The sequence below is a fragment of the Cibotium barometz genome, chromosome 35 (genome assembly GCF_041138505.1).
Source record: "Cibotium barometz isolate CiBa-2024 chromosome 35, ASM4113850v1, whole genome shotgun sequence".
NCBI lineage: Eukaryota > Viridiplantae > Streptophyta > Polypodiopsida > Cyatheales > Cibotiaceae > Cibotium > Cibotium barometz.
Window position 1 is genome coordinate 8,965,990 of NC_141080.1, and position 72,089 is coordinate 9,038,078.

At 43.2% G+C, this 72,089-nt stretch overlaps 1 protein-coding gene across 2 annotated transcripts; it reads left to right on the forward strand.

Annotated features, from left to right (window-relative positions):
* The first annotated feature begins 6,118 nt into the window (after nt 1-6,118).
* LOC147618117 (serine/threonine protein phosphatase 2A 55 kDa regulatory subunit B beta isoform-like) lies at nt 6,119-46,383 on the forward strand. 2 transcript variants are annotated; one of them, XM_086775359.1, is made up of 14 exons: nt 6,119-7,045; nt 32,751-32,854; nt 33,111-33,206; nt 33,922-34,041; nt 35,273-35,491; nt 36,587-36,678; nt 41,633-41,751; nt 42,292-42,415; nt 42,607-42,730; nt 43,684-43,752; nt 43,933-44,024; nt 44,800-44,877; nt 44,985-45,052; nt 45,165-46,383. In XM_086775359.1, the coding sequence occupies exons 1-14, from the start codon at nt 6,946-6,948 to the stop codon at nt 45,299-45,301; spliced, it is 1,542 nt and encodes a 513-aa protein (XP_086631485.1). In that variant the 5' UTR covers nt 6,119-6,945; the 3' UTR covers nt 45,302-46,383. The 2 variants fall into 2 exon arrangements, with proteins under 2 accessions (XP_086631485.1, XP_086631484.1); XM_086775358.1 differs by having other exon boundaries at nt 6,175-7,045; nt 35,273-35,494.
* The last annotated feature ends 25,706 nt before the right edge of the window (nt 46,384-72,089 follow it).

Sequence of the window (72,089 nt, forward strand, 5' to 3'; positions counted from 1 at the left end):
TGCGTAACGTGCACATAAAATTTAGGTGTGCATTACTCTCATAACCTAGTGTTACATCATGTATACTTCTTCTTGCAAATCATCATGCAAGAAGGCATTCTTTACACCCATCTGATATAAAGGCCAACCCTCTGCAGCCATAGCAATGACAGCTCTCATGGTTTCCATTCTTGCAACCGGGCTAAATGTCTTCTCATAGTCAATGCCATAGGTCTGTGTATAGTCCTTGGCAACCGATCATGCCTTATACCTACTCACTGAACCATCTACATTATACTTGACCTTATACACCCACTTACATCCAATTGCCTTCTTTTCCTTAGGAAAAGGCACTAACTCCCATGTTACATTTGCATCCAATGCTGCCATCTTGTCATTTATATCATCTTCCCTATTTTTATTTTCAAGTGCCTGCTCAAAACAAGTGGGCTCCAGCTCCTATATTTCCCTAACCATGTAAGAATAATGATGGGGTGTATATCCATCATATCTCAACGTGTCAACAACGTACCTAACCCTTGTAGACCAACATACACTTGGATCACTGCTAGGTGTCCTCAAAACAACCCTCGTTCTCCTTACACCAGGAGTAACCACAGACGAAATGCCAAGCTCCTCATGAAGGCTATGCTTAGAGCCACTAGGGTCACCATCCACATATGAGTGACCTGCTGATAGATCAGGCACAAAAGATTGATCTACTTTTTCCTTCCATTTGCATGATACGTGTGCACCTACATCTATCCTCAACCTGCCTGACCATGGACTAACATTGGATCCACTGCTAGAGAACTCTCCAGGTCCACTTAGCACTTGTGATTGTTACTCTACGTGTGGTGCATCATCAATACTTCTTACATTTACATCTTATGTTGCCTTCACTACTGGTGCATGTCAACTACTTATCTCATAAAAAATAACATCTCTGCTTACTCGCATCTCACGATTGGTAGGGTTATAACATTTATAACGTTTCTGCTCCAAAGCATAACTAATGAAGATGCATTTCTCTGCCTTTGATCCAACTTTGTTCTCACTTTGTCGAGAACATGCACATATGAAATACACCCAAACACTTTCAAGTGAGACACATATGGTTTTATCCTTGTAAAGCTATGTTCAGTGTCATACCACGAAAAACTGCAGTGAGGGTCCTATTCATAATGTACAAACAGCAGTTGTAATTGCTTCTGTCCAAAAATAATGTCACACGTTCTTTTCAAACTGCAGTGTGCCTATTTTTTCTTTACGCAACACCATTCTGTTGCTACATGTAAACTATCTTTGATTCTCAACTCTCTCTTGATTCCCTACTTTCTCAAGAAATCATTGAACTCATTTGAGAAATACTCTCCCCCACCATTTGATCTCAAGCATTTTATTTGTATGTCTTTTTCCTTCTTGACTAAGACTTTAAATCTCTGAAAGTGTGCTTCACATACTTTATGCATAGCATCAACTTTAAACTTTGGCAAACTTACAACAATATTTTGGACTTGCATAGACTTCAGTCGTTGTATATTCATATGACTAATGCACTTGTGCCATATGTCAATATCTGCAATGACACTTGTTCCATGCACAAACATGGCTGCCTTTACCTTAGGCATGTTCACATTCAAAGTAAACATCCTACCATTTCTATTACCCTTTGCAACCAGCGACACTGATTTTTGAAGTCTTCCACAAAACATCCTTGAGGATTAAACCTCACTTACAAACCCTACTCAACCATCTGTCCAACATAAACTAGGTTCTTTGTAATATTCGGAACATGAAGTACATCAGCCAAGTACTTTATTTTTCCATCATACATAGACAATGGCACTGCACCAACATGCGCAATGTGATGCACACCTATTTATATATAACTTGGTTTTTTTATTTTCTACATGTCTCTAAACCACTCACCATGACCGGTCATGTGGTTAGAGGCACCTGAATCCACATACCATATATCTTTAGATCCTCACACATCTCCTGTTGTGGAATTGAGCATGTGCTACATCACAAACAACTGGTCACTTATGTCATCACCACCCTATTTACTAGATGATACATAGTTGCCTTGCTGCAACTTTACACTTTTAATATCATTCTTCTTTTTAAAGCGTGCTTTACCATGTGCCCTAGTTTGCCACAATAATACCACTCTATGCTATTTTCACTCTAATTTCTTTGCCAAACCACCTCAACTCCTCTGGCTCCCCTTGCATCTAGATTGGGACCTCTTCCACCTATGTATGATTGTTGTTGTTGTTGCGAATCATTGGACTGTTGTTGTCCATAATTTTGGTTTCCATGTTAACCACCACCTTGGCCTCGACCACGACCTCTACCTCTACCTCTACCCCTACCTGAATTGGAGTAAAAGACCTGTTTTGATGTGTTTTTGCTTTGTGAAGAAGAGTCCTCACACTAAGAGACTTTTCTTATATAAGATCAGCATAGACACTAATTCTCGAAAGTTGGGAACATTCTGTTTGCCTGCAGTGGAGGTCTTGAATAGCTTGTACTCTTTACCAAGTCCATTTAGACAGACACTCACTAAATTATCATCTTCCACTAATCCATTAATAGACCCAAGGAATTCAACAATGCCCTTGATATTTAAAGCATACTTATTAATAGACATGCTTTTCTTCCCCACTACAATATGTAGCTCTTGTTTTAGTTACAGTTTCCTTGCCTTTGTATTGGTCTGAAACATCCACACTAGGTTTTGCCATGCAACTATTGGAGTGCCAAATTGGCATCCTCTATGTGTCCTAAAAAGCCAATATATGACTTTCCTTGCACCATGGTTCTAGTCCTTGAATGCATTTATATATGTTGAAGTGGCATTCTCTTCAGACAACTTTAGAGGCTTCTCATTGTCTACTTCAATATAGTCCCAAAATCCTTTACCCATTAGGAATTTGGTCCTTTTGAACTTCCAAGCATGGAAGTTTTTCTAGTCTAACTACTCAATGATAAGCTACCCAGGGGGTGTCGTACCTAAACAAGAAGGGGAAGAGATGATGATGCTCTTACCCGTGTACCGCTTCCTTGCTTGCTTTATTCTTGCCTCTTGCTTGCCTCCTTAGCTCTCACACAAATTGGAGTTCTAATAACATAAAGAGAATGCGAGAGAGAGGGAGAGCTTGAGTTTCTTATAAAGCAAAAACACACACAAGAGAGAGCAAGACATAAGAGAGAGATGGATGGCTGAATTATCTTCTCTATCTTCTTCTCTTCTCTACAACCATATAAATAAAAGATAAGAGTACATGCTATAAGGAAAAGTACTATCCTACAATAACATATAATGGTCAATCCCTAATGTGAACTCGACTGTATGAGTTGGCGATGGCATAAGTGCGAAAGCTATCACCTAGGCGGGTCATCAATCTCCGCAGCACTAGTTGAGCTCGATATCTCAACACTTCTCTCAAGGAGCGAAGCCAATGCACGATTGATCTTAGTCACATGCACCAAAAGGAAAGACTCTAGTAGTAGGACATATAAAAACTCCAAAAGGAGGAGCTCCAAAAATCCATGGGATCTTGAAAACACATGGCCTTATACCATACCTATAAATAAAGGGCTAGCTTGTGTACCAGATATACCTTTTTGTGTTATCATACTATCATCATGCTATTGTAGTGAGTCGAGACCGTGAATTGCAAAGTTGTTGATAAGAAATTTAGCATTGTAACATGATCTTTTTACAATCAAATCATTCAAACAATATGGATACCTTAACACATATTTGTCTATCTTATTTCATATTCATATGTAGGAAGGTTTTGTGTATCGTTGAATTATCTTATGTAATCGCATAGCAAGCATGTGATCATTATGCTGATAGCGTGAGTGTAGAGTCTAGGGTACTAACTCTAGAGGGTAGCAAAAAGCTTCATGTTGTTGCCGATCCTAAACCCTAAGTCCCTTTTACTCGCGGTAATGAATAACACGAAGGTGGATGTGAACCACCTTGACTAATCGAGGCTAAATAGTAGTAATACTTAGCCTAAGTCCGAGCCATGTGAAGTTCGTTCATGCCTAAAAAATTAAACCATTCCATACCCTTGTCTAGCTATGATACAAGAACCCTAGGCCCCTTTTACTTGGCAATGAATAACATAAAGGTGGACGTGAACTACCTTGACTAATCGAGGCTAAGTAGTAGTACTACTTAGCCTAAGGCCAAGTCATGTGAGGTTCCATTGGAAGTTCCTTGAACCACACAAGGTTGAAAGAAATCACGGTGTTCCACCCAGAAGTTCCTTAAACTTCATGAGGTTGGAAGAATTCACGATTACCAGAAGCCCTTCGTTCATCCCTAAAAACTTAAACCATCCCATACCTTTGTCTGACTAGGGTTTTAAGATCTCCCTCTCCTTCTTTATCCTTACATACCTTGTGATCCCCTTGGAAAATTATTAAGCTTTAGAATCTATCATCAATCTATATTGGAATCAATCCACAAGAACCCATTGAAGAATCCTTGACTATGGATATTAGCCTAGCCTCTCATTCTCTTATAGACAAAAGCTTCCTAATTCATGTTTCTTCTGTAGCATGAAACACTTTCTTAAAGATTGTCATAGAAAAATGCCATTGCAAATAATAATAAAAGTCAATAACCCCTTACCCTCGTAAGTTATCATAACTTGTGCATTAACACAAATAGTAAGACGTTCATAGAGAACACAAATTTAACAAGATATAGATTTATGATAATTTTAAATTATTGTTACAATTGATATTACAACTGATGGCACCTATATTCCACCCATGCACGCTTGTGAGAGAGCTTAGATGGTGATTTGGAAAGACATTAAGATAGAGGACTATAGCAATGTGAAGGAAGGGTGCACATAGCACATAGCACTCGAGGTAAACCTCAAAATTGATAGGGCAGTGGAGATATTGGATGATGATTTGGAAAGAAATTAAGATAGAGGACTATAGCAATGTGAAGGAAGGGTGCACAAAGCACTCGAGGTAAACCTCAAAATTGATAGGGCAATGCAGATAGACCTCAAAATTGATAATTTGGATAAGATGGAAGATACCAAACCCATCTATATAAAGTACTAATGGGAGTCATATGTTACGTTGGCCTATGTTGCCACCCTACGTTTAGTACGATTTGCACCAACTGACCACATCACATGACTAGGGTAATAATAGACTAAACCTAGTAGTTTCACCAAAAAATAATGTATAATAGATCATGTGCATACATAGAATACCATTTTAAAAGAAGTTCTATTTACAAGAGTTATATAAGGTGTCCTATTTATTAACTACTAGTGTGTTCAACTTGAAGTAGGCATGTGAAATATTCATATGAAAAACATGTATATGTAGAAGAAATGATACGTATATTTCTAAAAATCATGAAACCTATTTTTTAACTACCCTTTAAATGTCTTTAAATGTAAGGGATATGGAGGTTTTCTTAGAGTGAGGCCCTCTAGGACTAAGCAAGAGACATATGGTACTATCACACAATCTAGATCCATTTGAGGTCAGTATATGTTGATTTGGGTCTCACAACCTGACGATGATATGTCCTAGGAAGATCTCCTTCTACCCTTAATGTAGTTCGATATGGGTATATTATTGTGCACTTACATGTAGCCTATTTGACATAATGCCAAACCTACCTAAGCCATTTCTTAAGCATTTGGCCACATATGGCCTCACCCGATGTACAAATAGAGCTTTATTGTGTGCATTTGTTTTTTGTAGTTGAAAGAGAGAACAATGATCAATACGGTAAGAACATGGCCAGATGCGTACGACGGGGTGAAAAAGCTGAGATACTTTAAGGAAAAATGAGGACGCTACATTCAAATGTGTGTGTGTGTGTGTGTGAGAGAGAGAGAGAGAGAGAGAGAGAGAGAGAGAGAATATCCATTGACGACACTGAAATGAAAGGTCTCTTGATTCGATGGATGATGCCTGTTGATCAAGTGGTTTTGGGTTGCAAAAATTTTGGACGAGAGCTTTTCCATCACAAAATACTATCCATTTACCTTCTTTAAGTGCTACTTGAACTTTAGAAAGGTTGGTGCTTTTTGGCTTCAACTAGGAGAACAAGGGTTTGTGTTTGGAGAGAAAGGGGGTGTGTGTGTGTGGAGGGTTGGGTTGTTTTAAGTTAAAAGATTCTCTTGGGCCAGTGTGAAACCCCACCCAATTTTTGGTTGATTGCATCTGCATCATCGTCATCATCATCAGGGAGGAAAAGCACACACAGCATGTCAGCACCTCAAATCAATCAACAGAAGAAGAGCCAGCTAAAATACTTCATTGTGCTAGCTTCATAACACCTGCTGTGTCTGTCCTTCTTTAACATCTGCTTTCTGCCTCTCATCATATTTTCTGCTCTATCTTTCACCTTTTCCCTTCTTTCAGAAAAAGCAGGGTTTTTCTTCACCCCCCCATCTCAGATTTTCCTCCTTTTTGATCCGCCACTCGTCTCTACCAAATTAGGGTTTCTCATTTGACCCACTGCCCTGGATTAGGGTTTGGATCAGGGTTTTATGAGTGGATTGCCTGCTGGATTTGGGTTTTTCAGGAAACCTCATTGAATTTTCTGTACCTTCATTCCTCTACACGAGTCGTTTGTTCTGGTCCTGTGCTGGATTAGGGTTTCTAAAGTGACCTTTCCTTTGCTGGATCAGTGTGACCTAACGTGTATACTTATTTGTCTCTGTCGGATTAGGGTTTTCCCAGTCTACTTCCAGTTTGGGCCTCGCTTTCAGCGTTTTGCTCAACTCAAAGATGGTTTTGTTGCTGTTCTCCATTTCATCACCGATATCTTCTTTTGCAAAGACCTTGTGAGATGGACGATGCAGCTTTCAGATGAAAAGCAGACGCAGGGCTTCAGAAGCACTCTTCGGGGTTGAAGACGAGATCGCCATTGGAGCTCGGGGTTAGAAGGAGGTAGGGATGATCCCTTCAGATAAAGCGGGAGGTGTGCCGTCCGCTTTGGAATGGAAATTCTCGCAAGTGTTTGGAGAACGCGCAGCAGGAGAGGAGATTCAAGAAGGTATATATCGAGCTCAACCATTCTTGCCTATGCAGAAACCTGATTGAAAAGCAATCTTAACGAAAAGCAATCTTAACCTGTGACCTTTAGGCTTCAAGAAGGTATTTTTTTCAACTGGAAAGTTGGCAATGGTCTGCAAGTTAATGGTTATGTCCGGTTACTTTGGATAAATTGTGATAGAAAGATAGAGCATACATGGACTCTACATTTAGAGCCATGTCATGATGGGGTCTACAGAAAGAAAATTCAGATTTGGTAGTCATCATTTTGTATGTAGATGACATGCTGTTTACAGGTACTAATGAGGAGAAAATTACAGCATTCAAGGCATCTTCATTTGAGATGTCAGATTTGGGGCCTTTGCACTATTAATTTGGCATACAGATTATAAAGCAAGATGATGGCATCTTTATGTTGCGGTCAAAGTACATAAGAGGACTGCTCAAGAGGTTTAATTTGGAAGATTGTAAGCCTATTTCTACCCCGGTAGAACTTGGTTCTAGGCTTAGCACTTATGATTCAGATGAGCCTTTTGATGCCACGGTTTACAATCAGATGTTGGGTGCCTTATTTACTTGTGCGACCCATACATTCAGTTTGGGGTGTCGTTGCTAAGCAAGTTTATACACAGCCCAAGGACAACATTAGTAGGTTGTAAAGCACATTTTCAGGTACCTCCAGGGTACTCAGTTCCTTGGATTATTCTATGGCGGGGGTGATTTTTAGTTGCATGCTTACAGTGATTTTGATTGGTCTTGTGATTATGACATCAGTTCAAAAGTGGAAACTGCTTTTAACCTGGGAGTTCATACATTTCATGGTTGAGTAAAAAGCAACCAAGTGTGGTTACATCGTCTTGTTAAACCGAGTACGAGGTAGATTTTGTATGATTGAGGAGATTGACGGAAGATCTTTGTGTGAGTCAGCATATGCTCACACCTATTTTCATTGACAATTAGGGTGCTATGATTGTGGCACATAACCCAATATTACATGCTAGAACCATAGTTTGAAGCTTTCCACAAAGCTTTGGGCTTACTTCCATTTGGAGAGTGATCTTTCACTTTGTACAAGATCACGTTGAGTAGCGATAAATGTTTTAGAAGTTGTTAGGAGGTTAGAAATAAGTGCTAGGGGCACATTTAGAGTTAGTATTTTTATATGGTGTGGTGACCTTAGGAGTAAGTGTGACGCATGGTACTATGAGGTTGGATCTCTCATTATATTTCTACAAATGGTGTATACTTGTTTTCTTATCAAATACTGGAAGTTTGTGTGCTACACCCTCTCTGCACTTGACTAACTTGACTATGCTTTCTAATCTTCATTGCTTGTCCTAAATTCAACCCTAAACCTAACAAGCTCAGGCCATCCAAGCTGCTTTTCTAGCTCTAAGTCATTTCTCGACATTGATTCCATAAATACGTGTCAGCTTTAGCAAAAAAGTCAGCTGAAAAAGGGAGCCCCACCATGGATAACTTATGGTTAGCTTCAAATGAAGGAAAAGCATAGAAAAAAGTAGGTTCACTACTTGGCACTACAGATAAGTGGATTGTCCTAAGGATTGGTTTTGAACTTTTCACTATCTATATTTTGTCTTGCTTACCAAAAACCTAACTTTCTATTTGGCCTCGCTTATTGAAAAAAAGCAATTAGCTTTTAATTTTGGCCTTGCTTACTAGAAAAAAGCACACAGCTTTCTATCGCAATGCTTTGTTTTAATTAAACAGTCGGATTCCCCTTGTCCGTACCAGTTCTGAGACGGCTGTTCACCGCCTAGGGAGGGCCGCCCCGCGAGGGGCGACGTTCTGCGCCCGTCGCCCGGTGGACACGCGGAGGCCCGCCCTCGCCGCTGGGGCAGCTCGGGCAGACCCTCGACAGCCTCCGGGGTCAGATCGCAGACCCCTAGACCCAGCCCTCAGAGCCAATCCTTTTCCCGAAGTTACGGATCCGTTTTGCCGACTTCCCTTACCTACATTGTTCTATCGACCAGAGGCTGTTCACCTTGGAGACCTGATGCGGTTATGAGTACGACCGGGCAACCCTTGCTTACCAAAAGAAGCACACCTTTCTCTTTTCGCCTTGCTTACCCTAAAAAGCACACAACCTTTGAGCTTGTTGCCTTCTGTAACCTCAAGGCCTTAATTGGAATCTAGTGCAATAGAGAGGAGAGTTGGGAGAGGAAAATCTATAGTGTAGGTTAGCTATTAAAACAACAAACCCTCGTGTGAGTGTGGTCCAAGGCTCTCCCATATGCCATTTCTATTACTTGAATAGCGGGTGGTTAGAGAGACATACCAAAAAAAGGCTTGCTTTTTTTCTTTTTAGCTATATCCACTTACTTCTTTTTGGGCACCCATGGCTAGCCCTCAAGAGCACGCTTTTTCCCTTATTAAAAACCCAACATAGCAATAATAGCACACATGCCTTTTTAAAATCCCTTAAAATAGGAAAAGCCCATGTGCGCTCATTTCCTCTCCTTGGCTTTTGTGGTTGTCCTCCACAATGTCCATAGGCTGTGCACATGCATGAGGAGACCAAGCTACACACCCACCTGTGCTCTAGACAATTAGTATGGCTGTCTCCATTTTGGATTATTCCTTGATTACCTTTGTATTAACCAGTATTATCCATGGGTGTGACACTCGACTCAAGCGGTACGATCTTGGAGTCTATGTGAGTTATCTCAAGTGGTACTATTCCTGGAGCTTGGACTAGGCATGACAGATCAAGTGGTATGATCCTTGGATTTATGTGAAGTAGAGGATAAAATGGTACGGTTCTTGAGTCCTCAAAATCAAGTGGTACAATTCTCGGATCCTTGGATGAAGTGGGACGATTCCTTGACCTTATGGTCAAGTGGTTTGATTCTCGGACGAATGTTAAGATGTGCTCGTGGATATACAAGCATTGAGAATGGGAGATTTCTTGCGTGTGTTTGCATTGGCATAAGTGGCCAGTGACGCTCGGTCACCTTAGATGCAACGTCTGCTAACTTGCTGTATCCAGTTCATTGCCTTTTACCTTGGCACAATTACCCTTGTGATCGTGTGAAGTTTTATTGTGAGTATCACAATAAGTATGTAACTATTTGGCCCCTCCTAGCTCTATTTCACATGATGGAACACATGCTTGGACACATGGAGAGGTTGATGAAAGCATGGGAACAGGAATCATGAAGTTGGCTCAAGAAAAAGCACTAGTCTTAGTCAAAAAACAGGAAAAAGCAAAATAGTCAAATTGGGTTGACCGCAAGCCAAGGACACTATTGGAAAGAGGAGACTGAGTTGGATCAAAAAGCTAGAAGTGGCTTTTTCAAAAAGTAGCTCTAGGGCCAAAAAGCAAGGTCCTGAAGCTAAAAAGGCAATAAATCAAGAACTTTGGCTAAAGATGAGTAATATTTTATTATTATTAAAATATAAGAACAAAAAGACAAGCAAAGCTTGGTTAGAGCTTTTTGGCAAAAAGCAAAAACTCTTCCCAAGTATAAAAAGACACTTCGAGTCTCTCTCTTGGCATCAAGTGCATAAAGTTGTGGAGATCATCATCTTCATCATCTACCTCCCCTCTGACTTCACCTCCTTGCGCCACCTCCGCCGTGCTCAGCCTGGCTGCCGCCACCCTACGCAATGCTCGTCTCGCTGCATGTGCCCGTCGCCGCCTGAGCAGCGCCGCCCATTTCCTCCAGATCCTCAACAAGGGGAATTGGCTATTAGACTCGTATATATGCTAGCACTTACAACGTATTTTTCCAAATCCTCAGCAGGTGGATTTGCAATCAAGCCCTCGTATCTGCCACTTTGGTGTTTGCTCTTGTGAGGAGTTTCTTGAGGATTTTCCTATAGCTTGGATTTGGATTTGGACTTGGACTTGGACTTGGATTTTGAATCTGGTACTAGCTTGGTGAGAGATTCTTGTGGGTCATCCCCGTGGTGAGCTCGGCATTAGAGATCTTGTGCCTTGACATCGACCTCAACTTGGATAACCTACATTAGCATATCTGTTTGTTTTGTATTCATTGATTGTATGATCTTGGCCAGCGTGTGCGTGGATTGTTCCTGAATAAATTCTTGAAAGGGGGCGGGGCTTGTTTCCCGCTTAGTGTGGTGTACTGTGCAAGATTCCTATTCCTTTCTCTCTCCCCTCTTTCTCTATCTCTATCTCCTAGATACGTGGTTGAGTCTATCATGGAATGCTCCGCTAGGCTTACAGTGGTATCAGAGTAGGATTTCTCTTGAAGAAACTTTCTTAAGGTGACAGAACCATGGCAAGAGTAGAGGGATACCAAGGGCGTAATGAAGGGAACAATTATGAGGCCAACCCAGGACTTCAAAATGGGAACCAAGACCAAGAGTCCTTTGCATGAGATAACAGCTATGACATCGGTAGAGTACAACAACAGATTAGACAGTTTCTCCAAGATGAAGAATTCCTAGCTTGGAGAGCCAAGAAGGAACAGGACCAAAGAAGAGCTTGGATGTTGGAAGATTTCATCAAGGATTGAGCCATCGAAGCAGAAGGAGTTGACGCTACTAAAGCCTATCTTTGGACCAAAGTAGTCACCATTGTAGAAGGATCTAGAGATACTCGGTCTATTTCTCATGGAGGAAACATGGAGGCTATTCCTTTCCCTTACTTTGCCTTCCTTTCTCAGATGCAAGTAAGGGAAAGGAAGGCAAAGGAGCTTACATCAATCGGCAAGATGACTTCAAGCAGGGAGAGAAGAGCGTCGAGTTTGATGCTTTACTCAAAAAGCTGTATCCTTTGTCAAGCAATTTGATGCCGACTTTGAAGGAGACAACTACTCCGAAAAGTCAAAGCTTCACATGGTTCGCATGCATTTGAAGGATGCCGCCTTGAATTGGTGGCTGAAAGTAGTACAGGAAGGGACTGAGCCGAAGACATGGATTGACTTCAAGACTATGTTCAACAAGAAGTTCCTACCCGCAAACTTTGAAGCAGACGTGTAGGAGGAGTGGGTGTGTGAAAATGTACCTAAACCATGCAGCCCAAAAAGGGCCGACTTCTTTGCTGGGCACTTTAATTCTCATATATAAATGAGACCCTTCGCTTGTCCTCGGCTCACCAATTGATGTGCAGGTGCATCTGCGTTTTCTCATCATCGCAGCGTTCCATCTGCTCATGTGTTGGTCGCCTCACATCAGCGCTCCAACACTTGTGTACAGGTCGCCTCACGTCTGTATTACCACTGCTTGCTGGTCAGCACACAAGTCGACGCCTACGTCAGCTTCTATTGCATCGCTTACAGCCAGGTCATGCGCTGATTTGACTGCAACTTGATGCCGCCTACAGCCAGTCTCAACAGCAGCGTTAACTGCTATTGGTCTGGGTGCCTACATCAGCTTTTCTGCATCGCTTTCTTTAGGTTGACTTCGTCACCTTCATCAGGTTACCAGCAGCGTTAACTTCACCTACTACATCGCCTACACCAAGTTCACTTTGTCGTCTACATCGAGTGATCTCCGACGTGTGCTTCAGGCTTATATCGGCGCTTACATCAGGGTTACTCCAGCTTTGTTAACCTCGTTTTATGGGACAGCAGTTCTTTCTGCTTATCCGGAGTCTCACATAGAGCTCCTGTACTGGACTTCATCTTTTATATCAAGGGACGGTAACGGGGGACGGTAACGGGGGACGGGGACGGGGACGGGACGGGGGACAGCCATATGTAGGGAATGGGGACGGGGGTAGGAAGGGCACTTAAAAATTACTTTGTCAGTACCACCCACTCGCCTATACGGGCAAAGCTTGCATGTCCATGGTTGTGCACCACCTCCATGAGGGGATGGGGTGTGATTGACCTCATCCCACCATGTCCATCCCGTCGTCCTACGGGTAGTTGGAACTTGAAGAGCCACTGCCACGAGGAGGATGCCATGGATGATGGATGCCTCCTTGTCACTTGATAGCTTGAGAGAGAGAGAGAGAGAGAGAGAGAGTGAGTGAGGCTTGAGCCTTGAAAGTTGAGGGAGAACTTGAGTGTGAGGATGGGTGGGTGTGTGTGTGTGTGTGTGTGAAGCTTGAGAGAGTGTGTGTGAGGGAGAGTGTCTTGAGAGGCTACAGCTTGCTTGTGTGAGCTTGAAACTTGAGACCTTGGCCCTTGAGGCTTGCCGCTTGAGGGAGAGAGAGTGTGTGTGTGTGTGTGAAGCTAAAGCTTGAAGTGTGAGAGGGAGTGTGTGTGTGTGTCTTCTTATAGGGAGGGAGGCAAGAGAGAGGCCAAGGCCCAAAGCCTCAAAGGCTCAAGGCCTATGGGCCAAGGCTAAAGGTCCATGAAAAGCCCCTCCCAAACGGCCAAAAAAAAGGTAAAAAATGTGACCATTGCCCAAACAGTAACCTGCAGGCGTTCCCATGCAGCCGTCCCCCACAATTGTCCCCTCTTGGATCCGTCCCCGGAACGCCGTCCCTTGTGAGGGACGCCCAGCTGGGGACGTCCCCCCGTCCCCGTCCGTCCCCGTCCCACAGTGTTCCCGGCACTGCGTCCCCCCGTTCCAAGGGTCTGTCCCCTCCGTCCCCTGTGACTATGTTTTATATTGACAACACCATTGCATACTGTGTGTTTTACTCTGATCTTTCATATATTTGGTTCTTTGGTCTCTTTTGCCCTCACATGGTATCAGAGCTATCGTGAGCAAAGGGATCGAAGACCTAGAAAGAACACACCATGGATCGTCTACCCTCGATTCCGGAGGATCAGCTTTTCATACCAGATACTGACTCCCCTTATTCCGATATAGATCACACAGAGGATGGAACTCCTTATTCACTGGAGAGCCCTGTTCGAGGTCTTTCATTGGGAGACGACCAGCCTACTTTTACCCACTCACCCTCTTCACCCTTGGCGTATGGTTTTTCTTCTCCAAGCTTATCAGCCGTCACTTCTAGAGGAGGATACATGCCCACAGCCAGTGTGCCAGTATTGGACCCAGGTATTCAGCCTCAACTGGAGAGCTCTGCTTCTCACTCTAGCCGACAAACTGGACTTCGGTATGGGGCTCTTTCTCAGGAAGGACACGTACCTCCTCGATGGTTCAGAGATCCATCATCATCTCTGTCGGTGACCGCGTCAGGTTCGTATGTGCCTATTAGTACGTATGTTCCTAACTCTGCATGGGTATCTTCTTCTGTGGCATAGGTTCAACAAACGGTACCATCAACTGGAATTTTGTGAACCCTAATAGAGGAGGGTCTAGGAGTATAACTCATTCTCCGACTTCCGGTGTTCAAGGAGGTAACACTGTTTCTCCTCTGGTTCACTTTCTGTTCCAACTCCTAATGTGTTATGGAATACTGCCCAAATTCAAACTCAAAACCCTCCCTCCCAACCCATACCTCTTCCTACTAAGGTTGGCATGCAGTCATCACTGCCTGCACCTCTTTTGGGTCCTGCGTATGGTTTCCACGCATCCTAGTTAGCTTTTAACACGTTGCCCTCTGTCACTGTGGTCTCACCCAGCATTCCACGGTATCAAATACAAACCCATCTCTGGCACTGGTGTTTTTTTCCAATTATGTGCCCTATCCAGGGTTCGTACCTTAACCTAGTATTTCTCCTATGATGAGTACCCAAAACTTGATTCCCTCTTATGGAGCACCCTCGACAGGTCCTTCATCCATGCTTAGTCTTGGTGGGCTGTCGGATTTCTCTCCTCAACACTTACACTCTAGATATGGTCACTAGCCTTCCTGGACTCCCCCACCATCTTCCTTTCATGTTTCCATGTCCAGAAATGCTTTCACAGAAAAGACTCGTTTTAACGGGTCTAATTATACAACCTGGGCTAATCTTATGGAACAAGTTTTCACATCCCAAGGTTCCTGGAACCTCGTAAAGGGCCTTGACCCAAAACCCCACCCTTCTCTCGTACCTCCTGACGTCATTAGTCATTGGGAGGCTAGAAATGCCACTGCTATAGTGGAGCTCATGCAAGGCCTTCTGCCTGAGTTCCATTCTCAACTCCAGCAGTTCCCCTATGTGTCTGACAGATGGACACATCTCGCCGAGAGATATGTCGCACGTGATCGTACGCGTTGCATTGATCTTGAGCATCAAATTCAAATTTTCTCTATCAAAGAAGAAGATGACCTAACCGTCAAAGTTGTTGAATATCGACACCTTAACGCCGAGTTTGCCACCACTGGCTGTGCCAAGTCCCAGGAAGATCAGGTTATCACTCTTTTAAACAAGTTGCCTCCTAGCTTCTTCACTTTTGTCACACAGACCATTAGTTTAGAGCCTATGCCTAACCTATATGAGTGTGAATGCCAACTCTTGCGTTTTGCTAGGTTGCATGACCAATTTCATCCCAAGAAGTCCTCCTCTCCCTCCACTCAAGAGGGGGCCCTTGTGTCCAATACAACCTCTACTCAAAAAGATCAGCAAGGGAAAGGGAATAGCATCTTAGGAAATCAAGGCAAATCTTCTAGCAACCACACTGATTCCAAAAATCATGCCTCCACACCCATTCCCTACTGGCAAAATATTCCCAAAAAGAATAGATTTTGCACCTCTTGCCAAATACGTGGCCATGTTGATGATGAGTGTGTTTTTTAAAAACAAGGAAAATAGAGGCAATAACTCCAACCCTACTACCTCCACCCGCCAAAACAACCAAGGTGGCGGCAATGCCCCAAATTGGCGATTCAGAGGGGGTAGCAATCCAGCACCGACTCTACCAAGCTCCCCTCCACGGACCCAACAACAAGGAAATGGTTCTACTTGGCCACGTTCCTCCCATTGGCGAGCTTATAGTTAGGTTGCTCACGCCCCACCTTCCCAGTTAGTTTCTTTCACCACTCCTGAAGAGATGTCTGACTGGTCTTCCCTCACACCTCATCCTGGCTCCTCAGCCAACATTGCTCATGTCACTCTTAAGATTGATTCCCGCCACCACTCCACCAAAAGGAAGAAACGAAGGCCTAAACAAGGCCATCTGCAGGGAAAGGCCTCTGCCCTCATTCTGATTTGTCAATTACCTGATAATCCCTCCGTGCCCATTATTGAGGCCCATCCAACTCTTCCCTATGGTCATCCTCCTGTCACTTGGGTGGAATAGTGGCGCTACTCACCATATGGCACGTAATGCTGACATTTTCATTTCTCAGCGTCCCGTTAAGGGAGAAGTTCGATGTGGCAACAACACAATGATGCCCATAAAATCCATTGGCACTGTCTTATTTGACACCAGCACTGGCCCCAACTAGGCTACCTTGGACAATGTCTATCTTGTCCCTAATTTAGGTCTCAACCTTCTTTTTGTCTCCGAGCTCACCCAACTCGATTGTCGTGTTTACTTCAACAAATGAGTTGTTGAGGTAATTGATGAAACTACTGGTCTTGTTGTTGCCAAAGGACAAGCTCAGAAGGATGGTTTGTACCGACTGCCCACTTTTCTAACTGAGCCTTCTTCTGTTGACTCAGAGTTTCATGGGGTTCGGGCCTATGTTACCCAAGCTCCTTCCGACATTGAACGACTATGGCACTTTCGCCATGGTCATTTACCCTATTCCACTCTCTATGAGCTATCTCGAGACAAGTTAGTTGAAGGCATACCCAGCCTCAAACTGACAAAGGATGTCTGTCAGCCCTGTCAACTGGGTAAACAACATCGTACCCCATTCCCACAACACACTACTCATCGGGCCTCGGGAATCCTCTTGTTGATTCATTCTATACTACATGCTGACTGTTGATGATTATTTAAGGTACATGTGGGTATATTTCTTAAAGCATAAATCTGACGCTTTCCAATACTTTTCCACATGGGTTCGGGAATCCTCTTGTTGATTCATTCTATACTACATGCTGACTGTTGATGATTATTTAAGGTACATGTGGGTATATTTCTTAAAGCATAAATCTGACGCTTTCCAATACTTTTCCACATGGGTTCGGTTAGTTACCAATCAAATGGGCGTCTCCATTGGGACTGCTCGTAGTGACAATGGGGGTGAATTTATCTCCCATCAATTTTCTCAGTTCTTGCAAGATCATGGCATTCAATGCCAACTCACCTCCATCAACTCTCCCCCATAGAATGGAGTGGTCGAGTGCAAGAACTGAACGGTCATGGATATGGCACGCTCCATGCTTTTTGCAGCTGAGCTGCCTGAACGTGTCTGGTCAGAATCGGTCAACACTGCGGTGTATCTTCTGAACCGTTGCCCCACGGTTGCTGTTCCGCACAGGACCCCATTTGAGGCTTTCTTTGGCGAGAAGCCAACCGTTTCCCACTTTCGTGTTTTTGGATGTCGAGCATATACTCACACTCCGAATAATACAAGGGGCAAGCTTGAGCCAATGAGTGAGTTGCTCATTTTTGTGGGTTACTCTTCTGAATCAAAGGCTTACAAAGTTTTTGATCCAAAATGAAACAAAGTTTTTGTTCGTCAAGACATTGTCTTTGATGAGCGAGACTTACTTCGCCTTTCGCTGCCCATACCAACTGAACAAGAATCTCAGACTGTGCCAAATGAACCCCATCAGTTACCTATAAATCCTCCTCTTGAGGAGGCTTCCTCCTCTCGTCAACCACCCAGGGACCCTTTACCTCGCTGGTATCAGCTGTTAAAATATTGCATCTCTCTTAAGGCTGTCGTGGAGTCCTGTCAGCCTGTTTTCTACAGCCGACTGCTTCATGCACAAGTATATAAGAGTTGCTCTCTTTTATTCAATCATCTTTCATTGCCCTATTTGCTCGCTCTTGTACTCTGTAACCTCAAGCTAATAAAGCTCTTGTTCTTGCTTGCAATCTTTCGCTCTCTCATGTTTATTTGCTTCCGCTTGTGCACATTCTTTCATGGTAGGCTCTGGCTGTTGCACAATCTGCTTCTCTCCGTTTTCTGCTTGGCTTTATGCATAGAGTTTGCAAGCTTATAAAATCTCTATGCATAGGTTTCTTGAAAGCGGCAAAGACAAGTCACATGACACTGACACAGACTCGTCTAGTGACAACCCCAACTCTCCCAAGGCCTTACAGACTGGAGAGAACATGACTGGTGTCCTGTTCTGATCCTAAGGGCATCCCCCCGCGTGCTGTCTTCCAGAAACGGCTTGTGGGCGGGAGAGGGGGCTTTCAAAAGCTCTCTTATATTAAATCTGGAGCATGGGACTTGTGTGTCGGAGTTCCAAGTATGAAGACAGGCAAGTTCACTTGATGGTCCGGATGAGTTCCAGGGTCAACCAAGTTTCCTTCATGGTTCGGATGAGTTCCAGAACTATTGGTCAGCAGAGACTACGGACAGGATGTGTTCCATGTTCATTTGTTCGAGGATATTGGATGTGATGTGTTCACAGTTCTACTTTGAGTTTGGAGCCAAGCAGATTTTCTTTTGCTCTTTATAGTGGCATTATGTTTTCTGAAGACAACAAGCTGACATGTGCATTTTCCGAGGTGTACTTAGTAGTGGCCATGCTGAGGTGTCCATGGTCGCACCTTCGTCATCAGTTTTCTTTTGACTTTTTTGCACACTTCAAGATGCAGAGGGGGTGTTAAAATATTGCATCTCTCTTAATGCTGTCGCGGAGTCCTGTCAGCCTGTTTTCTACAGCCGACTGCTCCATGCACAAGTATATAAGAGTTGCTCTCTTTTATTCATTCAATCATCTTTCATTGCCCTATTTGCTGGCTCTTGTACTCTGTAACCTCAAGCTAATAAAGCTCTTGTTCTTGCTTGCAATCTCTCTCTCTCATGTTTATTTGCTTCCGCTTGTGCACATTCTTTCATCAACAAACCATCCGTGATTGTGGTATACTTTCCTTTGATATCCCTTTGGAGGTCCTTGTCGATCCACCAGACTTGCCTCTCGTGCCTCATTTGCCTCTGTTTTTTCTGCAGTCTATGTGGCACATGATGAGCCAACTTCGTGGAAAGATGCTATTAAAATTCCATCCTGGAAATAGGCAATGGAACTCGAACTTGAAAGCATTCATTGTAATGGCACGTGGTCCCTTGTGGATCGCCCTCGTCATAAGAAGGTCATTGGAACCAAATGGATTTTCGGCACCAAATTTAAAGCCGATGGTACCCTGGACAAATACAAAGCCCGGCTTGTTGTGCAAGGCTTTCGCCAAAAAGAAGGCATTGATTTCGAGACGAGACTTTTGCTCCCACAATCCATCTTTTACTCAATCTGGCTGCCCACCATAAATGGCCAATCTACCAGATGGATGTTAAGAGTGCTTTTTTAAATGGCATTCTTCAAGAGGAGGTCTATGTTGACCAACCTCCGGGATTACCTCTCTCTAGTCTTGAGGATAAAGTTTTTCGCCTACATAAAGCTCTTTATGGGCTTAAACAAGCACCCCGGGCGTGGTATCATCGCATCGACAAATTTTTTCACAGCCAAGGTTTTCACCCATCACACTATGACCCCAATCTCTATATTGGTTTGCTACCTTGTTTTGTATGTCTATGACCTAATAATTTCAGGTTTCCATCAAGACAAAATGATTGATATCATGGCACTGCTTAGACAAACTTTTGAGATGACTGATCTCGGCCTTCTCTCATATTTTCTTGGCATGGAGGTGATCCAACATCCTGATGGTATTTTCGTATCTCAACAGGAATACGGTCTCCAACTCATTACTTCCTATTTTCCTGATGGTGCTATCCCTGTGGCCACTCCATTGGATCCCATCGTTAAAGTATCAAAGGAAATGGACTCACCTCCACATGAAGAGCGAGCCTATCGACAAGTGGTTGGGAAACTTATTTGGCTCACAAATTCTCGTCCTGATATCTCCTATTGTACCTCCATTTTAAGCCAGTATTTCAATGCTCCAAAGGAGCCACATTGGAGTTCAGCAATGAGGGTTGTTCGCTATCTAGCAGGTACCTATCACTACAGTCGCGGGATCTCCTTGCACGGTTACATGGACTCCGACTGGGTTGGTGACCTCGATTCTTGACGTTCTCATGGTGGTTATTTGTTCTCCCTCGGATCTGCCCCTCTCTCTTGGTCTAGCAAAAAGTAGGATACTGTTGCAGGTTCTTCAGCAGAGGCCGAATACCGGGCCCTCTATGATGCCACCATTGAGGTTATGTATCTTCGTCAACTTCTTTCCAACATGCGCGTCTCCATCGACACCGCCTCTACCATCTTCGTTGACAGTCAGAGTGCGATCGCTCTTGCTGGCAACCCTATTTTTTCTAATCGTACCAAGCATGTGGGTGTTCATTTTCACTTTAACAGGGAACAGGTTGAGCTTGGTACCATCCGACTCCAGTACATTTCTACGGCGGACAACCAAGCAGACATCCTAATGAAGTCCGTCAACCGCCCCATTCTTGAGCGTCTTCGCAATCGGATTGGCATCGGTCCACCACCATCACCCTCCGCTCATTGAGAGGGGGATCTGCCTCTCCCTTCATTTTTTTACCATTTTTGTATAGGGCACATGAGTCAGTGAAAACCCCATGAGGGCATGGCTCCTGTGAAAACCCACTGCATTGCATTTTTTTCATCATGCATTCCCTATGCACAGCATTCTGTTTTATGTGTTTGGGGCGCATGTATGAATGAAAACCCAAAAATGGGCATTCTTGCATGTGAAAACCTCTTGCATTGTGGCATTCATTCTAGTACATTTCAATCCCAGATGCCGTACCCTGGTCAAAGCACAGAAATCCTCATCTTCGACAACCATCTTTTTCCCCTCTTCTCTCATGATCCCTTTTTGGTCTGAGAGGGGGTGTGTGAAAATGTAACTAAACCATGCAGCCCAAAAAGGGCCAAGTTCTTTGTTTGGCCGACTTCTTTGCTGGGCACTTTAATTCTCATATATAAATGAGACCCTTCGCTTGTCCTCGGCTCACCAATTGATGTGTAGGTGCATCTGCGTTTTCTCATCATCGCAGCGTTCCATCTGCTCATGTGTTGGTCGCCTCACATCAGCGCTCCAACACTTGTGTACAGGTCGCCTCACGTCTGTATTACCACTGCTTGCTGGTCAGCACACAAGTCGACGCCTACGTCAGCTTCTATTGCATCGCTTACAGCCAGGTCATGCGCTGATTTGACTGCAACTTGATGCCGCCTACAGCCAGTCTCAACAGCAGCGTTAACTGCTATTGGTCTGGGTGCCTACATCAGCTTTTCTGCATCGCTTTCTTTAGGTTGACTTCGTCACCTTCATCAGGTTACCAGCAGCGTTAACTTCACCTACTACATCGCCTACACCAAGTTCACTTTGTCGTCTACATCGAGTGATCTCCGACGTGTGCTTCAGGCTTATATCGGCGCTTACATCAGGGTTACTCCAGCTTTGTTAACCTCGTTTTATGGGACAACAGTTCTTTCTGCTTATCCGGAGTCTCACATAGAGCTCCTGTACTGGACTTCATCTTTTATATTGACAACACCATTGCATATTGTGTGTTTTACTCTGATCTTTCATATATTTGGTTCTTTGGTCTCTTTTGCCCTCACAGTGGGATGAGGTAAAGCAGAAAGAAGTTTACTTCATATACTCCTATTCCACCACTAATGGAGATGCATAAGTTTGTGCAACCTAAGCTTATGCAAGCAATTTATATGGCTGGACCGAAAACGTTGGAAGAAGCCCAAGACAAAGCTTTACAAGCCGAGGCCTTGTACATGCCTTGGATGGATGGCAAGACAAAGAACGACAATCGGGATCCACCTCAAAAGAAGTTGTTTAAAGACCAATCTCCTTCAAGAGCTGAGTCTCGAGAGAAGAAGGATGGGAGTGGGGACAAACCTCCACTCTTTTGAAAAAGATTGTCCCTCAAATAACTTGAGGAATATGCCAAAGAAGGGAAGTGTTTCCAATGTGGAAAGAAGGGACACTTGGCTGCAAATTGTTCCAACCTACCAGAGCAAGAAGTTAAAGAGACTAGAAGATCATCAGATTGACATCCTGCCAGGGAGATTGTCAGGAGGAGATTACATTGGAGTAGTCTTGTATCATGAGGGCCATGTTGTGGCCTATGAAAGTCTTAGATGAGGATTTCAAGGATTGTATTGGAACAGATTATATAATGGAAAATTTGTGACTTCTCTTGTCATCAAGGATGATTCTTTTATGAAGTAAACCCGTTTAGGATTAAACAAAGGATTTGAGGCCAAAAGTGATGAAAGAAGGCCATTACAACTCAAGCTTTGGGAAGCAACTGGCCTAGCAGAGAACATACATTGAGTTATATGTTTGAGAATGTTTTTGTCATATGGTCAAGTTTTGATGGACAAAAGCTAGCAGGATTATTGCACCCATTGAATGCTCTATGGGAGAGTATTGCTATGGATTTTATCTTTGGATTGCCAAAGTTTGGAAATGGGAATGATGGCATAGGGACCATTTCAGGATACCAAGAAGATCAACAATGTACGTTATCAGTTGGACTATTCAGATCATTGGAGGACACACAATGCCTTCCTTGACAATTTATTGAAACCATGTACAAGGTTACCCCCACAGGAGCCTGTATTGGAGGATCCACCAAGGGTGGAAGAGCCAAAAGAAAAGGAAAGACAGGAGTTAGAAAATTTTTCTTGGGATTCGAGAATTATTCGCTATTGGATACGAAATACTTCAAAGACTATCCAGATATCCTTTGAGTTTATGAGAAAGTGGTTGGTTTAGATATATTTGTGTTAGAATTTGTGCATCTCTGTGTTTTGGGGCTTTACCATTTATCTGGTATTTTACTGGATTTTCTCCTATTTATTTGTCCAGGGCCAGTCGGCTAGCCCTAGAGGCAGTTGGTCAGGTCCCTATTGCACTATGTAAGGAGTTCCCCATTATTCACTCATTCATCCACTTCCCTTGCACATAGTTCAACACTCAGTTGTTGGCTATTGCCATTGTAACCCTTTACTGCTGTTATAAAAGGTGATCTTGTCCAACTCTCTCAATCTCCTTTGCACTCTCTCATATGTTGACTGCCTATGCTTCCGCTTGTGCTATCTCCTTCATGGTATCATACGCTTGGGTCCAAGCTGCTCCAAGCTATGCAAATCTGCCCGCCGTCACAACTTTGCCTTGCGTTTTCTGCCCTATCTCCTCCTGGCTGAAGATCAGCCCCAAACAGTGGCTGCGTTTTCACACACTGCTGTGTTTTCTGGTCCAGCCAGCCCTTCTTGCTGCCGGCCGGTTTGTTGGCTGCGTTTTCTCCTACAGAGGCAAGCCGGCATGGTTTTTTGGCTACGTTTTCTTCTACAGAGGCAAGTGTTGGAGTTTTGGCTGCAAATTCTGCTCCGGCATCAGATTTGGTGAGTTCTCTTGCATGTGGAGTTGCCAGACAAGTGGCCATACTTTTTCTTCCTCCTCCACGAGTCCTTGCCCTTCTAATAGGAGGTTCCCGGTGGTTTCTTGGACTGTTTTTCTGTTGTCCAGCCTCCTCCTCTCTCAGGCTTGAGAGGGGGCTGATTGTTCCTCGTGCCTCGCTTCGTTGGAAAGCACTTGAGAGAAGTGTTTGAGAGTTGAGATTTGTTCTTTGCTGTTGTGGATACCCTGGACGAACAAGGATGACAAGTTGAAAGGACCCAATTATGCTCATTGGAAGCTTCAGATGCGGATGTGGTTCATCCACAAGGGTTTGTGGGACATTGTTCAGGGCACTGAAAGGAAGCCCGAGCATCCTCAAAACTCTAGGCGGTGGACTCAGGATCAAGAGGATGAATTTGGTGCGGAATTACAAGATTGGGAGAATTGGGACTCGAAGGCGCATTCTGTCCTTGTGCGGACCATCACTGAGGAGGTCTCACTGGCAATGCAAACTCTCACCAGTGCTCATCAGGTATGGTCAAAATTGGAGGATCTCTTTGCATGAGATTCATTGATGAGGGCAGTTACCTTGTAGGGGTAGCTCTACAGCTTGTTATTTCCTGAAGGCAATTCAATGCAGTCTTTTCTCATGAAGGCCAAGGTTATCCATGACTAGTTACTGGCTATGGGTGCTGCTTTGTCGTCCTCTCAGTTGGCTGCTCTTATCATCACCAAGCTTCCTCCGGACTATGATGTGATTTCTCGATCTTTGCGGTGCCAGGTCACATCCACTCAATTGGATTTTGATGATCTTAGCTCCCTACTTTTGGAGGAGTCCATTCTCGTCTCACAGGGTAAATCGAAGGTGTTAGCAACAGTTCTGACCAGGCACTTTTCTCGTCTCACAGGGTAAATCGAAGGTGTTAGCAACAGTTCTGACCAGGCACTTTTCTCAGTTCATAAGAAAGCTCGGAGTCGTTGCTTTACTTGTAGAAAAAGAGGCCCTCTGTCGAAAGAGTGTTTGTCCAAGAAGAAGGACAAGACTTCATCTCAGAGAAAAGACACGACACAGGATAGTGAAAGAGTGTTTGTCCAAGAAGAAGGACAAGACTTCATCTCAGAGAAAAGACAAAGACACGACACAGGATAGTGATACAGATTCCACTACCACTTCTAGGGCTCCCAGGGCGCTTCCGGCTCAGGGGAACCCAGATGGTGTACTTCTCTAGTACACATGTAGTTTCCCCCCATGTGCTTCCAGCCAGAAGAGGCTTGTGGGGGGGAAATATTTATGGCTAGACTGTCTCTTACTGCTCCGTAAAACTGCTCCTGGGCTTGAAGTAGATCTCCTCGTGTCCGGATCTCCTCCCCAAACTGAGTCACTCCAACCGTGGAGTCGGACTCCATCCAACAATCCCCCTCCTGTGTACAAGAGTCCATGATCCTTCGCATGCCGCAGAAACCACAGGAAACGCAATCCTGCCTCCCAAAGAGTCATCCGCAACCATGAGCTCAACTGCCTCATCAGGAAGCTCCCGTCCAATCTGGTGTCCATCAACCAGATCAATGAACCATACAGCTTCTGAGTCACAGAGACATCACACTGCTCACAAGGATCAACACCTGTTACGATGCACAAACAAGTCCTGGAAACGTGATGAAACCTGTCAACCACCTGTTTTGAATCCGGAACCACAAAGCCTGGAGAATCCACCTCCTTCTGCAAGTAATCAATTGCTACCTGCCTGGCTTTCCGAAAGGTCCCCGTGGAAAGAACATCCTCATCTACTGGAGGTTCTATGTCCCGAACACTACGAGACATCAGAGTATAAGTGACCTGTTCAGCTTCCTCTGACTGTCGAACACAAGAACTATCAACATCAGTGCTGGAAAGTTCCTGCCAACTGCTGCCATCTACTGGCAAGCTATCCACCATCTGGTCCCGGAAAGCCCGCACCTGCAGCGTATCCACACTTAAGTGGCCATTACCAGGCTGCCACTCATCACAAATCTGAGGACCTGGGAGAGAGAGTGCTGAAAGCGTGTAAACTCCATTCTCTACTCCGCCTTCCCAAACCACCTGGCTTGTTGCTTTGTCCCGGAGAGCAACAAAATGCTCATCAAACTCCACCCGTACGCCAGTCTTGCAAACCTGATGCACTGACAACAGATGAAAACCAAGTGCCGGAACATACAACACCTGGGAGGAATGCTTCCCCCCTCTGCCATCGGGAACTATCTCCATCCTGTCCTCACTGTGAACTGGGATAGTGGATGTATCACCAGTAAGAATATGACCAGAAAGCCTGCAGAGATCCTATAAACCGGAACGGGAAGGAGTCATGTGCCTGGAAGCACCACTATCGAGAATCCACTCCCGAGTATCCGTTGCGGAGAGTCCTCCAATCTCCTCCCTGCCTGAAGAAAATGAAACATCAGTGTCCATCACCTCCAGGTGCACAAAAGCCGGAGTCTTCATGATTGCTGCTGAGGAATCTTCATCCTTCTCGGTCTTCCGCTTGGGACACTGCCTCCAGTAGTGGCCTTTCTCGCCACAATCATTACAGGTCCTCTCTGCCTTTAGTTTCTCGCGGTCAGAAACGGACTTCTTCTCAGAAGACTTCTCCGACGAAGCCTTCCCTTTGCCCGTGTTACGGCCTTTCAATCGTTGGCCAGTTAAGGCCTCCGAACCTCCACCCTGAGGAGGGTTCGTGAATCATTCCTCCTAGTCCAGGACCATGGGCACAAGCTCCTCCCACGCGATGGTGCTGAGCCTGCCACTGGTAATCAACAACGAGTAAAATGTTGAGTACGAAGAGGGCAACGTTATGGCCATGTCCTCGGATGATATCTCCTTCCCAGCCTGAAGAACTTCCTGCTGAAGAGCCTGCAGCTTGTTAATATGCTCCCGCATCGTCGACAACTTTGCAGGGTTCATAACCCGCATCTGTACTTCAAAGGAAATCCTCTTCATGGGCGATACCCTGTTGTAAAGTGAGGCCAAATGCTGCCATATACCTCGGGCCAGCGTCATATGCTTTACATGGTTGATTACCTGTGGTGTGCAATTGAGAAAGATAAACGAACGGACCCTGGCGTTGACACGATCCCACATGTGTGTCTGAGCCTCCCGGTCCTTTCGGGTTGACGGTAACTCCCCTTTCTCAACTTCCGGCCGTGGAACCCCAACAATGACGAAATCAGCGAGGTCGTAAGACTCCAGAACAGATTCCATCATAACCTTCCATATGCCGTAGTTGCTCCCGTCCAACTGACGGTCCACTGGGAACGTGGGGAGTGTCGGGATCTTCACATGTCTCTCGGCCATCTCATACAGATCTGCCATTGCGGGGATGTACTCTGAAAAGGGTGGGTGGGTGGGAACAAAGAAGAACTAAAACCTGCAAGTGGCTGTCCAGCAAATCAGCCCGCCTTCCTCTTGCTTCTCCTCTTCCCGAACAGTCCAAAACAGTCCACCAATCAGCCACAAAACAGTCCCCCTCTTGCTCACACAAATCCCAAGAACTATCTAGAGCCTAGGGCTCTGATACCACGTCAGAATACGCAGCGGAGATGATGACCAGATCTGGGAACACGAGCAAAAAATGCATGCAGAAAAAACAGCACAAGAGAGAGAGAGATGTAGGCGTGTAACTCTGCTCTGATATACACAAGAAAATCCCGGGTATGATACAAATGTGGTATGGGGGCTGGGGGCCTCTTTATATGCCCCCACATCAGCAGTCGGCCAGCAGCATGCAGGCAGCCGACTGGACACACGAAGCCTCACGACTGGATAAACACAGTCGGCCAGCATCAAGATGGGTCGGCCACCAGTAGAAGAGTCCCACGACTCATAAGGTGCAGTTGGCTATCTCACAGATGCAGTCGGCCAGGCTCAAGGTCCTCCTGCCACTACAGGGCTGCCTCCCAAGCCACAAAAAAAATGGGAAAAATAAGGGAAAAATGCGGAGAGTGGGGAAAAATGATAAAACACCTCATAAGGGCGGGCACACCCACAACAAAGGCCCTGGTGTATAAATCTAGACAGGAGATGACTTCTAACAACTTGGAATACTTGCAGTCCGCAGTTGAGATGCCATGCCCTTCATTGTCTTTGTGTAACTTCTATGAAGCATATGTATTACAGTTGAGGACAACTGTAATGTAAGAGGGAGGGAATGTAACTATTTGGCCCTCCTAGCTCTATTTCACATGATGGAACACATGCGCGGACACATGAACAGGTTAGTCTTAGTTAAAAGCAAGAAAAAGCAAAAAAGTCAAATTGGGTTGACCGCAAGCCGAGTGCATCATTGGAAAGAGGAGACTGAGCCGGATCAAAAAGTTAAAAGCAGCTCCAGGGCCAAAAAGTAAGGCCCTGAAGCTAAAAGGCAATAAATCAAGAACTTTGGCAAAAGATGAGTAATATTTTTTAATTATTAAAATATCAAAACAAAAAGACAAAAGCAAAGCTTGGTTAGAGCTTTTTGGCAAAAAGCAAGGGCTCTCCCCAAGTATAAAAAGAAACTCTCTTGGCATCAAGTGCATAAAGTTGTGGAGATCATCATCTTCATCATCTACCTCACCTCCAGCTTCAACCACCCAGCTTAGCCCGGCCGTCGCCGCCCCGCTCAGCTCGCCTGCCACCGCCTGCGTAGCGCCGCCCATAGCCACGAGCGCTGCCAGCATTTCCTCCAGATCTTGAGCAGGGGAAATTGGCAATTAGACTCATATATCCGCCAGCACTGATAGCGTATTTTTTCAAAATCCTTAGCAGGGGGATTTACAATCAAGCCCTCATATCTGCCACTTTGGTGTTTGCTTTCGTGAGGAGTTTCTTGAGGATTTTCCTACAGCTTGGATTTGGATTTGGACTTGGACTTGGACTTGGATTTTGGATCTGGTACTAGCCTAGTGAGAGATTCTTGTGGGTCATCCCCGTGGTGAGCTCGGCATTAGAGATCTCGTGCCTTGACATCGACCTCGACTTGGATATCCTTCATAAGTTCATTGGCATATCTGTTTCTTTTGTATGCATTGATTGTATTGATCCTGGCCAGCATGCTCGTGGATTGTTCTTGAATAAATTCCTAAAAGGGGTTGGGGCTTGTTCTCCGCGCAGTGTGTCGTACTGTGCAAGATCCCTATTCCCTTCTCTCTCTCTCTCTCTCTCTCTCTCTCTCTCTCTCTCCCTCTCCCTCTCCCTCTCCCTCTCTCTATCTCTATCTCCTGGATACATGGTTGAGTCTGTCATGACACGTCCCGCTTGGCTTACAAGTATGTGGAACGAAGTATGGAATTTAAACCTTAAATGAAGGCATGAAGCTCGTCCGTTGGGGACAAAGAATCAATCTCGAGTATCAAATTAGTGCACTACGAGATATAAGAAGCCAAAGAACCAGTTTGGTCTATGTGGCGTAAACAGGTTCGGGCTTGAAAATCTACATTGGCAAGAATGAACTGCTTACGAATGACCCACTCAGATTTTTCCCACATCGTAATCGTTTTTCCTACATGTTGTCGCCATTGCCGCCAAAGTAAGGCAGTATCCTTAAGTAAGGATGCGGCAAATGTAATCTTCTTGGCATCAGTAAGGACCATCGAGTCAAAATACAGGCGAAGTTTGTAAAGCCATTGTTCAAGTGTATGCTTATTGCGTTGTCCTCCATAGGACTCAGGGGGTTTAACTTTCAATTTCTTTGTTTTACTAGCTTGCAGAAGACGATAAAGAGTCTTAAGATCATCACCTTCCACCTCAAGGGAAATGTTGTCTTCATTGTCTAGTATTGATGTTGTGATGTCGATTGCTGGTACAGAACTAGTACGAAAATGGCAATCCGTCTGCAACTGTTGGATCTGAGAAGCCAATGTGGCCATGGACTCTTGAAGTTGTTGTTGAGACTGTTGCTGCATCTGCTGCAAAGCCTGTTGCCAATCTGTTGGAGCTGGATTGCTAGGCTGGTGGGTTTCGTCCTCCATAGTAGTACGTTGAGATGAAGACTCTGCAAATGGAGGCTTTGGGGGTTGTGGTTGTTGACGCCTTTGGTCCCTAGTGAGAACCATCAACAAGTAGGGGGAGCAGATACATTATGCGAATTGGAGAAGGTAGGTTACAAGCTGGCGAGGTTGTTATATGCCATCTTGTATAAGGAGGAAGTTCAACTGGAACCAAGAGCATTGGGACTGGTTGTTGCCGTTGAAGAGGGAGCAGAGGGGGTTTTTATTTCTATGTAAACCATAAATCCCGATTTGCACATGTGAAGTGTGTAGTCCCGTATGATGATGAATTGTGCGCAAACAGGCCCCCTTCCCCCTTCCCCCTTCCCCCTTCCCCCACCCCCCCCCTTCCCCCACCCTATTCGACGGATTTCAGCCAGCCCCTCTCCTCGTGGCGATTTCACCAGTTGGTTCCTCTCCTCGTTGCCTTCTTCCAGGCGACTTTCTGCGGCTAGTCCAGAGAGAGAAAGAAGTAAAGAGAAAAAAAAAACGGCCAATCCCTCTGCACATATCTCTGTGGTTTCTTTGGCGACAAGTTCTCCCCCTTCTGCACATTCCTAGCCGGCATGTGTTCATGGCGTTGCACATGGTTCCTAGCCTGCATGTGTTCATGGCGTTGTTCCAACCTTTCGGCATTGCAAGTCTCCATTATTTGCAACTTTTGTATGGTGCCTGACTCCTTTAGTACTTGCATTCAGCTGGGCTTCTTCACACACACACATCTCATGTGTGATCAGCCCATATACCGTGCTGTTTTCATCATTTAAACAAAAATGCAAAATACAACACAAACAACAGCCAAGACAATGTGGCACTTTAATGTTCAAGAAAGACAGAGAAAAAAAACGTAGAAAGGGGGGGTTGCTTGCGCAAATGCTGGCCCGTTTTTTTCTTCTTCTTTTGTTTTGTTGAGAGGCTAGCTGTTAACCGGATGATTGGCGTTGGGCGCCCATCTTTTTTTTAATTTAAAAAAAAAATGTGAGTCTCTAGTTGGGCATGGCCGTGGGCTGCCTTACGTGGCTTGGAAGGCTTTTAAGTATAAGGCTTATAAAGCCTTTAAAGTCTTAAAAAAAAAAGACTCCCAAATATTGTTTGTTAATTTCAATAATAATCGTGGTGCTTCACTTCGAAAGGAGGCAACTACTGAAAAATGGCGATTTAGCCTAGAAGAGCTGCCATCACCAACCGGCGCTTGAAAAGATGCAAGAGAAGACCCAATATTATGCTATGAGTACCTTGGTGAGGCTACAACTAGCCATTGTTTTTTTTTTTTTGGTGTTGTAGACAATTGGGGGATTTCATAAATCAGGCAAAATTAGGCAAAGGGGCCAAAATTGAACGGGACATTCTCTCTTGCTCTTCCATACAGCTCTTGCTATATCTAATTCTAAGGTTAATTTGCTGATTTAGGGTTTCTAATTTTTAGGGTTAGGGTTAGATTGTGGGCATCCTACAGGTTGGAGTTTGTTTGCTCTAATACCACTGTTAAGCTTTTAGCTTAATTAAACATGATTAAAATATCTTAATGCTTAAATACTTGAGTAAACATGAGGCAAAGAGTGGAAAGCTGTGTTTTGCGTTGAGACACAAGGCCTTGTTAAATAGGGCTTGAAGAGGTACAAATGAAGAGGCACATCCTTAATGAAAGGGTGTGACTCTTCAATGAATAATTATGTCCTTTGGACGTAGAGATATGCCCTTTGATCAATAGATGTGTCCCTTTGAAGAGATGTGTCCTTTGGTGATGACCCATGTGACAAGTTGTGACCCTTCAACGATTAAGAGTAATAAAGGGTAATGAAGAGAGATTAAGTCACAATCCTGACAAGGTTTTGGACCAATATAGGAGCTTGTGTTGCTAGTATATGGGTAGGAGTGCCTTGTGGAGGACACAGGACGTTGTCGGCTAGCTCATGAAGGGGATATGACTTTGTTGACTGCAGCACTGATATGATATTTTGTCTAGGACCTGGCCGATAGCAGGTCGGCCAGTCCACAAGGGGATTCTTGACCTATAAAAGGGCACACTTGCTCAATGTTTGTTCGTTCACTCCTCCATGGGCTAAGTCACCAGACCTAAGCTTAAGTAGGTGTTTACCATGTTTTGATGGCAGCCAAGGGTTGACCAAGACTTGGTACACCTTTTTGTACTACATGAATATACTGAAACTCAACTCTCTCTCTCTCTCTCTCTCTCTCTCTTCTCTCCATCTCTTTTGCTTGCATTTTGCATTAGGTTGTTCCAAGATGGTGTTTAGGGTTGAAAGAAGACTCCCAAAGCTTTCGCATGTGACATGGGTATCAGAGCATCAGGCTCAGCAAGGCTAAACACTAATTTAGTCCCAGATGAAGATGCACAGTCCAAGGAGAGTAACACAAGACATGGAAGCAATTCCGAGGAGGTTGGTTGGTGGTGTTCCACAAGACCCAAGGGGAATGGCAGTCCTGTGAGTCGGGTGACACTTGGGGCATACCAAGAAGGGCTTTTAGGCAACGGTTCCAAGGGAGGAGGATCCTCCAAGGGGTGGAGTGAGAGTACCAAACTCAATACTCAGGAAAAGAAGACTAGAGAAAGTGTTCAGGGACAAGGCATGAAGGGATAGGGGACAAGATGGAACCGATAAATAGATATTCATTGGATTTGGAGTTGGATAAATAGATATTCATTGGATTTGGAGTTGGATGTGGAGACCGGACAGGGTTTTCAGTGAAAAGGTTGCCAGGAAGGCAAGGATGACAGGCTGGGACTCTAGGAATAGACCATGGGATGATGACAGTCATCCAAGAACAGAAGTTGGAATCTCGTCATCAAGTTTAGCAGAGGGGGATGTCATGTGCAAGACATGTGCATCCTCATTCCCAAGACTTTTCTTAGAAGGGCAACATAATAAAGACAAGGTTTTGGACCAGTATAGGAGCTTGTGCTGCTAGTATGGGCAGGAGTGCCTTGTGGAGGACAAAAGAGGCTGTCGGCCAGCTCATGAAGGGGATATGACTTTGTTGATTGCAGCATTGATATGATATTTTGTCCAGGACCTGGCCGACAACAGGTCAGCCACTCCAGAAGGGGATTCTTGACCTATAAAAGGGCACAATTGCTCAATGTTATTGTTCATTAAGTCCTCCATGGGCTAAGTCACTAGACCTAGGCTTAGAGTAGGTGTTTACCACCTTTTGATGGCAGCCAAGGGCTGACCAAGACTTGTACACCTTTTTGTACTATATGAATATACTGAAACTCAGCTCTCTCTCTCTTATCTCCACCACCCCTACCACCCCCCCCCCCCCCCCCCCCCCCCACCACCAAAGGTATAACTCGAGCTTCATAATACATGCCAACCATGTTATGACTTAACATAGTTATAGTAGTGCATAGAGCATTGACGTGAAAAAAGTGTAGTTTTTGGTGCTTCAAAACATTGATAACTTTTGACTCGTTGTATTCTTCTGGCTAGTTGATATCATATCTGCTATCGAGTTCGACAAAACAGGTGAGCATTTAGCAACAGGAGATCGAGGGGGTCGCGTTGTGCTTTTCGAGAGAACAGATGTGAAAGATGTGAGTCACGCAATGCTGTTGAAGAATTTTATATGCTTTTGGATTTAGTGGTCTGTGTTTAAGAATGTGATGCACATTCTTAGAAGTCCAAATGCATAGGAAAAAATATTCATGTCCACATGTATGCATGTTCACATGAGTGCATGCATGTTCACAAATAGAAATATGACCTTATAAGCTATTGTTTTGAGCCTTTTTTGAGCTCTATCATTCAATGCTGAATGGCTGCAGTGGTTTTGCTTTTAATGGTTTGTAGTTTCACAGACGGAAAGATCTTGAGAGAGCAGACATTTTGAGTACAAAGCATCCGGAGTATCATTATAAGACTGAGTTCCAAAGCCATGAGCCTGAGGTTAGTTTTTTTGAATTTTTTGGAGTTTGGAGTACTGATTTTGGAGTTTCAAACTATTTTTGGCCTACCTTTGTAAAGTGGTAGGTCTTAGCGGTATGCCATATTTGCTCAGCAAAAAGTCTATAAAATCTAGATTGACGTTTTCTTGTTCTCTCTCTCTCTCTCTCTCTCTCTCTCACACACACACACACACACGCGCGCGCGCACGCACCCATGCATGCACGCACAAGCGTGCACAAATAAAATGGAAAATCCACATTAAAAACTTAGTCAAATTATTTACTAATATATTCTGTTATAAAATAGCTAATTAGTTATTTTATATCTTATTTTTTGATGGACATGCCAATGTTAAGTCAATGTATATAATTACTTAATAATGAAAAAACTTGCATTTGTTCATGAATCTTCATTTCTTATATGCTAGGGTTTGAAAGGGTGTTACCACTCGTGCTGGAGCTGGCCAGCACATGAGTCGTTAAAAAAAAAAATTATTAATAATATTTCTTGTTTCGTTGTTCATTATTATTCAATTATATCATACATTTAATTTAGCATCTTTCAAAATCGAGGGCAGGCGTATTGAGATATAAATTGATGGTAAAATCACTTTTTGAAAACAGGAAATTGCCATGTGCATAGGTGAGGCTCACGAGTAGCTGGTTTTTATGTTCCTAGGAGTAACTTTTCTTTTGGTTGATTTCCTGGCTTGCAGTTTGACTATCTCAAAAGTTTAGAGATTGAGGAGAAAATAAACAAGATCAGGTGGAGCCACACGGCTAACGGTGCCTTATTCCTACTTTCAACAAATGACAAGACTATCAAGTTGTGGAAGGTGGAGAGAGAATTTTTATGTTGACGATGCTGTCCTTCAGCTATGGTTATCATTTTTTTAGTGAAAGTATTTTGAGGCTTTAGTTTTAGTCCTGTTCTGGGTGTCTTTGAAGAAGTGATAGAAACTCAGGTTGCTGATTTCTGTATGAACATAAATACAAAGTTGAGTGTGACACCTTTGACAATATGGTAGTTGGAAGAAATGGTTACAGCTTTGAGACTACTATGCTCAGTTAGAAATGGTGGCATGCTTTTATTTTGGGGCTTTGATGGATTCAATCTATACAAATGCATGGATTATATGGAGAGATATGCATGGTAAGCAGGATGTGTCAGCCAACTTAAGTTCATGCTAAGTCTTCAAGAGCAGCTTGTTGATAATGCATTTGCGAGCTTCTATAGTACTACAAGCATATGATAAAATGATGTGTTTTTGGGAGGACACATGCTTGTGAGAATGCATGTGAGAATGCATAATGAGGCCAGGAAGTTGTGTGTTGTTTTTGTGCTACAAATTGCAAGAGGTTGCTTCTGAGGGTAGGTGAATGCTAGGGTAGGTATGTCTCGATACACAAATTTGGACCTATCCTTGGGTGTTGATTATGCAAGTTGAGACATCATAACATGTGGCTCTGTAAATCGTACACATGAATTCATAAGAATAATTATGGGAATGGGTGGAAATGCGAGTTTCAGTGGTCTTTTATATCATTACCATGGTTTACCTGTTTCAACTTTCCCCAGCCACACTTTAGGTTTCCCCTGTTAGATGCAATAATTTGTTTTTTTGTTCTCCCCAACTCCTTCCTCCCTTTCCCTTTGCTGCATGTACACACCCAATTCCCCTTACTGCCCCCCCCCCCCCCCCCCCCCTCCCCGGCCGGGCATGGCAGGCAAGCACACATGTACGCTCACACACTTGCACGCGCTCCTTCTCTCATCACCCTTGGTGGTGTTTGAGCTCCTTGTTTGATCCCCTTGAAAAGCTTTGTTTCTGTTTCTCTTTCTGTTTGTGTTTCGTATAAATATGTCGATAAGAACATTCATGGAGTGAAGGTTGCATTTTTGTGCTTGTTAAATTTATGTTAGTTTTCCTTGGGGTATGCTTTAATCTATACATGACAAACATGCACTTATGCACGTCTTCCGAAGCTTGAATCTGAACTTGTTTTTAAATGTATGTGTATACAAGTTTTGGTTGAAAGGGATTTTTTTTTGGTTTGATTTGACAGGTCCTGGAAAAAAAGATTAAAAAAGTATCAGAAGTGAATTTGCATCCAGTTGTTGGACTGGGAAATTGTAGCCAGACTGGAGGAGAGTCTGTTTTGAGTCTAAATGGTCACACCCCTTGGGCCCTGAATGGTGGTTCTGCTAAGTGGCATGGTGATGCTGCTATGAGCAATGGGGATAGTGCTTCCCCAAATGGAATACAGTCCCTTCGGTTTCCCACGGTAGTTGTAGCCTCTCTAAGATATCTGGTTTTATAGCTTCTGTCTGGTGCATGGTAGACATAAATGCATGTGTACATACTTATATACATACAACCATATACGCACCTCTATGCATGTATACATACATACATACATCCATGCATGCATCGATCCATCCATTCATCCATCCATTCATACATACATACATATGCATGATACAGACATACAGGAAGTCACCCATCGATCTCCCTTTAAAGTTGCCAACTTCACAGAATCATAATTCAGTGAATTAGCTGCTTTTAGGTTCTGCAAATTTCATCCACTTGCTTGTTGTTTTTATGTGCTGTATGCATGCATGAAAGTAAACAGGCATGTGGTGAGGGTGATCATGTGCATGTGGTAAGACTGATCCCCATCGCTTGCCCATGGTAGTTGTACCTCCTCTTAAGATTTTTCATTTAATAGTTTCTGCCTCATGCATGGTAAGACATACATGCATGTGTACATCCAATGTCATCCATATATACAATCAATCATACACACACATACATGCATGTGCACATACATATATACAATCAATCTTACACACACATCTATGCATGTATACATACATCCCTGCATACATTCATCTATTCATCCATTCATACATACATACATATGCATACATCCCTACGTACAGGAAGGCACCCGTTGATCTCCCTTTAATGCTAGGGAAATTCACTGAATCTTAATTCAGTGAATTAGCCGCTTTTAGGTTCTGGAGATTTTATCCACTTGCTTGTTGCTTTTATGTGCTGTATGCATGCATGGCAGTAAACAAGCATGTGGCAAGGGTGACCATGTCTTAACAAGTTTTTTTTTTGTGTGTGTGTGTGTGTGTGTGTGTGTGTGTTTGGGGGGGGGGGGGGGGGGGGGGGGGGGTAAACAAGCATGTGGTAAGGGTGATCATGTGGGTGACCATGTCTTACAAGCTTTGTGTGTGTGCGTGCACATAGAAAGAAAGGCCATAAGTGGAGGGTGGTAATGGGATTATGAGAGTCATTATGTTTATTCCCCTTGAAACCCTTTTTTGTTAAGGACATGTGCAATTATATGTGTGATCAATTATAACCGCAGGTTTGTAGCAGTGAAACAACACACGTGGCGAGATGCAGAAGAGCTTATGCGCATGCTCATGATTATCATATAAACTCTATTTCAACAAACAGGTGAAACATGACTTCGCTTGCCTTTGTTGGAGAGAGAGAGAGAGAGAGAGAGAGAGAGAGAGAGAAATGAAGTGAAATGTTATATTAACGTCTTCAAAAGGCCAAAGTGACCTACGAGACCAAAGTTACAACCATGTGACATCTGATACACTGTTTGGAAAGAAAAGAAAGAACTGAAGGTAAGTATCTAGCCCTACAATACATCAGTAGGGAGCATCCGGAAGTAGCAACTAGGGAGAAATGAAATGTTATATTAACGACTTCAAAAGGCCAAAGTGACTTATGAGACCAAAGTTACAACCATGTGACATCTGATACACTGTCTGGAAAAGAAAAGAAAGAACTGAAGGTAAGTATCTAGCCCCACAATACATCAGTAGGGGGCATCCGGAAGCAGCAACTAGGGAGAGTGGGAAGCTAATGCTACTAGTCAAAATGGGGTACATAGTACATGGATACCTTTGTTTTCCCAAAAGATGAAGGGAAAGGCCTCAAAATTGACCTCCAACTTGAAAGGTACATATCTTGTAAAACTATCAAAATTGAAAGTAGTTTAAGTAAGAAATATACTTAACCTCCTGCAAAATACAAGTCATTAGATCAGCAACCAGTATTATGCACAAGTTCGATGCTTTAAGATGAATGCCTAAATGTTCAAGCATTCTCAAAATTAGCATCCAATGCAAGATCTTCAAACAGCTTATTGTGCATGTGCCTAAGGTGAGTACCATCCGTTCCATACACTTGTATCCATCTATACGCTCTCCCATAATGGTAAGAGTGCATAGTCCATCATGCTTATGAAGCATGTCCAATCATACTTCCCCACTTCGGGATGGAAGCATGTCCATTCATGCATGCAATATTATGCTCTCCCATTTCGGAATAGAAGCATGTCTAATCATGGTTCCTTGGAAAAGAACACATGTCCAATCATGAAGTCTGCCATGCTAGGTCAGACAACATGTCTAAGGTTTATTAACTTCAAAATTCTTGATACAAAATTCCTTGTAAGCTGATTAGGGTTTTGGAATGGGGATTTCTCACAAATACAAGCAGGTGACAGGTGGTGGTACAAACGCCATGTTCCAAGAATTTATGCACATCATAGTGCAACAAGGGGAATAGATGCGGGCGTGTACGACTTCTATACAGGCCTAGGAGAAACGGATCCCTCTTCAAGAATCCTCGACACCCATCTCCCCATCACCGAGATCCCTTCCCACGGCTATCTCCATTGAGGAGTTAACACAACAATTCCGTGCATTACATGATTTGTAGGTATGGGAGGTAGAGCTTCGAACACAGGCGGCAGTCCGCGTTGCCGCACAAGACGAACAACGTCGACATGAGGGTAACCTTGTAGCTCTCGACGCAAGGGCAGTACCCACCTTCAACTCACCTTCATGAAAGGGTGAATTTTAGTAAGTATAGTGGTAAACTTGATCCCCACAACTTTGTATTCTTGGATTCATTAGTTTGAAGTCTATTTTGCTGCTGGTGGGAAGATGGATATAGAGAAGCTGGTGTTAGCTAGTTGCTACATCGTAGGGGAAGCCATCTCTTGGTGGACTCATTGGGCCCATGCAAATTCCAATTATTGTTGCTAGTCCAGCTTCCACTCCTGTGGTTGGCGCTATTGTCAATTGGGAGCTCGAAGATTAGAAGAAGGGCAACCATGACCATGAGTATAAGTGAAATGAATTACTCAAGACATTTGGCTACATATGTGGCGAGAGAGTTGTTTTCCTGTTTGACAGCGGCAGTACAGCAGATGTGGTCATGGAACAGGCCACTCGACGAGCCCGTTTCTCGTTGACCTCGGTGGTAAGAAAGTGAAGGGATGTAGCACGGGCATGACAACGAGCATCAAGTTTGTGCTAAATTAGTCATCAAGGGCATAGAATTTGTGCACGATTTCATGGTTGCTTCCCTTATAGGTGCATACAACATCTTAGGGATCGAGTGGTTTTACAGGTTCACCACGGACGTTGAGTGGACCAGCACACGTTCCGGATTACTTGAAATGTGTCACAATCTCCCATGATAATTAAGTGTGAATGTAACATGTGTTGCGGAAGCGTGTTCATGATTAACACTAAGCAAAAAAGATAACGCTAATCCTCTGTTTAGCAAAGACACAAAAGAGAAGGAGAGATAGACCTAATCTACTGTATATTGCCAAAACATGCTATATATACAATGATCTTGCTGATTCACAGCTTCATGATGCATACCAAAGATCCTTGCAACCCTCTACTTGCAATCGAACAAGAGAAGCTCCTGTTGATCCACCACTACCACTGTGTCCTTGCTGTCTTGCAGACTTTGACAAATGGATCCTCTTGATCTTTGAATGATGATTCTAATGAATGCCTAATGATCCTATTTATAGGAAAAAGGAATGAATTCGTAATCAAGTCGGTTTTGCCTATTTTTCCCACAAAACATTGTCCAAACAGTCATATTTTGTGTCCAAACTATGCCCAAAAGGTGTCCCAACCATTGGGCTATGTCTTGGGCACTTCCGGGAGCTTGTAGGGCTGTAAAATCTGCTCTAAATCTGCCCATATATTTGCTAATGAGAATATACATGTCTATGAGCATTGGGATGAACGGATGCACATGACATCCCCTTTTGCTAAGCTTGGAGCACTGGGGTAATCCATACACCTTTGCTCCGATTCCGTTTTGGTCCAATTGAAGATTGCACTTCATATCCATCGGCTCAATCCCCAAAGCTCTCTGACTTAGTCTTTAAGTTCTCTGGCTTGGTCTTTGGATCTTCTGAAAACTCCTTTGAAATTGTCAAGATGACCTCATCCCCCTCCAAATAGGATTTGGAGAGATCCACCTCCTTGGGAACTATCGGGTTGACCTCATCCTCCTCCAAATAGGATTTGGAAAGATCCACTTGCGCGATCTGTGGTTCTGGTTCTGGTTTGGCTTCTGGCTCTAGCTTTGGCTTTGGTTCTGGTTCTGGCATGTGCATCCCGGGTAATGGCACCTCTTCGGAAACACCTCTTTCTGTGATCACGTCTCCCGAGAACTCTTGTCTTAGAAGCTCTCTTTTCGTTGGATAAACGCTCTCGGTCATGGGCTGCTTCACAACCCTAGGTGATTCCTTCTTGGTCTTTGTTGATGCTGCCATGTCTCCTTGAGCTGTGTCCATCTTTGCTCGTATAGAAGTGGGCCTTGACGCGCCTCTTCTTGAAGCTCTTCTATGAGTTGTCTGATCCACTATGTCGGTGTCCTCCACCTCCTGGGTCCGGAAGAAACTGGTGATGGTTGGCTGGTGAGGGAGGGGGCGGGGTGGTTGGGGCCGAGGCTCTCTCAAGAAGGTGCCCTGTGTCTGCGGAGCTCAAGCAAGAACAGGCCCAGGCAACGCTGGTCCTGGAAGTCAATGATCCTGGAGAGTGGACCGAATCCCTCACGAAATAGACAGTGAAACCTCCCGCGGATCTCATAGTATACTGGGCAGCGGCATATGTAATGCTCCTCCGTCTCAACCTTTGTGTGGCATAGTCGGTAGATCCTCTCCTCTTTGGGTCTCCGTATGAGCTTCCCGGCTCTGAAGATGCGCTCAGCTACTTGTCTCCACTCTGAGAGGCGGTGGGATGAAACTCGTATTTGGCCAATCGCAATCCGCATGGCATGGGACATGTGAACACTCAAGTAGCCCGGCTGCTGGATGAATCCATCCTCAGTGAGTGTGAGGAAGTAGTGCATCTTCGTGGGGAGCTCCAGAGGTGTGATCCATGTGCAATGTGTGTAGAGGCTGAGAAGATCCAACCGGATAACCCGGTTGGTATCCTCGTGATATAGCCGGAGAAAAGGGGATTCCAAACTGTACTGAAGGGGGGGTAGGCGGTCCATGCAGAGCCCATATACGGAGAACCAAGTGGAAACTAGTGCATTACTCCAGAGTGCCCCTCAAATGCTAGCTGTCTGGAGGATTCCAGGGCAAGCCTCGGGTACTTGTGGGGATCCATGTGACTGATGCGATGGAGGTATGTGACTGTCTTGAAGAGTGCATCCACTACCATCGGGGCTGCAGCAAACTCTGCTGGATAATCTGGTGTGGGACGGATGGTTTGCTGCGGATCATACGGGAGAACATCATGACCTGGGGCCTCTCAACTCGCTGCCAATCCTCAGCGGATTAATCTGGCTCCCAGAAGGCTGCTCCATACATCAAGGCTGGTGTGACGAGGGTGTCAAAAGCCAGCCCTGCGTCCTGGGCTCTTGGAAATGTGCTTGGAAGCACTGCCGCTCAAGTAAGCTCAAGGCTGCATATCCCTGCTCAAGAGAGATAGAGAGAGAGAGAGAGTAGGATGTGATCATGTACACCCAAAAATTCAAAGAGCCCTTGCACCCAAGTTACCACTTTCATCATCAAAAGAGCAATTTTTTTCACCGACCTCACTAGCCATTGGTAGCATGTGCTAGAGATCACACTCCTTTGGGGCTCCACTAAGCTCTACACAGTAGGTAAGCTGCCTCGGCATGCATCTTTGGGTTTGCACCACAGGTATGATAATCCGATGATGACACATTTTAGCAATTACCTATGGTGGACCGTGGTGCTACATAAGGTCGATTTTTTACTGGATCACCGAAGGTGGACTTAATTTCAACCGGAATGAGTACTTTGTGTCTGGCCTATGGTAGGATGTGATCATGTACACCCAATTCTGCTAGTCAAGTGCTTTCTTTGACTTGGTAATAGACGCAGAAGGGCCTTATAAGTGCTTAAGAGGAATTCAGTCTTTGTCTTGGTGATTCTACAAGCGCAAGTGCGCATTTCATTGTCTGGTGTTTTGCAGTATTTTTTGTTGATAAGGTTGTGTATTATGTCTTGGAGGTTTTATTTAAAGGAAGGGTTGTTTAAATACTAATTGAAAATATCATTTTTGAGCTGCTGGTTAAAAAGTTGTCAAATCTGTGGTGGCAGTGACGGAGAGACTTACATTTCTGCTGATGATTTGCGGATAAACTTGTGGAATCTGGAAGTCAGTGATCAGAGTTTCAACATTATAGACATAAAACCTACAAACATGGAAGACCTAACAGGTTGGTCTGTTGCTGTACACCAGGTTTCAGCTTTTCATAAATCTGGCTATTGAGTTTATGATTTAAAGGGTTTATAGAGCCTATATGGCCTCATGGAGGGCTCTGAAAGCTGGGCTGAGGCGGGGCGTGTTCTGCACGCAAAGCTCAACTCCATAAAAAAAAAAATTATTGTGTGACACACAGCATCACTAATCGTTAATCATGCATGGAAAGTGGTAATGATGCAATGTGCCATATTTTGTGATGTTATGCATGTTGCTATGTGTCTGGTTGGATATGACTTAGGTAATGTCGCTTGACACTTTTAATAAAAAAAGGCATAAGTGAGGGGGAGTTAATGCTGTGGACAAACAATGTAATTAACGTACCTTATCCTTATCAGTCCTCTGGTACTTATACTAAACACAAACAGTATGTACTGTGCCTAAAGGCTCTAACCATAATCAATATGATTTGTTTTAACATATTGGTGTGATGGATGCTAAAATGGTCCGTCTTTGATGTGATAAGACATTTGACTTGAGGTTCATGTGCTTGCAGAGGTGATAACATCTGCAGAGTTTCACCCTACCCACTGCAATACTTTAGCATATAGCAGCTCGAAGGGTACTATTCGCCTTGTAGACATGCGACAGGCGGCACTTTGTGATAAGCATGTAAAACTGTAAGAAACTGAGTGCTTCTCTCTCTCTCTCTCTCTCTCTCTCTCTCTCGGGGATGTGCAGGTGCGTGCTTACGTGTGTGGGTGTATGCGTGCCTGTCAAAAGGGTTATTGTTCATCTTATTGATTGATCGCAACCCAAGATTCACATTTCCTTCTTAACCCCTGCTACCTGTGATTACATGATAATTCAGATTTGAAGAGGTGGAAGCTTCCGGATCACGCTCTTTCTTCACAGAGATTATTGCATCTATTTCAGATATCAAGTTTGCGAGAGGTGGTCGCTACATTTTAAGTAGGGACTACATGAACCTTAAGGTATGTGTATACAAAAAATTGTGGAATTTAAACACATTCAGTACAAGTGTCATTATGCTCCATGCATAGGATATCAAGGGTTGCACCCAAGTGCTCATTGCCAAAACAGGCCAAATAGCTAACTGCCCGATACTGTTTAAGAGCTGAGAGCTAACTGGTTGTTTGAGAGTGGGTTTCTTTATAGGGCACTTTCTTCTTGGTCTAGTCCGCTGGTCTGGCTCTGAGCTGGCAGCCAAACTAGCCTCACCTTTGTGGTCCCTTGGTTGCCTGTTCCATGTGCTCTAAATGGTGCACTAGTTAGTTATCTATCTATCTGCTTGCCTGTCAGATAGGATGCTCTCGGGCATCCCATCAAGCCTAAAAATCTCCTTCACAAGACTCTAGTAACCTCTAGAGTGCTATGTCCGTCTTAGAAGTGGACAATTTAGTAAGGAAGTCCATGAAAATAGACTCCCACTTGCTATGAGATATATCCATGGTTCTAACTCTCCGGGCATCCTCTTTTGGTTTAACTTCAGCCATTGGCAATGCATGAACTCTCTAATATAGCGGATGATGTCCCAAGCCAAAAGAATGATTTTCAGACTTTTGTGTAAGTCTTATTATACCTGACATGGTGTGAATATGGAACATCATGGAACATTATGACCTTTGGGGGTACATAACATGATGGTGGAGATGAAAGCAGAAGGATTTAGTTTGCATTGGATATGGCCATGCCGGTGAGTGTTTTTTAGAAGAATTCTCTGCAGTCATTTTGCACAAATCTTAGTAGCTACTGTCAAATAATGTTTTTCTGGGCTAGACTGTTGGTGCTTTTCTGGTCATGTCATCTGAATAAAAAGGTAGGGTGGTTTTGTGAACTAGAGTTACTTCTGTTCAAGTATATGCTATGATATGATGTGGTTATTCAGAAGTAAAAATTCTACATTTTGAGACCTTAATCATTGCAGCTTTGGGACGTGAACATGGAGTCCTCACCAATAGCAACTTTCAAAGTACATGAGTATCTTCGGCCAAAGGTATTCTTTATATTTTACATATGACATGGTATGTAGGATGCCCCTTTGGTCACTAGAGTCTATGGTATAGGAATCTAAATCTTTCGGGTACGGGGGAGTGCTTTCCTTAAGTTGTAGATGTTCATGTAAAATATTATTGGTGCCTTTAATCTGAAAATGACTGTTGGTTTTCTTCTCCAGCTATGTGATCTCTATGAAAATGACTCAATATTTGACAAATTTGATTGCTGCCTGAGTGGAGATGGCCTCCGAGTAGCAACAGGCTCTTACAGGTACTCATCTTCTTGTGTTCCTCTTGTGTTTTATGGGAAGCTTGAAGCCCAATCCCATCAATAATTTCATGGCTACTGTGTGTCAAGAATGCGTATGCACAATCACACTAGCGAAAATGTGTGCACTTCAATCTATTGGCAGCAGGGAAGTGGCTTTTGGCTGGAACACATGGGCATACACCATGGTCTCTCTTATATTGGTCTGCACACACACGTGCGCACCATCACAATGACCACAAGGCAAATCTGCTCATGCTGATGCTCACTCTTATATTAGTCTGTGTCATATGCACACACACGGTGCACGCACCCATGCACAACTCTTGGAGGTGCGCATGTACACCTGCACGCGCTGCACGCGCACACTTTTTTTTATAGAGATGCTGTCACAAAGATTACGAGAAAGAAAGAGTAAAAGCTATGTTAAATGTCTACGAAAAACTTGAAGGGTCGATGAGATTGAAATGCATTACAATAGTTCCATGATCATGGAAAAAGAAATTGAAACTAGCCACATACACAATAGTGATCATGTGAAGGGACAAGATAACCATCTGAGAGATGCTATCAGAATTATTATGAGAGAGAAGCTGCTTATGTTCATGCTCAGGCTCAAACTTTTAGAGAGTGGCTCTGAGACAAAAGAGGCCTGCCTATTTTAGGTTCACAAATTATGATCCTGCCAAGCAAATATAAGTTTGTGAACAATCTAGCTTCACTTGCTTTGGTGAGATAGAAGTAACATCTCTTAGTGTATTTGTTTTGTTGATTGCAGCAACGTATTTCGTGTATTCGGGGCTGTCACTGGTAGTGAGGAGGCTACTACTCTGGAAGCGAGCAAGCACCCAACCAAGTAAAGTGTGCATTTGTCAGCATTGGCTTCTTTCGCTATGCTACAAAGCCTTACTGAATGCTAACATATGCTCTTTTGTTTTCATGTGTGGGCTTTGATGTGAAAAGGCGGCTCACCCAGACTCCAACAAAGCCTATAAGAAGTCTAACGAGCTTTGCACGCCGCAGCAAAAGAGGTCTATGGATGCTCCGATGCTTTGCTTTTGAAATTTATTACATGCTTAGTGTTAAATACATTGTTTAGAGGCCTTATCCCTTACTTTCAAATTTTATGACATGATTATGCAGGAAGTGAGAACACAGGGGTTGAACTCAATGGAGGAGCTCAAGATTTTAAATCGAAGCTCCGACACCTGGCATGGCATCCTTCCGTGAACTTGATAGCCTGTGCTGCCTCAAATAGTTTATACATGTACTACGCATAGACATTGCTGCATCAAACTCGGTATCAAATCCAAACTGCTATCATTTATGTCCACCATTGTGGGTATTATTCTGGGAGCAAGCACAACCGTTTGGAAGTCTTAAGGAGCAGCTTCCAAAACTCAGGAAGCTGCCGCCAACTTCCGATCCAAGGTAGGTCTGATTTAAGGCTCTTTGGAGAGCAATCCTTATAGATTCAGAAAGTGTGGCCTTGTTGGGGCCCATTTTGGAGCTTGGGTGCAGGCAGATATGTTGCTTCTGTATTCCATAGTTGGTGCAACTCCATTCGATTGGATATAAGTGAAGAGGTTTGTGAGTTGGCATGGCACTCTCTGTGGTCTCTCTATTCAAGGGCTTGTGCAAGAAGCGGGAGCATGGGCTCTGCTCTGCACCCCTGACTTCCTGTGGTGTAAATGATACTGGTTTGCAGCCAAACTCGAAGCTTTTTGTTACATGCATAGAGATGATACCCTGGTCACTACCCTAGTCACATAGAGACAGGTAGTCACTCTCATGGATATTACAGCAGGGTAAAAACTTTGTTCCATGCCTCCGCTACCATGCTTCATATGCTTCTTCCCACCTTTATTACCTTTATGACCTTTTATTTATTTCTGATAGTAGTACTTTGTTTAATATGTATTAGTACCAGTTAAGTATTTATTTGTTTATCTGCCATCCTACAAGTTGGAATGGCACCTCAAGCCATCTCCCACGGCTGAATATCTACAAGTGAAGGTGCTGTGATGAAGACATGGGAGGAGAAAGCTTGGATCTTTTTTAATGTAGCGGAAAGCTTATGATTTCTCTACTGCTGATGATACATGAATTTACCTATCTAGGAAGGCTTGATCGCCCATGAGAGCCAATGTGAGCCTTGTCAAGGTCCACCCTCCTAGGGGGCCTTCCAAATTCCCATATTGCACATGCTCAACATAATTTTCGAAAGCCTAGCATGTCACTGAATGTTGATTTGCATTAGGAGGCGTGGAAGGGTTTGCTATGTTTAAACCTTGTCCCTTTTTTAAACATCCCACGCCACTGTATTTAAACCCTTGAGAATGGTAATCCCCAGCTTGCATTTTATGACGTTATTCCCTCTCTCTCCCTCTCTCTCTCACACACACACAAGATTTAACACATGTTCATTCCTATTGAAATTTCATTGGGTGCCTAGTGACTCCTAGTTCTTGTGATGCACTATCTATGAGTATGACAAACTTGAAAAGTTTCACCAATTTTGAATCAAACATGATTTATTTGGTAATCTGAGGATTTGAGTTCATCATCTTTTGGATTGATCAGAAAGTAGCAATGCTTGCTATGGAATTTTACTTTTATGATGGCATGATGGCTTTTGGTTTTTGAATTGAAGTCTTGCCTTCGTGTGTCACTGGAGAGACCCTTTGCACGTTCCAACGTCCTTCGTTGTTTTAATGTATTATCATTAAGGAGCATCTCCCTAGTATCATTTCCACCCCTTGGGTGATTCCAGCCTTTCTTTTGTATCAGTGGAGAGCACCACCAAGATTATAAGAAAGGAGCATGTTCCTTTCCCTTTAATGGCTTTCGTATGGCGTGCTCAATTCCTTGATATACATGGCTTACATGATAAATAATCATATACATGACATGAGGCATGAGTCACATTACATAAATCTATTGAGCTTATACATTTTTCACACAAGGCGTGTTTTGTACAATATTAATGATACGTAATACGTGACGAGGCCTATGACATCATAGTTGTGAGAAATGATAGATACTTAACATAGCATATAACTTGTGACACAATCTAGCGAAGGGAAAGTCCTGTTTGTGGATTTCATGGTTATGAAACCTCTCATCCATACCCCCATAGCATATAACTTGTGACAATCTAGAGAAGGAAAAGTCCTATTTGTGGATTTCATGGTTATGAAACCTCTCATCCATACCCAAAGAGAGAAAGAAAGAAAGAAAGAAAGCTGTATTAACGTCTACTAGAGGCCAAACTCGACCTATGAGACAAATCAACGTACAACTGTCAATGTCTTCTGGATGTCCAGAAAAAAAAAAGGACAAAATGAACATGAAATAAACTATGAAAGTACTGAGCTAGCGGGGGGGTGTGATGGATGGAGCACTACTTCTAGAGGCTCAGTATGCAACCTATATGCGTAGGGTATACAAGAATGCAATGTAGATCTGTGTAGCTCCAACCAGTACCAGAATGGAATATGTGATACATAGACGATGGCGAGGCAAAAATACCTTGGAGCATGATCTTCGGGTGTGAGTGTGTAAGTGAGCTAGCCGCTTTTGGATATGGTGCTGATGTCGAGCCCGTATCTCTGTGATCTCCCTCTGATGTAGTCTGGGAGTCTGGTAGCCTGGTGATCTCGGTCTCCGTCTAGCTCGGAGGTCCGCAATGCCTTGAAGTGTAACCCTCTCCTGTGTGTCAGGGTAGGCACTAGGATAGATCTCTGGAAGAAATCAGTGAGCTGGAGTTGTCGCCCACCTCTCCCTGTGGTATGAGTCCGCAGTAGTGTCTCTTTGCGTGCTGTCTCTAGCAAGAACTAGCCAAATCTGCATTGGTTTGCGGACTCCATGATCTATGGAGTGAGGGATGTCCATTGAAGATGGTGGTGTATCTTTCTCTAATGACACTGTATGCTCTGCATCTGCATATATAATGTTTCTCTGTAAACCTCCTCTTGGCATAGTCTGCATATCCTCTTTGCTATGGGGATCCGTGCTGCCCTACCTGCCTCAATCTCAAGCTGGTGTGATGACACTCTGAGCTGGCCAATCACCACTCGGGCATTGTGAGGCATGTACACATCCATGTATCCAGGTCTCTGTATGAATCCATCCGCTGAGATACGCATAAACTGATCTCTGTAGTATAGCATCTTCGGCGGTAGAGGCTGACTGGGTGTAATCCAAGTCTCTTGAGTGTATCGTTGCCATAAATCCTGTCATCGAAGGACTCTGTTCCTCTCACTGTGAGAGCTGGATGTGTGGTGCATGTATATCATACTGGAAAGGTGGCAGGTGATCTATGTCAAGACCATGCTGAGTGAGCCACTGTATCATCTATGAATACCACGTGACATAATATACATCTAAACATGACGCCTTTACATGGTAAATGTTACGTCTATACAACACACGACAAGAGAGAACGTTAGCAATTTATAAGCAAAATAGTGCCATTGAAAGTAGTTATGAAAGGATGAGGCATGTTTTTTTGCCTTGCATAGATGTGGCATGATTGATATGCCCCAAATAATTTTACACGGTTTTGTTTCTTTTTTCTATTGTAGACAACTGACACAAACACACTAGAGATGCAAAAGAAAAGGACCCATCCCTAGACTTATAAATATGTTTTGATGAGCGAAATTTTTTTGATGCATTATATTCATGTGATGCAAAAGAAAAGGATCCATCCCTAGACGTATAAATATGTTTTGATGAGGGAAACTAGGCAAATTTTTTTTGTTTACGGTTTGCACTATGCGCCACACAAGTTGATGACACACTTTCTTATGTTGAGGTTCCATTCCCATCCCATGACAAATGACACCTACGCATGGCTACAAAAATGCATTTTATTACTCTTTGAGAGAAAATGTGCCACTTCTCAATTATGTTTGTATGTTTTTCAAGGTAAATGGCTATAGCACGCACATGCATCAGAAAAAGTATTTCCTCACACTCTTGTGAATAAACAACATTATTTGAAATGAATAGAAGATACTTTTCAAATAATGTTGTTTATTCACAACTTTTAATAGTGTTGCTATTAATAAGGCTGCCCTTATTAATAGCAACACTAAGGTTCAAAAACCTTAGCATCCCCTCTGCGCTCTTCGCCTCCACCCCAGGTGCTTCATGTCCTCCGTCTTCTCCTTGGCTTGATGGGCCGTATGCTGCACTCCCTTCTAAGTGTTTTCTCTTGCACTTTCTTGGCTTCACCCATCCTTCTCAGACAAAAGCCTTCATTTTTTCTTGCTTTTCCCTTCCTTTGCAGTCTTCTCTTTTGTCTTGTGTGCCTTGTGCTTGGCTTCCTCAGTCATGCCTGAGGTGTTGTCTTGCATGCCTTTCGCTCTCTTTGGCCTTCTCTGAAATAGCTACAAGAGACAAATGCCAACGGGAGAAAGACTTCTAGAGAGAGAAAGAGGCATGATAGCTACACGAAAAAGTAATCAAGTCTTTCTAATTATTGTTGCCACATATACCTTAGAAAAACTTTTTCTCCTATGATTCACAAGCCCAAACTAATTAATTAATGGAAAAAAACATTTTGGGTGCTTATCTTCTATTCATTTCAAATAATGTTTATCTACATAATCATTATTACTCATTTGTTTTTGTGCGGAAAGCACCAATCTGGTTTCTATATCGTCGTTGATGGTGGGTGGTTCAACCCATGTGTAAGGTTTGTGGTTTTATCATTTCTGGTAGCTTAAAGTTCATATTGGAAAGATGGTAGCCTATTTAAATGTATGCCTTTAGTAAGAAGCACATGTATCTATTCTTCTAAGTTAAGTATTAGCTACCTTACCTAAAGCAAAGTGTAGGTTTGGAAACATGTGTAGGAGTCCACAAATTTCTCTCATTCCCCTAAGCATGTAATAATATGCTTGCTCATTCCTACCTCATGGGGTATAAAAAGCCAATACTTTGTGTTTGCTCTACATATGCATCAAGCTATTTTAATTCTTTTTTATTCCTAGAAAGTCTCAATTTTGTTTAACTATTTCTAAAACCTCGAATGGGTTGAAGAAATTAACACACTATTGTTTTAGCATTCCCCTCCCACCCCCATCACACCCACCACCACAACAAGAGACCAACCCACCCACGATGAAGTTGGTTATGATACGTATTTAATGGCCCTAGAAGTGTTTTAAGGCTTTGAATTATCCCCGTGTCATTGCGATGTGGATGCTTATCTCTTTGGGCACTTGTTTTAACTTGCCTTCTTCACATGTTTATAAAGTTCCATGTCTAATGAGACTTAGCATCTTTTCTATATTTTAAAGCTCTTGTGGAACAATGTAAGAAGGCCTTCTTGAAGTTTAAAAGCATGATTGAACTTTTTGAGCTAAAGCTTGTACAATACTTGGATGGAAGATTTGACCCAAAAGTGAAAACTCAACATTGAAAAGACCCTTTCTACAACTCATTTCTAGAAAATGTGTTGTATTTGAGGATTGCATTGTAAAGTGTTGTGTAGTAATCTTGTGTGTACTTGGATCATATGTCCTTGATCCGACAACTGCTCTTTGGATCTATTTTAAAAGAAGTCTCTTATAGGTTTTGAGGGAAGGTATGTTGTGAACTTCTGATCCAAAGGCTATGGATAAAATAAAATTTTATTCCAAGTTAATACATCAAGAGTGTACCGTGTCATGTACATTAACATGAACACATGTTTGAAAAAAATGTAAAACAACAAACTTGAAGCTACATATACTAGATGCAAAAAAGACTACCCATAAAGCTTGGACATAAGGGTGGCATGATGAAACACACAACTTTATAAGAAAAGACCTATAAATACTCATGTAGAATTTGCCACTTGGCCTTTGTAATAAAAGGGACTCTCTCTCTCTCTCTCTCTCTCTCTCTCTCTCTCTCTCTCTCATGCAAGCCTCTCTTGCCTATTGCTTTCCATAAGGAAAAAACTTTGTAACACCACAAGAGATAGATTTTGAAAATGGAGGATTTGGTCCTCATCATTAGGGGGCATGGGAACTCACTTATTCTCTCTCTTTCCTTTTTTCTCTCTTTCTAAGGTAATAGGAGCGAAATCATCATAAAGGAAGTAGAGATCTTGCTTGTGTATCGGATGGAAGAAAATGAAAGGCTTGAGGAAGGATGGATCATGAGATAGGGGTATCTCTAGTTTATGTGTCCTTAGTTTAGAGCACTTCTAGATTTCGGGTACAACCACAAGTAGTACCTATAAGATTAGATAATCTGGAACAAGCCTTTGGCTTCCTTAGCTTCACCTTATAGCTTTAGAGACCAAAATTAAATCACCCTTCTATTTTTTTTGAGCTTTATATGAAGCTCATGAAAATCGTTTTATCGATTTTGTATGACTTTGTGAGACCATGTCTCCTAGGCTCTAAGGCTCACAAAATTCTCACCTCCATGAGATCATGTTCTACAACTATCCTCAAACTAGGGACTTGAAGCTTCAAAGCTAATAAAAGTTAACCAGAATGGAGTATGACCAATCGTGGTATACGGTTTACCCATAATGCAATCAAAAGCTTGCGGTCCCAATTATGTGGTTCTTCTTGGACAATGTTGGGTAAAATCCCTTTGAGATTTTTTAAGTACTCTGTGCTTGCCCATTGCATGGGGGATAGTAAATGCTAGTTTTCTCTAGTGAAACAATCAGAATCTAAGCTATTACCTTCTCTATGACTTTATTGAGAAAGTGTGTCCCCCCTTGGTTAAACACAATCTCAATCGGACATCCAAAGCTGGTGATTATACACACATATGAATAAGGATGTACTATAGGATGTTGAATAATTAGGGGCTTAACCTCTTAATTGTTTGGTAACATGATCGATTGCTAATTGTTATCGGGTGACTGCTGCCCAGTAATCTACTGAGTTTTCTCTGGTTATGCATGTAGCATACACTAGTGTAGTGCCGAATAGATATACAAAAACGAGCCAAAGACAAAGCATAAATTGAATCACAAGAGATGAATAAAAGTACAAGAGTCAAATCGGCACTTACATATTACCAAATGAAAAAGAAAAGAGACTGATATACAAAGTAGACACTTGATTGATCAAGTTGGCCAACAACAACCATTGTTCTGATTTCCATTACAAGTTTATACTGCTCAAGGTGCAATTACAAAAAAAGAATTTCCTGTGCTCTGAGCAAAGGATGTGTTACATCTATGAAGGCTAAGACGAGTTTATTTACAAGTTGCCGACTGGCCACAACTGTGGTGTTCTGACTGTCCGGCCCCAACACTTGGCACACTCGGTGGGTTGGATTCCCAATTCGACGACTCGAACCCACAGTCTTTCCTTGAGGTTATCGTCGGTAGTGTAAATCACCTGGAGATTGGGTACATTGGGGATACTCCTTGGCATCCTTCTCAGCATTGCGCTTGTTTGCGAGCAATTTGAACTTGGATGCACTTGGGCAAATTCGTGATCCCTCGGTCTGGAGGCTCTAGTCCTCCACTCCACCCATCTCATCATTGCCGGTAGCATCGTTCAGAGATCTTCGCTTTGGCGAAGAGCAGCTGCCAAGTCGGCTCGGAGTGTTACATTCTTAGCCTCTTCAAGGGTTGTAATGGCCTCCTGAATATCTGCTTCCCTCGTCGAGCTGGAGGCTTCTTGCTAGCCAGTTTTGTCTTCAGCTCATCAATATGAGCTTGCATGCCATCTTAATCCTTCAGGTTTTGTTTGTGCTTGTCTTTGTATGCCATCTTCATGGCAACCATCCAATCCTACAGAGCTCATCGTAGTTCTTTTGAAGGGACACCGCATGGTCTTTTAATAGTGCCATGGTCGAGTTGTTAATGATGCATCTGGACCCACTCCTCTTGGATTTGCAGAGGCCTCTTCCTCCCCAGGGCAGTTAGCTTGGCGTTTTGCTCTTTATAGCTAGTGAGCTCTTGCTCGAGTTGTTCCATTTTGAGCAGGAGATCATCCTTTGGGGCTAGAGAAGTTGATTGGTTGGGGTGGCTTGGAGGGACCCCAGGGGGCTGGAGATGACCACTGATTGGGTCGGAGCTATTTGACTCGATTGATGTGGTGCATCCGTCTTTGTGGGTGGAAGCTTCGTGAGCACCCACTGCTTCTTTTCCTTAAGAGGAGAGGGAGGCCAATACAAGCTTTCGCTTGAACTATGAGGTCATAGCCGTGGAACCGATTCTCTCCTTTTCAGAGGTCTAGTTGATTGTCCACTCTCGAGTTGGCTACCTGTGCAGGGTTTGCTAATGTTTGCTGGTGTCCTACTGTTGTGCTTGGGCAGGCTTCACTCTACTTTGTTAGGCGGATTCGCCTGCAGCCTCTCACTGAATGGAAAGAGGATCGTTAGAGCAATTGCCCCACCTTGGTAGTAGTGTGGGTGTTAATCCATTGCTAGGGTTAACAAGATCTACCACCATTATCTTACATCAAGGAGTCAAGGTAGATACACCAAAAGGTCATACATTCAAGATATGAAGCAATGGGTGTCCAAATCTACAACTTGGATGAGTGCCTATAATGGTCCGATTGAATACTTAAGGCCATTCCCACTTCAAGAACAGGTGGTAGCATCATGTAGGATGAAGTCCCAAGTGATGTACTTCATGGATATATTATGAAGAAGTAGTCATTGTAATAGCATTAGGCCTCTTATGAGCCTAAAGTGCCCGATGAACACTTATGGCCATGTATATAAGTGAATTTCTCTCATAAAACAATACACTCTTCCATTGTGCAATCGAGTCTTTCTCTTGCTAATCCTCTTGCTAATCGCCCTCTCTAATGCATTCTAGAGAGTGTGTGTGAGTGATGTGAGGTGAGAGAAGGGATGAGTACCCGTAGTGCAGCGTGACGGTGTGACAATGCTCGTGGGGAGGCATGGTGGAATTGCGTCTTAAGGAGTTGTAGAGCTTGGAGACCTCAAGGGTTACAAGCTCGGCCATTGTAAAGATCCTCAATGACGGTTGTGGTTCACCAAGTAATCTCTTGTTGGATGTGTTTCAAGAAGGGTTAGGGTGAGCTATAACATTTTTGGCGTCGCTCTGCTGGGGAGCCATCCCTTGGCTTTTTCCATCGCTTTTCCTCTAATCTACGCATTAACCATTGCCCATTATCTATATTAATGGTTTTCCATGAAAAAGATGTGGATTTGATGGAGATTTGTGTGTGATTTTGTGAGAAATAGCTCTCTTTTTTGTTTTGTAAAGAATGCTTTTTTGTTTAATTTAATGGTTTTGTTGTTGTTAATGTGGTTTTTAATGTTCTTAGGGCTTGCACATAGTTTGTATTAGGCTTAGTTTGCATCCATTGCATCAAAAACAATGTAATAGAATATAATTTTAGTGAATGTTAGCTCTCTTTAGTGTTAAACATAGAACTAAAATCATTAATTTTAGCTTAATTTGTGTGTTTTTTGTTGAAATTGTTTGCATTAGAGTGTTAGCAAGCATTAGGAGTAGCTTAATCCTTCCAAAAAGTTTTCAAAACCATAAAAAAACTCTTGAATTCGACTAATTTCTCTTAATGGAATGGCTTTTGTCATTAAGGGTGATTAATCTTATTTAAGAGATAAAAAAATTAGAAATGTGATAATTGGGATCCAAATTGATCATGTAAGTAGTAAAATTAGTATTTTTGAGTATTTTGAGAGCATCTACATGCTCCAAAACACCTAATTATATCTATTTCTTCATCAATTGGAGAAATTTGACTCGTTTTTGCTTAAATTATCTTAAAAGAAGAGACTAGAATTAAGAGCTTAATTAATCTCTAATTATACATTAATTTACACATTAGTTGATGCACATAGCTAGCAATTCCTTGCTCTATCCAATGATGTGCTCGATTGTATGAATTAATTAGGGATTAGTAGTTAATTAGAGTCTCTCATTAGTATAAAAGAGAGAAAGATTAGTAAAAAGATTAATCTTTAATTAATTATTAATCACTTTTTTACATAACTCATTAAGGCTAATGAGCATTCAAGATATGCATGAGTTGTCAAATTGTCCATTTTGGGGGTCATTTATGAAGGGTGTAAGGGGGTGTCATAAAAAGGTTGACTTTTTTGATTCCCACTTACCTTTTTGAAAAATGCCCATATCTCCTTAATTTAAAATTAAAAAAATATCCCTCCCAAACAAGGAAATTTGAATTTTCCACTAGTCTTAAAAAAAAATTCGAAAAAATGAACCATTTTCTACACTTACGCCTTAAGGGTTCATGCCCCAATTTTTTTTGTTGAAAATCTATTCACGTCTTAAGCGATTGACAAGGTGAACCCTTAAGTGTTTCATGGTGTGAAACAGTTCCCACGCAAAAAAATAAAAATAAAAATCAATTTACGTCCTAAGTAGTTAAAGGCGTAAACTAGTAAGTGTTTCACGTCGTGAAACAGTCCCCGCGCGATAAAAAAAAGTTCTGTGAAGTCTGGTTCACGGCTTGAAACCTTAAGCATTTTACGGCATGAAACAAGAAGTATCTCACGGTATGAAATAGTAAAAAAAAAATTCGTGAAGTTCGGTTTACAGTGTGAAACCCTAAGCATTTCACGTCGTAAAACACTATCTCACGACGTGAAACAGTCCTCCCAAAAAAAATAAAAAAAAATCAAATTTGATAAAATTTGTGAAGTCCGCTTCACGCCGTGAACTGCACCCTGCTAGTTCATGACGTGAAAGGGGGGCTTTAGAAAATACCCCTGTTTGGAGCCTCGTATCTCCTAAACCGTGAATCTGATGAGGGTGCTCTAGTGCTCATTGGAAAGCCGACATCAAGCTCTTCAATTTTGGTCTTAGTCGTCCGAAGTCAAAATTGATAGTTTTGTCAGCAGTCTCAAAATTTGACCCGAAAATTGAAAACAACCCGAAAAGCACTAAAAATCAAAGAGATCTTTACCTACTAGATAAGTAGCATTAATCGCTAGATAAGCCGAATTGTATGAGCCGTTCTACTCCACCCTCAAGATCTGAAAAAAACAGCGTCGTGAAAACGACTTCAAACTATATTTGGGCTACTTTTTGAGGGTCTAAACGACAAAATCACGAACGACTCAGGGAGACAAAGTTGTAGTACTCTAAAAATACAACTCTCATATAGAGTTTTTTCAAATTCCTTTTGGAACACTCTAAAAAATGTGTTGTGAAAGAGGGAAAAAATTCATGGAAATTTTTTTCATCTTGAGACAATGATGGAAAATAGGTTTTAGGATTTCCTCTTCCATATGAGAAGTTACTAGCATGCACTTTTTTCGAAAAAATATCCCTAAGGTCGTTCACGTACATGTAACGTCTAAGCTAATTAGGGCAAACAGACATTTGTTTGACCTAACGAAGAGTATGCCAGGTCTCTTGAGGCTGTAACGAGCAGTGAGAAAATATAAAAAGCAAAAAAGAAACACGTGTGCTTGCTCATTAAGGAGCAATTAGACAATCTGACATAGCCAACGATAGAGGAACTACGTGGGTCGACATTCTCACTGAACCCAATGGGCTGACAGCTTCGAGCCATTGAGATCCATGACAAATCCCAATCCCAATCCCAATCCCATTCGCCATCCTATAGGTACTAACCCTTTCCAACCCCTCGATGCCCACACCTTAGACATACTGATGATTAGTCTAGGAAGGGGGGTAGCCCAAGGACTCAGTGAGTCCCTACCATCAAGAGCACTCACCTACGGCCTCAGTGACTCGTACAGAAATACGACCATAACAGTGGGTAACGCTTTTCGCCAAGCAGGTGGCCAATTTCTTTCTGCAGCTTCGTGAAACATAGGGATGTCCAATTGACATCCTCGCCCTTTTGAGCTTTCCGTATCCATCGCATGGCTCTTGCTAATATGTGTTGGGTCTTATTTTGTAACCATAACATCTCTAGAAATATCTTGTTTAGTAGGTGATCTTTGTGGGTTCTCCATTGATCCTCTCCTTGAAGTACTTGACCATTAACTTGTGCCCTAACCGGGGGCGATCTCTGTGAGGCCTTCTAGGGAAAACTTGAGTCTTTTTGCTACTAAGGCTTCTGTGAGTTGCATCTCCACCCTCCAATAAAGTTACAATAGGGTGCAAGGCGTACAAGTGCATGCAAGATGTTAACCTATGACGGACATTGAGACGTACTATGTTTTACGTCATGTAATTAATTTAAGTATTCTGAGTCATGGGCCGGGCTTGTTGGCACCATAGATAAAGGATAAAGGGATTGGGTGATGGCCGATGAGAGGCGCACCTTGAATATCAGTAGGATAAGGGTTAGGATCGGCCGGCCATGTATGGGCGCCCATGTGTAAACGGCTGTCACCTATAAGAGTCAAATGCAACCCTAAAACTCTCATTCTCATGTGTTGAATACAAGAGTGCTCTTGCCTTATCTTCTTGGTTTCCTTCTCCTGCGTGTGTGTGTGTGAGAGAGAGAGAGAGAGAGAGAGAGAGAGAGTGAGAGAGCGATCGAGCACTGTGTAGTAGCGGCACGGCGGTAGAGCGACGACGACGGCTCCTTCTTCTCCGCGAGACGCGAGAATCCTTCACGGTGGCGGTTTGAGCGGTGAGTGACACACCTTTGCATTCTATTTGAGCTTGCTTTCCTAGTTGTATGCTTGCAGCCATTCGTGGCTCGCATACGGTGTTCGGCAAGTCCCCAGCTACGACCCGTGCGGCAAAAGCGCACATTTTTGGCACCGCTGCCGGGGAAATGCCCTGCACCAAGCTCCAGTTTGCATCTCGGTCTGCTGTGTGAAGTGAAAGTTACACTGTAGAAAAGGCGACTGTGTGTGGTGTTGATGTTTTTTCGTGTTCTGTAATTTGTTTCTGCAATTCGGTGTTCTTGGTTATTCTCTAGCGCCCTGCTCTTTTTTCTTGTTTTTTCTGCGTTGTGAGAACGCGGACGCGCTGTGTGCGAACAGCGCCGCGGCCAAGGCTGAACCCTAGAAAACTTATTCTCAAAAAAAAAGAGAAAAAGGTAAAAAGAAAAAATTAAATTTCAAAAAAAAATTAAAATTTTATTTTAGAGAGAAAAAAATAAGCGTGTGGAGAGGAAAGAGATTTTTTATTTGGAGAAAAAATGTTTTGAAAAGAAAAACCCCCAAATGACCCCGACCCCGACCTCGGTCTCGGTCTTTTGATATATATATATAGAAGAGTGAGGCTCCATAGCTTTCTTTCAAGTGAAAGCTTAAGGGAAGTGGAGCTCTATATATAGCCCACCCCCCAAGGAGTGAAGTGAGCATGTGGGATAAAGCCTTCATCCTTTCCTCCACAAGCAAATAGGCCTTCGCCCCTTTTCCCACAAGGAAACAGACTGTTTTGAGGACCACAGGAGCTCTGGATAGGCGAACACGGTGCTGTAAAAAGCACTCTAGGACCCTTTAAACGATACGCTCGTTTTGAGCTACAACATGCCCTAGTTTAGGTTCGACCATAAGTAAGGGGGTAAAAAACGGGTTGAAAACAATCTAAAAATAAGTAAAAACGGGGTGCGAAATATTCAAGAAACCACTGTGTGGGCGTCAAGGGTAGTTACTAACGCACGTAGGGTACCCACGTCACATGCATCTACGCTCTGGTCGGGTGCTAGAGTCTGAGCCACTAGAAAGCGTTTCAGTTTACGCAGGCTCACAAGATCCACGAATAGTGGATAGTGACTTGTCCTCTGACTCAGAAGCCATGGAAGGGCACCCTACCAAGAACCCTGAGGAGACAAGCCAAAACATGCCAGTTTGGGCCCCACAACCCGGATCTAGCACGTTTAGTCGTCTAATAGAGACCTTTAGTAGAGCTACATGCTCTGAACATGCGACAAACGAAGTAAATGAAGAAGGAGGGGTAGTGGATTCGCCATTCACATCTCATGTAGACCCTATCTTCCCAAAGAGTGTCCATGTGGATATTCTACCCACTTCGTTTAATGAGGGCCCTACTGAGCTACCCCCTTCCGACGACGCGCCTCCTAAAGTAGAGGTCCCTAGAAGCCAATCCATAAGAAGTGACATTGCGTCCACTTCAAGAGAACCGTTTGCACACCAAGTTTAGATGGGATATTTCTCAATGAAAATTGGGAATATGATCTACACACAGAGACTCTAACTGACCTATACACGGGTTACACATACCATGTAGGTTGGTTAGAAGTCATACGATCTACATCTAGCGCCACTAATCTAGAGGAGCAACAACAAATGATATGTGAGGTTATTCATAGAATTATCCAAATTGAGAGGCAAAATAGGGGAGTGAACCTAGTTTCCACTGGCCCTATGAGATTTTTGGATACGGGCAAGGCCAAACAACCAACCCTATCACAATTGGAGACTCCCTCGGTGAGTCCCATAGACCCTTCGTATGTTGTTTCGCCTAGAGTCTCAATGCAGGTTGAGCCCACGAGCAGTAACTTTAGCTTTCCAACCTTGGCTCAACTTTCCATTTTAGGGAATCCACAACGCCTACTCCGATGATGAGCATGATGGAAGGCACACCTGTTACCACTGTAGTTAGTACGATACCGCTACCTAGTGGAACAGTACCTACAATAGTGCGTGCCAATGCCTATCGACCATATGTACCTATCGCTACTCATGCTCATGTAGCTCCTATGCCTCTTAGTATGCCAATGGCGTATGCTCCACGACCGCCTTATCACAACCCTTATCCAAGAGGAGCTAGGCCTAGTCACATATCATATCCTACGTCAGCTGCCTACATACCCAGACCAACGCTATCTCCTATCAACCAGGCTATCCCAGAAGTGCCTCCACCAGCTATGCCTGCTCACCTAGGTGATCTCGTAGCGTTTGCTCAAACAATCAGACGATCTATTTGGGGAAAACATGCGGGGCATGCCTGAGAGAGAACCCAGAAGAAGCAAGGCGGTACAAGAAGCAAGGCGGTACAAGTGGCTAAGCTCACTCAAAACTTCAGTGGTAAAACGAAGATGTTAGGAAGCACATTGAAGTCTTTGAACACGTGTGTGATTCCTTGGAAGAGCACAATGAGCTGCATAAGTGTAAAGCTTTAGGCTTAACCTTGAGTGGGAAGGCCGGAGATTGGTATCGAACCTTAAGGGTTGAAGAGCGTACTCACTACCCCACTCTCAAGAGATTGTTCTTGAAAGAATACATACGTGAGGGTGTGCTTTGGGGAGTAGCATCTCAACTCCAAAAAGCTGAACGCGAGGAAGGGGAGTCAGTGAGAGACTTTATTAGTCGATTGAAGCATCTAAATTCTTGCTGCACTCCCGATGAGCGCTTCAATAACAACCAACTACTCGATAGATTCATCCGAGGATTGCGCCACGAGGACATATACAATGGCCTAGTCATTAGAGGTCTTACAACATGGGAAGCAGTCACTGCCAATGCAATCCAGCTAGAAGACAACTTGATGATTGCAGGTAAAAAGGTGTCTTCGGAGACAAAATCCGTTAGTTCGCAAGTATCTGGGCACGAGCCAATGACGGTGAAACCTATTGCCAAGGAGCCCAATATATCTGAAATGTCTTTGACTGACCTTACTAAGGCTCTCCAAGAATACTTTAGGGGTAATCGAGCTCCTCAGAATAGCCATATGTACCCAAGGAGAGAGCGACAATGGTGTTCGGTTTGCTTAGGACCACATAGCACGAGCGAATGTCCCACATTCAGAGTCAAATTCAATGGGAATCGCAATGCATGTGGTAAGTATGGCCATCAATCTAAGGATTGCCTAGTACTTAAGCGTATGTTAGCAAATCAGGCACCCCTAGCCTGGTCAAACACACCTCAAGTACCCGCGCTGATGCCTGCACCACACCTGTTGAGCAACCGTCACACAGCACATAGTTCCAAGGAACCCGAATGTAGTCCAGTATGTGCCGTTACCATCGCCAGTACTAGGGCCACAACCTCCACATCCAAGGATTACCCCTATAAACCAGATGGGTTGTGAGTCACATAGTGCGTGTGGGGATTATGAAGAGGAGATAGACCCCACTGTTTCATATGGGATTGATACGTTTGAAATGATTCCCCAGTACTACATGGAGGATCATTTCGGGCAAGTTAAGCCTGTATATCAAGCGGTTGCTCTCGCCCACCACAAGAGGGCAAAACCTTAATACCTTGGCAAGGAGACCACCTCTTCAATGTTACGATTGTGGTGGACCGCATCGTGTAGCGGAGTGCCCTAATAGGCTACAGAAGATCGCTACTCAGATGCAACCAAATCAAGGGAGCACATCGGGAATGCTGGTACTTACATGTAATCATTGTGGCATAGATCATTTGATTGCTCAATGTTCACATAATCCTAATGCACCCAAGATTACGCCATTGAATTTGGTTGAGGTCACCAACCAGGTGGCACGAGAAACCATACCTGTTGTACCCGCGAATATAGTTACATGGTCAATGCTTCAAAATCAAAACTACATTCTTGAGGAGAGGGATACTGCATCAATTGCTCGAGCAAAGAAAAAGAAAACGCGGCGAAAGAGATCGCTTAATGCCACGAGCTCCAAGCCTAGTTCAAAGACTAACATAGGAACAGGAGACGACCTCGTGTATATGAATGATCCTGAAGATGATTCTGATTCAATAGAAACCATGGGAACCAAAGCCACTACCTTAAGGGAGGAACCCACTCGGGAGCTCAACGAAGGAGAATCAAGTGAATACATAAATAAGGGGAAACAGAAGGAAACTTCCTCGGCCCCACAACCAAGTCAATTAATGCCCTCTCGACCACCCAAACTGACTGAGACTCCCCAAGACAAGCCACGTGGGCCAAAAACCCTCAAGAAAAAGATTGGAACTTACCCCAACCCAGTTGAGGAGATTGAACAAGTGCAACACTTAAGGGGTTTGGTGGAAGAAACACAAAGAGAACTGGAGCCAAAACCCGAGAAAAATCAAAATTCCAGACACAGTGTTTCCTACGCAAGTTCAGCCTCACAGGAACCATAAACCGTTAGCTATACCTAGTATCATTCGGGAAGAAAGTGAGGATAGGACATCCGAAAGTGGGCAACCACCATTCTTGCTGGAAAGAATGTTTAGTGAGGGAATGCCTGACCCCATCGAAGAGGAAGTGATTCCATCTTCACCAGTCCCTAGTCAAGGAGCGATGTCTTGAATAGTACCGTTGAATGTGTCCAAGCTAATGGATTTCATGTCCTCTCAAATCAGAACCACGATCATATCCAAGTTATACGGAGATCCTGAGCTATTCTTAGCTCTTCGAGCATTTCTCAATGGAGAACTAAAGGCCGGATTACCACAATTTGCAAATATGGATAGACCCGACACGCTTCAAGATGAGGAGGAACATTGGGATCTACAACCCAACCTAGATGAAAACTCGGTCGTGGAAATACCTGTTAACAAGTTGGGACAGTACTTTGAAGGTGAGGACGAATCTAATGCCACCCTCCCCATTACTACCAACAAGGGATTAACTCTAAAGGAAATCCTTGATGGTGGTGTTGGAGTGAGCATTGTGACTAAAAACTATTGGGAATCTATGGGAAGACCTCACCTCGAAGTCACAAACATAGTGGTTAAGATGGCAAATGGAACTATTGCTAAACCTATTGGAATGTTAAGGGACCTTAAGATCAAGGTTCTGGGATACAAGGTAAAACATACCTTCATTGTAATGGATTTCTCCAAGCATCCTATGTCATATCAAATGATCTTAGGACGTCCTTTCATGAGGGAAGCACAAATGGTACATGACTGGTCGAAAAACCATGTCTATCTACAATTCCAGGACTCTGTCATTCGAGTTGATCTTGAGAATGGTCGCACGCATCCTTTAGGACATCCTTTAGGAAGCAAGGTTATCATTGATAATCAATCGGATACCACTATTCACTCCGCCCCATTAAGGTATTGCTATACATGCAAAAAAGAGACTGATGATGGGAAAGATTCTCCTTATATGGATGTCCTACGGGGTATGACTGAGTCGGATAACGTGGATTGGGTACACCTAGTAGCAACCATAGACACATGGGGAAATAGAGGCACAAGTTGGGTAACGCCTGAGGGGCAAGATATGCCACCGTTAGTGCCAATAAACATGATAGGTGTTATGCACTTGATTCCTAATGGCGAGAAAGTGGCAAACTCCCTTGACACTGACAGTAGCGAGGACTCTGACCAATGCAACTCTGAGTTGTCTGAATCTCAAGAAGACACTGTCTGATGGGGGGGGATGAATCAAATATTCACCCAAGTGTGGAAGCAAGGTGCTTAAGGCCTAGGACGGTGACCTCCTGCAGTTCATCCGAAAGTGAGGGGGACACAAGTGAAGATCGACCAAGTGAGTCCGAATCTGATAGAAACAAAAATCAAAAACTTGGTAAGAAGAAAATGAGACATAAGCGCCAACGCTATTGAGCTAATGTACGAACTGCAATAAACAAAGAGAGATCCACTGCAGAATGGCTTAGTTATATAGAAGCCATTGACGCTCATCGGAAGTTAGCGGATAATTGGGGACAATACCTCCAAAGTGTCATGTGGTGTATTCCGCAACCTCATGACGTCGCCCAATTAGAAATCAAAGAGAAACCGAAACTAAGTCGTACTGCGAGAAGGCGACAAAACCAAGAGTTAGCTCAGCAAACAAAAGGAGGCGGAATTAAAAGAAAAAAACCTGGCACAACAAGAACCAGTAGACTTACACCTCGCACCCGAGCATTTCAAATCATTTACCACAGGGGAACGTAAAGTGGTCTACACAAAAGCCCAACGAACGCACCAATGGGAGTAGCGGTGTCTACGATGGCCCTGCGGTAGTTAAGGAGATAGACTTAGCAGATCCGGGTGAGGAGTCTAAACCAGTTTTTATTGCTCAAGACCTCACCCAGACAGAGGAAGCTACCCTCAAGAAGCTTCTTAAGGAATTCAAAGACATATTTTCTTGGACATATCATGATATGAAGGGTGTTCCACCCTCGGTGGTGCAACACACGATTCCAATGATTAGCACTGCTAAACCAGTCTAGCAACGTTCCTACCCAATGAATCCTAAGTACGCAAAGATTGTACAAGAGGAAATTGAAAAGCTTGTAAAATGTGGATTCATATACCCGATTGAGCACTCAGAATGGGTTTCTCCGATAGTCATCGTACCAAACAAGAATGGGAAACTCAGAGTGTGCGTTGATCTCAAAAAGGTTAATGCAGCCACCAGAAGGGATCATTACCCCTTGTCGTATTCTGAACATGTGCTTAAAAGAGTTGCAGGCAAGGAGGCATATAGCTTTTTAGATGGGTACTCTGGTTACAATCAGATCACAATTGCAGTAGAGGACCAAGCTAAAACAGCATTTATCACGGAGTTTGGAGTGTTTGCCTTTCGCGTCATGGCTTTTGGCTTGACCAATGCACCTGCAACATTTCAACGATTGATAAACACAGCCTTTAAGGAATATCTAATGTGAAGCCTTCTTAGATGATCTTTGTGTTCATTCCTCTTGGGATGAGCACTTGATGTGTTTACGAAAAATATTTGAAAGGTGTAGATTATATCGCATCTCATTGAACCCTTTCAAATGCCAATTTTGGGTTAAACACGGAGTCATTCTAGGGCATATAGTGTCCAAAAATGGGATCTCCACTGACGAGAGTAAAATCAAGGTCATTCTGGAATTGCCCCCACTCACCAACTATAAGGGAGTCCAACGCTTTATGGGCCAGGTTGGTTATTATCGAAGGTTTATTCTATTCTTCGCTGAGATAGCTCGACCGTTGTATAAGCTTCTCATTGAGTTTATTTGGACTGAAGATTGTGACCGTGCATATGAGCTATTAAAGAAGGCCTTGGCGAGTGCTCCAATCTTACAAATGCCTAACTGGGATTTAATCTTCCATGTGCATATTGATGCATCAAACTTTGCTATTGGGTGTGTGTTATGGGTGTGTGTTAACTCAACCTGGAGAACACAAACTAGACTACCCCATTAGCTTTGCTGAACGATGCTGAGATGAACTACACCACTACGGAGCGAGAAGGGTTGGCAATGATATATGTAGTAAGGAAATTTCGTTATTACCTCCTTGCCACCAAGTTTGTTTTCTATGTGAATCATTAAGCATTGTTGTATCTGGTAAACAAACCTAACAAACCATGCTCCACAGGAAGAATCACACGATGGCTATTGATTCTTCTTGAGTTTGATTTCACTGTTGTTGTGAGACCTGGCAAAAAACATGTTATGGTGGCTGATCATTTGTCTCGCATACCTAATGGTGAGGCTCCTACGGGAGTTGATGATGACTTACCTGACACTTCCCTGTTCATGGTGGAGACAATGCCTGAATGGAGTGAGAAGATTGTTAACTTTTTGGTTAATGGCTTTCCACCCAAGGAGCTTCGTAAAGATCTAGCTCAAAAGCCGATCAAAGAATGCGAACCCTATTGCCTGATAGCCGGGACTCTTTATAAAAGAGGAAAGGATGACGTTCTTAGGCATTGTGCACAGGAAGATGAGTATCTATACATTTTGCAAGAGGCACATATGGACGTAGCCGGTGGTCACTTCTCAGGAGACTTAACTGCGTGAAAGATCTTACAATCAGGGTATTGGTGGCCCACTATGTTCCAAGATGCATCACTCTTTGTGAAGGGTTGTGATGATGAATGCCAACGATACAAGAAACCCCAATGAAAAGATCAGATGCCCCTACATCCAATCAAAGTAAACCAACCATTTGAAAAGTGGGGTTTAGACTTTGTAGGTTCAATTAGCCCAGTGGCCCGCAACACACAATCTCGCTATATTATTGTGGCCACTGACTATATGACCAAATGGGCTGAAGCGAAAGCGACACGTAAGGCAGATGCAAGGACAACAGCCAAGTTCCTCTTTGAAAATATAATCACATGCTTTGATTGTCCTTTTGAACTTGTGAGCGACAATGGTACGCATTTTATAAATGAAGTGATTAAGGAGCTCACAACAAATTTCATGATATCCCATCATAAATCTACTCCTTACTATCCGCAAGCGAATGGCCAAGCTGAGAGTACCAACAAGACCTTAATCTCTGTTTTGACAAAGACAGTTGAAGCTCATCGCACGGATTGGGATCTAAAGCTTACGACAACTTTATGGGCCTATCGTACTGCGTACAAAGTGGCTATTAATTGCACACCATTCAAAATGGTATATGGCCAAGAAGCAGTCATGCCATGGGAATTTGTCATTCCTAGTCTTCGTGTTGTTACTCAAGAGGGTTGGGATGGTAATCCCTTAGTAGAGCGACTGTATATCCTTGAGCGGCTAAATGAAGAAAGACAATTAGCTGTGTACAATGCCCTTGTGGAGAAGGATAGAAGGAAAAAATGGTTTGATCGTCACCTAAAGGACAAGGACATCAAGGTTGGGGATAAAGTCTTGATGTATGGAGTGCGTAACGAAAAGAAGAAGCTCAAATATACTAGTAAGGGACCGTATAGAGTATGTGAAATTACCCCGCAAGGTACCATCCGAGTGGAGACTCTCGACGGAGTTGAAACCATTGGATTCCTTAATGGGAGTAAATTCAAAAGATACTATGACCCCCTGAGCCAAGAGGAGTTACATGCAATCCATCAAAAGAAGGTAGCTAAAGAACAAGCTGAGCTTAAGAAGATACAAGCAAGAGTTGAAGCCAAAGAACGTCAACAGCGTGCTAGGCGCCAACGAGAAGCCAACTTGGGAATTACGCAAGTATTTTTCGAGGAGGCAAAGGAGGATTCACTGGAATTTGACCCACCTCTAAGATACCCAATTGAGTTACAGAGTTCTTACGGGGAGGTGCTGTATAATGCATTATTGGATACAGGAGCTCAACACAATTTGCTATCATATGGCGTGTGGTGTCAACTTGGAAAACCACCTTTATCCAAGAGTGCTATCCAAATTAAAGGTATCAACAAGAAGAAAACCCCTGTCTCAAGAATTCTGCACACTCCGGTTGCCTATGACAAGGGGACCGTAATTCAAAGCTTTTTGGTTATGCCTGCTGGTGTACCATGGAAGGGACTGTAAACTTAGGACGCAAATGGATGTTGGCCACCAAGTGCAATATCAATTGGGCAACCAGACGAGTCACAACGCAAGAACCAACACTCAGTCTGACCGCTCAAAATCCCGCACCTAAGTCATCAACTCAAATGCTAGATAATGAAAAATCACCCCTCTAACGCTTCAACGCCAAGAGTGGAAACAGGCAGTGTGGTCTCTAAGGCTCCGCTTACTATGCCAAAGAGAGTATACAAATGGGTCCCAAAAGCTTCGTTAACAGCTACTTCCCCTGCTCAATCTCGTTCAGACAAGAAGCCTCGTAGAAGGAAAGCAGCTACCCACCCAAGTGTAACATCATGATGGATCCCTAAAAAATTATCAGTAGCCCAAGGGTACTACGAGGGGAATGACCAGATTTGGGTCCCTAAACATAAGCTGAATCCCTCTACATCACCTGCTGTAAAACCTTGCAAACCAAATGTTGCCACCCTAATGACAATTCAAGACCGTGGTAAGGGAAAGGTAACAGAGTGCTCCGCACCACTTCTTCCAGAGCTAGTTTGGATTCCCAAACGATATCAATCAATACCACCTACTCAGGAAGGGGGGAGACACATGAAGCTTCTAGCTCCTCATGCCAAACACACGTTGATATAGAAGTTTCTTCATGCTCTACACCTACTCTTGTCAACACCCAACAAGAAACCAATGAGTCTATGTCTCCCTTTGTAAAAGTATCGTCGGAAACCATTTCCTCCATTCGTCAATGGGAGCGTACACTACCATCTCTGCAAACTGGATATATAGCTTCATACATAAAAAAGGAAAGAAAAGAAAAACAAAAAATAGTAAAAAGAGCAAGAGCACAAAAAGAGCACAAAAAGAGGAGAAATATCCGTATACAATTAGGAACTAGATTGACCTGTCATAAAATAGTAAAAAGAGCAAGAGCACAAAAAGAGGAGAAATATCCGTATACAATCAGGAACTAGATTGACCTGTCATAAACCTACTGATGCTATATCTGTGTTTACAGATATGGCAAATGCAAGAGCATCACACACTTCATCCACCTTTGGTGAGAGGTATCATCTGTACCTTTCTCAAATATTTCACATGTGCTATCCTGTGAGATTAAAACTGAATTGGATCATATAGATGTACTAGCCAAAGAGAAAAATGTTGAGGAATTAGAATGGCTAATTCGCCTATTGACCATGACTGACCCCTACTCCGTAGATATCCCCGATATTCCACATGAACTGTTCAATTAATTGCATGAACTGAAGGCATGACCACATGGAACTTGTCAAAGTACGACTTAGTTTTTGAAGTTGCCTGACGGGCTAGTGTAAATCATTAATGAGCTTAACCTTATTGGATATATTCCCGAGAATGCATGAAGTCTTTAGTTAACCTTGGAATACGATTATCTTAGGTCTAGGGTCAAACCATCTTAATGTTTGACACCTGGCCATGTGTGTGTTGACCTCTAAGACGTAGCTTTTCCCCCTTGGTCAAAAGGATGTAAGAACACATTATAGTTTAGGAGCAAAAATCAAAAGAATAAATTAAAAAAAAAAAGCCTACAATAAATGGCAATGCAAGTCTATTATGTGCTTTAATGTTGGCCTATCGCCTTATTGACACTTGGTAGGTGAGGAGTATTCCACTCGACCGATGCCTTGGTTGGTAGGGGGTAGCCTTGCTAAGGTGAACTAATAGATTCCTGGATAATGCTTTGTGTTAAACATGGTACCAGGATCGATGTTAGTTTTGCCTTAGGGAGGTCGCCATTGTGTGTAAAAATTGTCACGTGCATAAAGAAAAAAAGGTAAAAGGCTCCTGTAACTCTGACGTTTCTTGTGTCCCTAGGCTCGTGGTATTAACTTGTTCTTAGAGTAGACACATTGTGGTCATCTGTTTATTTATTTAGCTTGGTTATTCCCCTTGACTTAGGCCACTTATAAACCTTGATTAACCTTTGACACCTTGCTAACTCTTGATTTACTTTTAATAATTTTAAACTCAAGTTAATTTGCTACACTAGCTCATTCATGTGACCCCTCAAACTAAGTTCTCATAGCAACATCCATTGTGGTCTAACATGCTAGAATTTATTACACTTTATATCTTTTGAATTCCAGCATACTTTCACTCTACTTCCCTGTTTTGCAGACGGTCTACCATAATAAACCCTATAGATCTTACCATACCATAGATTCCAAGGATTTGAATTGGCCAGTGGTGGGAAGATCCTTTTCACTCACCATGAGACAGATCGTATTCAGTTTAATCTAGATGGGAATATAACTGACTGTCAGTTCTCAGAGTCCTACCTTTGGGAGTTTTCAACGGGATCCTTGGAATGGATTGGCTCCACAAAAATCAAGCTGACATTCACTGTCACAATGGAACCATTTCCTTGCATGACCTTCACGAAAACAAAGTTCAAGGAACCGAAATTTCAGGATCCCCAGGTCTGCAATTAGTAAAAGCTTCTAAGTTATTGAAAGGACTTGGAAAGAAGCAGCTCATTTACGTTGTCAAAATGAATCTGGTAGACACAAAGTTAAAGGCTAAAGAACCATAATGGTTGAGTGAGTATGATGATTTATTCCCAGAGCAGAGCTAACAGAGATTCCTCCAGTTTGGGAAGTAGATCATGTGATAGAATTGACCCCTGGCTCAGCCAATAGCCCAGTGCACATATAGAATGCATGTCCCTGAAGCCATTGAACTAAAGGAACAACTTAGGCAGCCATTAGAACAAGGGTTTGTAAGACCCAGTGTTTCACCTTGGGGAGCGCCAATTCTCTTTCAGAAAAAGAAAGATAGAATGCTAAGACTCTGTGTGGATAACAGAGGTCTCAATTAGCTGACAGTCAAGAATAAGTATCCTATCCCCAGAATTGATGATCTTCTAGATAGGCTAAGTGGAGCCCAGATCTTCACAAAGATAGATCTCAAATCAGGATATTACCAGATCAGGATTAATGAGCAAGATATCTCGAAGACAACCATCAATACTCGATATGGGCACTATGAATTTACAGTCATGCCATTTAGATTGACAAATGCCCTAGCTACATTCAATCGCCTAATGCAGGACATCCTCAGAGAATACTTGGATGATTTTGTTCTTGTTTTATTTGATGATATTTTGATTCACTCAAAGAATGCAGCTGACCATGAAGCTCACATCCAAAAAGTTCTTGAGATTCTAAGGAAGCACCAACTCTTTGCAAAAAAGAGAAAATGGACTTTCTCTGTCGACAATGTTGAATACTTGGGCTTTCTGGTATCCAAAGACAGAGTTTCTCCAGACTCCGCAAAAGTCCAAGCAGTCATAGATTGGCCCGAACCAAAGATAGTGAAAGAAGTCAGGGGATTCTTGGGATTAACTGGTTGGTATAGAATTTTTATACCTAAGTATGCTCTCATAGCTTCCCCCCTGACTAATCTTCTCAAGAAGAATATCTCGTTCCAATAGTCTGCCAGGTGTCAGAGAGCTTTTGACAACCTGAAGACTGCCTTGGTAACCAATCCCGTTCTCAAATTGCCAGATTTCTCTCTACTCTTTGAGGTAGTAAGTGATGCCGGTGGGGTTTTGCCCTGGGAGGTACACTCATGCAGGAAGGTCATGCAGTGGCCTATGAATCCCGAAAACTCAGAACGCATGAGAGAAATTATGCTGTCCACGACTTGGAGCTACTTTCAGTAGTCTATGCCCTGAAGTTGTGGAGACATTACCTATTGGGTCAAAGATTCACTTTGATGACAGATCATCAGAGCTTAAAGTGGATCTTCACTCAGAGAAGGATCTCAACATGCGCCAAAGAAGGTGGATGCAGACCCTACGGGAATTTGATTTTGAAATCAAGTATCGCCCAGGCAAAGAAAATGTGGTAGCAGATGCCCTCAGCAGAAAAGCCTCCTTGCTTGCAATCACAGTGGTGTCAAATCCATTGATTAATGAAGTAAGAGAGAAGATCATGCAGGATAGATTCTTTAGCCCTATTGCTACCCTACTTATGCAGGAAAGCAAAACTCCTCAAGAGTTGCCAAGTTTAAGGGTATAGCCTGGATGATGGAATTATGTATTATAATAGCAAGCTATGCATTCCCAATGATGAGGGAACTAAGGATCAAATTCTGAATGAAGCCCATGGTAGCCTGGATGATGGAATTATGTATTATAATAGCAAGCTATGCATTCCCAATGATGAGGGAACTAAGGATCAAATTCTGAATGAAGCCCATGGTAGCCTTATTGCAAGGCATCCAGGTTTCATCAAGACCTACATATCTATAAAAAGAAAAGCTTCTTTTGGCCTGGACTAAAAAAGGATGTACTTAATCATGTACGTCAATGTCTGATTTGTCAAAAAGTCAAAGCAGAGAGAGTAAAAATGCCTGGGAAGCTACATCCGTTAGACATCCCCCAGATGAAGTGGGAATAAATCAGTATGGATTTTATTTTACTAGACTACCTTTAGTGCAATCAGGTTACAACTCCATTTTCGTGGTAGTTGATAGACTAACCAAAGTTGCCCATCTTCGTGGTAGTTGATAGACTAACCAAAGTTGCCCATCTGATTCCAGTAAAAGAAACCTACAATAGTGCAGTGGATGTGGCCATAGTGTTCCTCAATGAAATCTTCAGATTGCATGGCCTACCCAGGAGAATAGTAAGTGATCAAGATCCCAAGTTCACAATAAGATTCTGGACTGCATTTTTTAAAGCAATAGGAACTTTCTTGGATCTCAGCACAGCTTACCACCCCGAGACCGATGGTCAAACAGAAAGGGTGAACCAAGTAATCGTAGAGATACTTCGGTCATGCTGTGGCAGGGAACCCAAGAAGTGGCTAAGCTATCTGCACCTAGTTAAGTTCGCCTATAATGCTTCTTATTATCACCGAAGCATCGGGATGAGCCCTTTCAAAGCTCTGTATGGACAAGAATGCCTAACACCATTAACTTGGTCCGACCCATTGATTAGGGTCAAGATGTCTAGACAGATGCTTGATGACATGGAGCAGCAGATGCAGTCAATCTGCAAAGATTTAAG

Excerpts from the sequence above, each read along its gene's own strand:
- LOC147618117 (XM_086775358.1), top strand. The coding sequence starts at position 6,946 with ATGATCCCTTCAGATAAAGCGGGAGGTGTGCCGTCCGCTTTGGAATGG. Across the intron at positions 34,042-35,272 it reads AGACTATCAAGTTGTGGAAG|GTCCTGGAAAAAAAGATTAA; the intron begins GTGGAGAGAGAA and ends TTGATTTGACAG. Across the intron at positions 41,752-42,291 it reads AAACATGGAAGACCTAACAG|AGGTGATAACATCTGCAGAG; the intron begins GTTGGTCTGTTG and ends ATGTGCTTGCAG.